The sequence below is a fragment of the Lissotriton vulgaris genome, chromosome 5 (assembly GCF_964263255.1).
Source record: "Lissotriton vulgaris chromosome 5, aLisVul1.2, whole genome shotgun sequence".
NCBI lineage: Eukaryota > Metazoa > Chordata > Amphibia > Caudata > Salamandridae > Lissotriton > Lissotriton vulgaris.
Genome location: NC_141693.1, coordinates 555,613,208 through 555,685,296, shown reverse-complemented (window position 1 = coordinate 555,685,296; position 72,089 = coordinate 555,613,208). Strand labels below are relative to the sequence as shown.

General features: G+C 44.6%; 1 long non-coding RNA gene across 1 annotated transcript; it reads left to right on the top strand.

The window, feature by feature from the left end:
• Positions 1 to 28,836: 28,836 nt before the first annotated feature.
• Positions 28,837 to 51,435, top strand: LOC147711240 (uncharacterized). The gene is made up of 3 exons (XR_015295671.1): positions 28,837 to 28,955; positions 43,951 to 44,013; positions 51,164 to 51,435. It is a non-coding gene; the product is annotated as an uncharacterized LOC147711240 (long non-coding RNA).
• Positions 51,436 to 72,089: the final 20,654 nt, after the last annotated feature.

The window sequence follows — 72,089 nt, the reverse complement described above, 5'->3', positions numbered from 1 at the left end:
TGGGTACACCAGTTAGTCTGACTGGGTGTCAATGAGAACATATGCCTGTATGCCTGTAGAACTTGTCTACAGTCATTTTGCTGATGTTCAGTGAGGCTGCCATCTAAGGCCACACCATCAACTGAGCCATCCTCAGGATTCTGAGTGAGCAGGTCTGGGAGAGGGTCACTCTCTTCCTCCTGTCCCTCATCTGTAGCCATGAGCAAGCCCATGTCTGTCCTGCTGACATATGCCTTCAATCTGTTGACATGGAGCACCCTGTGGGGGCTCCTGGGAGTTCCTAGGTCCACCAAGTAGGTAACCTCTCCCTTCTTCTCCAGAATTGTATGGGGTCCAGACCATTTGTCTTGGAGTGCTGCTGGGGCCACTGGCTCCAACACCCATACCTTCTGTCCAGGCTGAAATTCAACCAGGACAGCCTTTTGGTCATGCCAAGCTTTCTGTAATTCTTGGCTGGCCTCAAGGTTTTTGGATGCCTTTTCCATATACTCTGCCATCCTGGAGCGGAGACCAAGTACATAGTCCACTATGTCTTGCTTAGGCTTTTTGAGAGGTAACTCCCATCCTTCCTTCACCAGACACAAGGGTCCTCTTACAGGGTGCCCAAACAACAATTCAAAGGGGCTGAAGCCAACCCCCTTTTGAGGGACCTCTCTGTAAGCAAACAAAAAGCAGGGCAGTAGGATGTCCCATCTTCGCCGGAGCTTTTCAGGTAATCCTTTGATCATGCCCTTTAGGGTCTTGTTAAATCTTTCAACAAGCCCATTACATTGTGGATGATAAGGAGTGGTGAACTTGTAGTTGACACCACATTCCTTCCACATAGCTGTCAAATATCCTGACATGAAGTTGGCACCTCTGTCAGATATTACCTCCTTAGGAAACCCCACTCTGGAGAAAACTCCAAGTAAGGCCCTGGCCACAACAGGAGCTGTTGTGGTCCTAAGTGGAATTTCCTCTGGGTACCTGGTGGCATGGTCCACCACCACCAGTATGAATCTGTGCCCAGATGCTGTAGGGGGATCCATTGGACCTACAATATCAATCCCCACTCTTTCAAAGGGAACCCCCACCACAGGTAGTGGTATCAGGGGGGCCTTTGTTGTTCCACCTGCTTTACCACTGGCTTGGCAGGTTTCACACTAGCGACAAAACTCCTTGGTGTCTTCAGACATGTGAGGCCAGTGAAAGTGAGGGACAAGCCTGTCCCAGGTCTTATTCTGGCCTAAGTGTCCTGCTAAAGGAATATCATGGGCCAAGGTGAGAAGGAAACCCCTAAATTGCAGAGGTATAACCAACCTCCTGGTTGCACCAGGCTTGGGGTCTCTACCCTCTGTGTGAAGTAGTCCTTCATCCCAATAAACTTTATGGGCACCTTGAGCATTCCCAGCAGCCTCAGCAGCAGCCTGCTGTCTGAGGGGTTCAAGAGAAGGACAGGTTAACTGATCCTGCCCCAAGTCTGCCCTAGAAGGTCCCCCTGTCCCCAGAAACTCAACCTGATCAGGTTCAAGTTCTTCAGAGACAGTTCCTTCAGGGGTCTCAAGACCAGCTTCCTGTGAAGCTTGATCCTCACTTGCAGGCAGCTGGAAAGGCACAGCCTTAACCCTCCTGTTTTTCTTCTTGGAAGGTGCTTGGTCCATTGTTCCAGGATCCAAGACCTGAGGTTCAGAGAGGCACTTTTTGGCCTGTGACCTGGTCACAGCAAGGACATGTGATGATATCCCTAACATCTCTGCATGAGTCCTGTACTCAACTTCTGACCATAGAGAGTTCTCCAGGTCATTGCCCAACAAACATTCAACTGGGAGATCAGCACTAACCACAACTCTTTTTAGGCCAGTTACCCCTCCCCAGGAAAAGTTAACAAGTGCCACACTATGTGTAGTAGTGACATTGCTGGCATTGGTCACCAGGTAATTATCACCTGGCATGTATTGTCCAGCGTCCACAAAGTTAGGTGTCACCATAGTGACACTGGCACATGTGTCCCTGTAAGCTTGAGCCACTTTGTTATTAATCAAAGGTGTCTGTCTGTATTTGCCCAGGTTACTGGGATTGATGTCAGGGGTCAAATCTATGTCCCCTTCACAAATCAGAACAGCCTGTGTAAGGGTTCTGACTAGGTCAGAATCTCCTTCAGTTCCCAAGGTGATACCCACTACCCCCTTGGTTTGTGGACCAGCACTGCTAGCTGTACTAGTGGGTGCAGTTGCCTTAGGGGCTGCAGTGCTGGGGGCTCCACCCTTTTTACACTCACTTGTCCAGTGAGAGGTGTTTTTACAAGTTTTACACCAGGGTTTCTTCTGACCTTCTTTCTTCTTTTTCTTGGAAGTTTGGGACCCACCCTCTGTATCAGTTTGGGGCCCTGTTGAAGACTTCTGGTCTTTAGCTTTCTGCTCCCCACCCTTCTGGTCTGTTTTCTTCTGGTCACCACCCTGGTTCTGGTTCTGGGTCTTTTGCTTAACTCTGGTTCTTACCCATTTATCTGCCGTCTTTCCCAATTCTTGGGGAGAGGTCAAATCTGAGTCAACCAAATGTTGATGCAACTGCTGGTTCTGACAATTATTTAAAATTTGTTCTCTCATCAGCAAATTATACAATCCTTCATAGTCTGTAACCTTGCTTCCCAGCAACCATCCCTCCAGAGCCTTAGTGGCACACTCAACAAATTCAGACCAGTCCTGAGTCTGTGTCTTCTGGGTATCTCTGAACATTAACCTGTACTGTTCAGTGGTTAAGCCTAACCCATCAATCAGAGCACTCTTCAGGACCAGGTACTTTCTAGAATCCCCATCACTAACTGTGAGGAGTCTGTCTCGGCCTCTACCTTCAAAGGAGAGCCACAAGATTGCTGCCCACTGCTCCTGAGGGATCTGCTGTACTCTGCAGGCTCTCTCCATTGCAGTTATCCATTTATGGATATCATCCCCAGCTTTGTAGGGGGGCACAATCTTACTCAGGTTTCTGTTATCAAAAGACCTGTCTTTATCCTTGTGGATATTGCTGCCACCAGTGGGTTCTATTACCCCACTCTCTCTAGGCTGTCTTGCTCTAGCAAGTTTTTCTTGGGCCAGGGCAACCTCTAACTCTTGTCTCTGGATCCTCAATTCAGCCTCTCTCATTTTGGCCTCATGTTCCCTTCTCTGAGGGCTAGTCATCTCCCTTCTAGAGTGACCATGAGCAGCAGACCGCCCAGCCGATTCAGGGCTGACGCGGCATACTGTTGCCAGGGCAACGCCGCCTCCTAGCTGCGGACACGCCCACACGCGCTGACCACACCCCCTTCCCATGTCAATCTCGGCTCAATAAATCATGTGCTGCAACCGGAAGCGCAGCGGACGAGCGCAGTGGGCGCGACGATTGCGCGCCGAAGGCGCGCAAAAGGCAAGCTCGTCTGCGCTCGTCCGCGCCGAGGACGGGCCATGGGCCACCCCCCCTGCTGCTCCACTACCACGACTACCTACCAATAAGGTGAGACTGACATACACCACTGCCGAACTGCTACAACTCAGGCATATAGCTGCTCTACCTCATGTCCCACCACGTCTAGGGTACTCCAGCCCCATCCTGGGCCCAGTCCCATGTCCTACTTGCACAAAAGCTGCCGCAAAATCCTCTACAATTGACCCTCCGTTGGTTCAAGCAGCACTATTAAATGCCAAATCCCTCCCCAAACACAAATTAGAAATCGCCGACCTGATTGACGCGCATAAACTGGATCTCTTATTCATCACAGAGACTTGGGGGGACGAAGCCTCCGGACCAGACTTTAGAGCAGCCACACCGACTAACTACAATGTTTGTAGATTAGACAGGCCAATAAAAAAAGGTGGTGACATTGCTATAATCTATAAAGACCACTTCAAACTTACAACGAAACCTTTTATCTGCCCTGAATATGAGTCTCTCATTTTTACACTAAGCCTCACGGCCAAATCATCCTTCAAGGGCATGCTAATCTACCGCCCTCCTGGGTCAAGAGCCAAATTTCTTGCCAATATAGGCAATTTGATCGAAGCATCTGCAGACTCCCCACACTTCACCTTACTAGGTGACTTTAATTTTCACCTAGAAGTCACCAACAACCACGATACTGCCCAGCTACTCACAGACCTATCAGCTGCCGGCCTGATGCAACTGATAACCTCTCCCACGCACCAGGCAGGCCACACATTAGATGGTATATTCACCAACAGTCCCCTCGTAACTGTCCCCCAAATTATCCCCCTCATTTGGACAGACCATGCAGCGATCTTTTTCACTGTTGAAACAAACCCCACCAAACCTACTCCCACTGTCCTATCTCAATCTTCCTATAGGGATTGGAAAAACATCAACATAACTCAGTTAGCAGAGATGATGCAGGAAACCCACATTCCCTGTGAGCAGGACCCCATTATAGCGTCCTCCAATTATTTGACGAACCTAGATATGGCTTGTAAATTACTAGCCCCGATCAAATCCTCCCATAGAAACAGGAAAATACCTTCAGCCCCGTGGTTCACGGAAGCCCTCCGGACTCAGAGACAATACTGTAGGAACCTTGAAAGACAGTGGCGTCGCAATTACAACTCTGCAGACAAAACGACCTACAAAAATGCCCTTTCCATCTATAAAAGACTAATAGTTGCTGGAAAAAGTCTCTACTATACTTCCCAAATCGATCAGGCGAAAAATTCAGCTGGAGAACTATTCCGTGTGGTTACTACTTTGTCCAACCCCCCTGCCCCGCGCCTGGAAGGTTCTCAGTCTTTAGCAGACGCTCTGGCCAGTTTCTTTGAGGAAAAAGTTAGTTCCATTTTCCTCACCTTCTCGCATACCTCCCCTTCACCCCCACCTGCTGCAATCCCCATGATTACTTCGCCCATTCTGTCAGCTTTCGACACCATTGACCAGGAGTATATTCAACGCCTAATAACCAGCACTAAATCCGGATCCCCCTTGACCCATGTCCCCCTGCTATCTTGAACCTTATTCCAGAAGCAATCTCTCCCGCGTTGTCCACCATCTGCAATGCCATGTTTTTAACAGGCATATATCCCTCAGTTTGGAAGGAGGCTATCATTAAGCCACTTCTAAAAAAGCCAACCCTGGACCCTCTTCTTCCCGCCAGCTACAGACCCATCGCATGTCTCCCCTTCCCAGCCAAGCTCTTCGAAAAAACTATGAACATTCAACTTTCGAAGTTCATCAATGACAACAACCTACTTGATGACACTCAGTTTGGCTTCAGACAGGGACATGGGCCGGAGACAGCACTGCTAAAGGCCGCTGATGAAATTCGAACAACTATGGACATGGGAGGAGCGGCAGTCCTAATACTCCTAGACCTTTCCGCGGCATTTGACACGGTCGATCGTGTCACTCTGATCGACCGTGTCTCAGCTCTAGGAATTAGAGGCAAAGCAAAATACCTGATTGCCTCTTTCCTAGCCAATCGCCCCCAGACTGTCAAGATGGGCAATTTCACCTCCCAGACCTTCTCCCTCCCATGCGGTGTTCCACATGGCTCCTCGCTAAGTCCGACGCTTTTTAATATCTATGTATCGGACTTAGCGAGGGTGATAAAATCTTATGGAATTGCCCTTACAACGTACGCCGACGATACCCAATTAGTATTATCGGTACACAACAACGGAGCATCTATCGCCGCCAACTTTCAAGAGGGAATGAAGGCGATAAACTCCTGGATGTCATCAAACTGCCTCAAACTTAACTCTGATAAAACGGAGGTGATGACATTCGGGAGCTTGCACCCAGCATGGTCCCCTCAATGGTGGCCACCTCAGATGGGACCCCCCCCCCAACCGGTGGCCAAGGTCCGAAATCTCGGAGTCACTTTTGACAATAAGCTAACTTTCATCCATCACGCCAATGCTGTTGTATCATCTGCCTTCTACACCTTAAAAAAACTAAAAAAACTACTTCCTTACCTACCACAGTCAGCGGGCAAAACACTCATCAGCACCTTAGTGTTCTCAAGAACCGACTATTGTAACTCCCTTCTCCTGAATGCTCAGGAAAAGGTTATCAACAAACTCCAGACAGTACAAAACGCTGCGGCAAGAACCCTACTATCCATTCCTAAGTTCACCTCAACCTCCCCGTATATTAAAGAACTACACTGGCTCCCGATTAGGAGCCGAATCAAATTTAAGGCTCTGTGCATAGCCTTTAAAACCCTGAATAATGCAGGACCACAGTTTCTAAAAAATGCTCTCCGCCCATTGGAACAACGCAGGACCCTTCGATCTTCCTCAGCCCACTTGCTGAATGTCCCTAGGACAAGAAAGGCCAGCTGGGGAGACAGATGTTTCACAACCGCCACGGCCAAATTGTGAAACACTCTACCACTCCATATCAAAACTGCCCCCACGCTCCTCAAATTCAGAAAGAGCCTTAAAACATGGCTGTTCTCTTCTTCCTAACTTCCCCGTCATACCATTAGTGAGTTCTGTAAACAATAGCGCCGAGACACCCGTATGGGTATTTGCGCGCTTTAAAAATTGCAAAAATAAAATAAAATAAATAAATAAATAGAAGCATGGGAGTTGTTAGAGTCACCTGAGTGAGTCCTTCTCCTCCTAGGCTTCCGGTTAACTCCACCTGGGGGTCTGAATGGGTTGTTACCTGATTCAGTCCCAAATAGGCTTAAGTTAGCCTGGTTCAGTCTACTGACCAGCACCTGACTATTTCTGTCATCATCTGACTCACTGCTCCCCTCTTCTGTCTCTTCTTCCTCTTCCTCCTCTGGATCTACCTGAGGAGCTCCAGTGATGGGGCTTCCTCATCTACCAGGATGATAGGGACAGGGGTTTCTACAGTGTCATCCTCAGAAGGATGGCCTCCTTCAGCATCCCCTGTGGGGTCTGCCTTAGAGGTCTTTAGAGTCTCAGACTGGTCCAAGATCTCTCTAAGATGGTCTGTGGTAGGGGAAGGCCCTGTCCTCAGACCCCTTAAGACACAAAGCTGTCTTAATTCCTTAAAGGAAAAAATAGCAAATTTGGATGGTGCCCTTGGAGGGTCACTCTCAACGGGGATGCTCCCAGTGGAACCCTCTGCTCCAGACATTGCTCTAGTGTGGGTGGAAGTGTTGCAATCTACCTACACTGGTGTTTACCTACTAAACCTATCTAGTAGTTGTAGTCAGGGTGTGCTACTCCCTTTGCTCTACAACAACTAAATTCAGTAGAACTTAAGTATACTAGTCTTGTTTTATATGTACCTAGCAGGTACCTGAATGATCTTTCAAATGATAATCTCAAAGATTGTAATGGTAAAACAACAGCAAGCTCAGATCCCAATCCGTTGCTCACCAATGTGAGAAGTTGGCCTGGTATATAATGCTCACTAATTCTAGTGATCACTTTGTACCATGCCAAGCAACCCTTATGATGATTGGTTGTAATTCAACCTTGTAGACCAGTTATCCTAGTGGTAACGTGGACAAAGCAGTCTTAGGCTAAACTCTGAAAGGCATGTGAAGCCAGCTGTATTACCATACACAACCCCCTTGAATACCAAATGAAAGGACACCACACAGATATATATTGAAAATATATATTTAGATTTATTAACTACAAACTCCCCTGGACTCTTTATAAGCACAGAAGCACAAGCGTTAAATCACAAGACAGTTTAAAATACACAAAAGTTGCACAATATGGATGAGCCCTAGGGGCCACCTAAACCATATACTAAGAAAGTGGTATAAGAGATACCAATCAGAACGGAAACAGGCCTATGGCCTTGGGAATCGCTGGAGCTATTCGAGACTAGCAGTGACTAAGTCGGGAAAGGCCCGCGGGACTCGGGTGCAGTGTTTAAAGTGCACGCACTCACCAATGTAAAGTCTATGGTGCGTAAAAAGTACAAAGTTAGTTAGTTCGGAACCTTCCGAGTGACCTAGAACGCTGAAACTTAAGACACAGGCCCTTGAGATGTGTACCAGGAACACCGGCGGAGCTGAGTTACCTCACCCACAGGAAGCGGGTGCACAGGGTCGAAGTAGTGTCGGGTTTCGTCACGCTGGTCGATGGTGCTTGGAGCTGAAGATGCTGCAGGCGGCTCGATGTGAAGAGTTCCGGTGGATCCAAGGGTGGATCTGAAGATGTGAAGACCTGAAAGCAGAGGGGACAATGTTCAAAGTCACTAGCCAGTGACTACCGTCGAACCAGGCGATGTCGGGTGCAAACAGGCGTCGAGGTGTAGCTTCTCTCTGCAGCCACGTGGACACCGGGGGTCGAGGACGTCCAGGAGTCAGTCATGTGCTGTCCCACGCAGGTTCTCGATGTTGGCGGTGTCGGCAACTTGATCAGGGCAAACAGGCCTTGGCTAATGCAAGCCACGCAGGAATCTAAAAATGCTTATCACTCGGACCAGCAAGGTCAGAGCGGGGGCTCCTTTCTGCAGGAGCTAGGGCAAGTCTGGAGCAACCAGACCCGCAGTGTAGTTTGTCGGTTTCATTGCCAAGATGGCCGCTGACCACATGGCTAGTGGCCGGGATGGCGCGTCAAGTGGCACAATGCAAAAGGGCCCCACGCAGATTGTGGAGATGCTGGGGGGCTGATCTTTGGTCCAAGGGCTGCTCGGTGGTGGGGGTTCTCAGTCCCCAAAGCACAACGTCGAGGGTGCCTTGGTTGCTGCGCTGTCAGCTTTTCAGGTGTCTTCCAAGGGGTCCGGTCCCACATCACTCGGTGCCTCCATGGGTCCCTTCTTTGCAGGGACTGTGGATTGGGCTGTGAGAGGTCTGGGAGTCTGGGTCTTGTCAAGCTCTGGGCTCGGGCTCTGGCGGGAGGCGGTGGCAAAGCAGACGTCGAGTTGCTGGTTGGTGCCTGCTTTCACAGGGTGGCCACTCCTAGGCCACAAGGGAGATTCTCTTCAGTCTTCTGTGCAGCAGAATTTCGAAGTCCAGTCTTCTTCTTCATGTAAAGTTGATTCAGGATGATCTGCTGTGCAATGGCACTGCTCCCACTCTTATTCCCAATCTGAGGGGTGGATCACCTACTAGGTCCCTCCTCTGGGAGGAACCAGGAAGGGGGGCGGTTGCACCCCCTTTCCTTTGTCCAGCTCCTCGCCAGGCCTGGGTCTGGAAAGTCCCAGGACCGGTTTGGACTGGCTTATGCACGGGGACACCTTGTGTGCCCCGGGCATGTCTCAATCTATTCAGCCCTGTCCTACCCAATACACAAAACCCTGTCTGGGGTGGAGCTCGCACCTCCCAAGGCAGGAAACCCTTTGTTCAAGCCTCCCTTGCTGGAAGGACTCCCAGCAGCAGGAGGTCAGACTCGTGTCTGTGGTGGCAGCATCCATTTTGTGATGCTGAGGATCTGGTTAACTTTAACCGGGGTTAAGGCTACACACATGTCGTGCCCCTCTAGAAGGGTGGAATGCTATCCCCGTCGACAGAACTGTCGAGGGGATAGTATTCCAATTCGTATGACACCTTACTCGACATGTTTTGATAAAGCCAAACCAAAGATAGCATATAACCGCGAGGATTATAATGCACTTAAGAGTATATGGTATGGCAATATCCCGGAACAGCTTAGGGAGTTGTTCCCGACAGCTGCAGACAGGCTCAGTTCATGCTAGAGCACCATCTCACATATTTCCAAGCACTCTGCCTCCAGGATTGATGAGGCCTTCCATAGGAGTGGCTGATAGGAACATATGCGTCCAGTTTAGGGTTAGATATAGGGATACTATATCTAAGCAAGAGGTGATTACACCAACTTACCCCAGCTGAGTGATCAGCCAGTTGTGTCAAATATGGAGGCCAGGCCAGGGGTGGCACAATACATGCTGCAGCCCCTGGTAGGCTTTGGAAACACCTATGCCCTGGGTACCTAGGGTACACTGATACAGGGGCCAATAAGGTGAACCAGTATCCAATTCGTAATGCACCTAGAGTGCATTGGCAGTAATTTAGAGAGAGAACAGCAGGCTGTGGGTCTGATTAGCAGGCCCACAGCCACATTAAGTCATAAACCAGTGAAGCAAAAAGCAAAAATGTGGGGTGACCATAGGATAGCAGACCCTACTCTCCTACAGCTGGCACCCTGATCAGAGCCGTAGAGACAGGAAAGGCTCCAACCATCTTGAACCTGGACTTGCAGTTAGCTTGTGTTTCACCCTGACAAGAATTGCGGTTGTTGCTTGAGTCAACCAGAAACCCAATTATCTACACTCAGCCTCACTGCCCTTCGATTCCTTCTCTTCCTCCCCAGTTTCCCTTTTGCCTTCTGGCCTTTTTTATTCTTGTTCCTGTACCATCTTCACCTAAAACCCTCCCTTCTACTTCCCCTTCCCCCATTCTACTGCCTCATTCACCAAACCTTGTGTAATCTCGCTGATAGATTGTCCTCGTAGCTCTCTTGTTTTCCCCCAACTGCTTTCATTACCATGTCTAGTTTTGTGCAGACAGTCTTCTTACCTGACCGTTATCTATTTATTTATTTGAAAATGTATATATAACACAAAAATGACCCATACGGGTATCAGAGCACTTTAAAAAGAACCAGATAAGATTGGCAAGAAAAGCATACATAATAAACATAAGGTAAGTTAACAAGCACATGTACAAAAAAAGAGCAAACCAAACATGTGGTACTTGTAAAGTGACAAAAAATTGTGACATTGTGTCAGAGACTATGTTGTAGACAAGAACGAAAAGTAGTCATGGAGCCTTCAGGTCAATTGTTAAAAGTGGTTATTCAGTAATAAACCATGTGACTTGTTTCTTGAATGGGTAGGACGAAGGGTTCAATCTGATTTTGGGAGGAAGAGCGTTAAAAATTCTCGGGGTAAGACTGGAGAAGAAGTGGTTGTGTGTTCCTTTTTTTTTTTAATTTGTGAGTTTTTAGCAATAGAGTATTAGAGCTTCTTAGGTCCCCATTCAGACTAGAAAGCTCAAGTGTTTTTGCCTGGTAAATGGGGGTGTTATAATGGAGAGCCTTGTGAATCAAGCAGACAATCTTGAACTGAATCCTAGCATCTAGCTATGGCCAATTGAGTTGTACTAGGTCAGGTGTGATGTGATCATATTTTCTTGAACCCGTGATGAGTCTGGCAAAAGAGTTCATAGTAGCCCTTAGTGGGGCAGGCTAGCCTTTGGTAACCTAGTCAAGGTCACAACTCCATATTCCAATTGGGCGATAACAAGGGATTGAACTGCTAGATTCAAGTCTTGGGGAAAAGGACCGGCTTGATTTTCCTAAGTGTGTTGAGTTTTTGGTTAGCAACCATAGTTGTTGCACTGATGTGTTCTTGCAGATCCAAATATTTGTCCACAGTTATGTCTAACGATCTTGAGGAGTCAACAACATGTGGCTGGCAACTGAGAGCTGGAAGTTGTTTGAGCCAGTCTTGGATGGGTGCAGATTGGTTGTGGGTCACAATCAAGAGAAATTAAGTTTTGAGAGTACTTAGCAAAAGGTGATTGTGAGCTAACTGTTGTTGAGCTTTCGGAAGTACACTGTTCAGAGTTTTGATGTCATCCGTTGAGGCAATTTTCACATACAGTTGGGTGTCATCAGAGTACATGTGGTATTGTATGTTTGAACACTTCAGAATATTGGTGAGGGGGTTCCATAAACAAGTTGAAAAGCGTGGGAGAGAGTGTGGAACCTTGAGGCACGCCAATTGAGACTGGCAAACTGTTAGATAGGGAATGGTTAACATTGATTCTTTGCGTTCTATTATGTAAGAATGAGGCAAACCAATTTAGGACAGGGCCCAAGAAACTCATCCTTTTTTCAAGAAGATCAATCAGGTTTTCTTGTTTAACAGTGTCAAACACTGAAGACAGATCCAGAAGATTAAGTTGGCATGGTTCGTTCTGGTCCAGCAGTCTAAGGGACTGCTCTAAAACCCGATTGGTATTGGCTTTTTAGGTATGGGTGTGACTTGTCCTATCTTTAGGCAATATGGAATCCTACCCTGTACAAGCGATTCGTAGATAATCAAGGACCAGAGAGGGAGAATGGCAAATCTAAGCTCTTTGGATAATTTGGCAGGCAAGGGATCAATGAAATCATTCAAGGGTTTTAATGAAGCAATATTTCTCAGTAGCTTGACATCGTCTGATAGTATAAAGGTATTTCACGATGCATTGTTTTTCAGGGACTGGTCTATGGAGTAGTACGTATGTTAGAGGGTGGTTTTTACCCCAAAAAGTAACATGGAAATGTGCTATCTGAAATTTAAAAAATACACATCTGAAAATAAAGGAATCAAGTCAGGAGTGGCACTACTTATTTAAACAAGTAAATTGGAAGTGTCAAAGACACATTGTAATCAAAAATAGCACCATACAATCTAGCAAGTAACAAGTGTCTAAGACACATCACTAATTAACAGTAAAAATGTGCCGTCTAGGAAGTTTAAAATCGTGGCAATTCAAAGAGTGAGAGAGAAAAATTGAATATCAACACACAACAAGGCAGTATAACCTTGTCAAATGTTCAATCAATCAATCAATCAATCAATCAATAAATCAAACAGTTAGCTGAGAGCACCTCTTCGTGATTACACTATATAAGGTGCTCAATGAACTTGTCAGTGAGCCATCCTTTTACACATTTTTAATGAGGAACCATTGACCGCAAAGTCTAACTTTAGCAGGTGTTTGACCCCAGAAGATAACAAAAGCTGAACATTTTATCCAAAACAATTTGTGTCACTTCTCGGAACCTTTAAAGCGGAAGCTCCTTATGAGGTACATAGTAGATCAAAAGTGTATTGTTTATTTTAAGCCAATTCACTGTCTTAGTTTCCAGTGCTATCAAAACATCAGGTGGGAAGCTGCGGAAAATTCCAGTTGGCCCCCATTCCTACTCTTAGCCCATATTGTTCTTCTAGATGACAAATGCATACTGTCATTGCTACATCGCCTCCCTTCGCCAATTGCAGTGGCTGCCTATCAGCTGTTGCGTCAAATTTAAAACACTCATTTCCATGTACAGAGCCTTTCACTAGAAAGGTTCCATGTGTTTGATGAGAAGACAAAAAGTGTACTCTCTCAGAGTAGAGCCTTGCGTTCCAATTCTATGATGCTATTACAAGTTTCAAGAGTGCAGAGGGCGAAGATCTTTAGTTTTTCTCTCTTCTAAGCTCTGGAATGCCTTCCTACTGCACTCCTCACCGTTCCCTCTGAATCAATCTTTTGTAAATAGCTAAAGGCCTTCCTCTTTATAGGATTTGGATTCTCAAATGGTTGGTTACTCATGGTTTTCTGCTGCTAGCGCCAGGTCGTTTCCTAGTATGCAGCTGTGCACTTTAAAAAAGTAATTGTATTGTATGTGACCATTGATCTTGATTTTCCATGTTAATACAACCATACCAAAATCTTGAATCCTCTGTTTATATTAGTAAAGTCTCGACAGTGGGGCTGAGCCCATTCTGCAGGAGCAAAATTAAGTTTTCTTCTCACCGGGAGAACTGTGTATACTAAACCTTTGAAAAGAATATTTTCTTTCCTTGCCACATAAATTATGAGCTTGCAGCCATTGGAATGTGATGCAACTCGCCATAGAAGAAATGGCTATGTCACATGACAGCCTGGGAATCTGTTACTGATGCAGCTTTCCAGGTGTACCTCTCAGAATGTTTTTGAATTCCCAAACGTTGTACAATATGTTCACAGGAGTATACATAGCGCATAAATGCCCTTCTTTTCTTTGTGAATCAGGAGTGAAATCTATGCATTCAGCAAGGAGAAACCATGGAGAACAATGCACCAAAGTCTCTACAGATAAGGATATTTGCAAACAGTCTGACAGGGAGAAACAGGGTACTGTTGGCTGGATATAAAGAGTGTTGCAACTGAAGCCCAATAGAGATCTTCAAGGAAGTCCTTTTTATTGAGAAAATAATAGTGTGGGCCCTAGGCACCTCATACTTTGCCAGAAGATGGGAGCAGTTGTCATTAAAAGCCATTGATGCACTGCTTTCATCAGTGCTTTGTAAACAAATTAGTGCCGGGGCCAGGGCCGTTTCTAGGTGTTTTGCCGCCCTAGGCGAGAATTGAAAAATGCCGCCCCCTCCCTTTTACTACGATCTCGATCGCCCCCGTCATCCAGGCTAGAGGAATTATTCCATGTACCTGGAGAACACTGTATAGGCAACAGACGCTACTACATACATTTCCTCTCTCAGCATCATTGTAGATGAACCAGCCAGAGCGAACCCTTCCCAGCTCTGGTAGAAGGTCGATTCATGTGAGATCTCCAGGGACACCGTTCTGCCCACCCTTTGCACCAATCACTACTCTCTAAGCCCTATTGATTCAATATCTCCATGTCTACCTTATTTTATTTATTAGGCCTGGCTAAACGCAGCAGCTTCGGAAAGACCTATTGTAGCCAAGTCTACAAAATATCCACAGAGTAGCGCGGAGGAGAATTTCCCTCTCCTACCTCTTGCTACTGGATGTTTAATGCACCACTCCTGCTTCCATTGCAATGCAGGATGGATTATTGTACATCTCAAAAGCACAGGGAATTCTTGCACATTATGTTTTTCATTTTATGTGTGCATTGCATACAGAAAGAAAATCGTTTTTTTTCTGTGCATCAGTCTTCTTTGCTCTTTTTGTCAGGAAATGTGCATGAGTCATACACACACATATTTTCAAAAACTTCTATCCAAACAGCCCAGGAATCTAAAATATAATAGCATTGGTTAAACGAATAGGTCTGGCATTGCATGAAGCACAGCCACTCACACATACAGTTTAAATATTTTGCACGCATACAGTTTAAATAATTTGCACATTAACATCAGTTCTATTGGCTTTGCCAAAGCTTGTGGCTCAGAGGCTCGCTATCTTCTTTTTATTTTTTTCGGATGCCTCCACGCACGTCTTTAGTGCTAGCTAGGAGCAGCTTCGCCTTATTGCCTCCATGTTTCCATTCCTGGCTTTTGTTTTAAAAAGTATAATCGGGGTTAGGGCCTGCTGCTGCAACAAACAAATGAAACCCACGCCAACATCAATATCCCTCACAGTTGTGCGCCTGTCTCTGGGGCCGTAAGGACCGAGATGAGTTCATAGACTCACTCACAGGCCTCTTTTAAAATTACAAGTAAGGACTCACTACAAATATTTTGCATGTTCGCAGTCACATGCAGCAGGCCTGAATGATGATGTTCTAACTTCTTACTCACCTGTGGTCACATCCACACGCAAGTCCGCTCCAGTGGCGTAACGAAACTTGAGGGGGCCCCCCTGCAGGTTACATGGAGGGGGGCCCCCCATGTTCCGGATTTATTCAAGTCTGTCACCCATGCACAGTGCTGGAGGGGACCACCTGGAGCTCAGGGCCGCCCCTGCACTGCGGGGCCTGCGGGAGCTATCGTTACGCCACTTATCCTTAGGGGATCTGTATCTGTATATGATAATCTGATGTGACACACCTCAAATCAACCCAGCTTCCCCAGTAAAATGGGCATGTAACAGTAGAAGACACATATTAGAGAAAGGGCCAGTCCTAAAACAGCAAAAAAACGCAAAATCCAGGATGCTTCTTTGAATGCCAACCTATCACGGTACCTACGAGCTTTATCGGAATTTCACAAAAGGGTAAAGTTACTATTTGATTCCCTGTCACAAAAACACAATGCACCTGGAGTGTGCAGATCATTGTTTTCTGGGTCAATTGATGTGATAAAAGAAAACGCTAGAATTGCTTAGGTTGTTAAATCAAACATCAAAGGTGGAAAACTGCATTCCTGCTGACATGGAGTGACCTTACAAAAATGTTTCGAAGGCCTGAGCCATCATTAAACAAGCAGTATGCGATGCCGGCTGTAAGAGCGCTAGAGGACTTAACCAGGCTCAGCTGCAACCAGTGCAGTGGAACTAGTGCCCAGGGGCGTGAGGGGCCCACTGCACTGTACAATGGCTGCATTTGACTACTCAACCTGTAAGCAGGAGGATGGTTTTCCTTCCGTGCATAAGGGCTGTGTGCACACTTGCTATGCACTGACCACCTGTGTCATTATGCAGCAGCTTGAGTGAAATCTCCTGGCAGTTGCTTATCTATTTTCTTAGTTGAGTCAAGTCTTGGTATGCAGGACATTCAAAGATCCCAGACTCGGCAGCTGATGAACATCACAAGACCGATTAATTACACCCGTCTTTTAATATGAAAGCGGGACAAATAAATCTGAAGTATATAACTATTCATTTTAAAAGCATTTAATTAGAGACGTGTTTTGCAAACAAAAAACATAAAACAACTGGTCCTACAGAGCGTGGTTGTTACCACTTAATCTTCAAATTAACAAAAACCAGCATCGTCTGTCACGTGGTCTATCTGTCTGCATGCTTATTTCTGGAAACTGACACAATCCATTCATCAACAGAGCAGTGCTTAGTTTGTAAAATATTAAGTGCCGGTGCTCATTTTTTTTAGGAGGCCACACCCACTTTTCCAGCTCCGCCCACATCCTCCATAGGCTCCACTTACTTCCTTTCTTGGTTCCACTCACATCCACAAGCCTCAACACATCAGAGCCACATCCTCACATCTTGAGTTCCACAAGAAGCTGAAGACCTGGCTCTTCACATAAGCACCTCCGGGACCTCAAGTGCCTGGATACCCTCTCGGGTGATTAGTTTGATACACAAATCAATATATCATAACAAAATGTAACATATTGGAAGCCTATGACAACTTAAAAGTGGGTAAATCTCAACGTGCAGCTTTAGGAAAGGTCATTAGAGGACTTGAGGCAGCTTTGCAAACTAAAGAGAATATGCTTCTACTGTGCTGTTTAAAAGATAGGCAGGGGTGAAGGAAGGAATACATTAAACAAGGCAGCAATAAATGCAGGCAGGGAGGGGAGTACTCGAGTGAGGACATATATGAATAACGGTGAAAGAAGGAGGAAATAAGAAAAGAATGAATAGAGGGAGAAAGGAAGTGAATGATGTGTGATGGAGGAATAGAAAAAAGGAAGGAAAGGAGCAAGATAAGCATAAGGAAAAGTTGATGATAAGAAAGGAGGAAATTAAAGAAGAAGAGGTGAAGAAGGGAGGAGGAAAAAAGAAAGTAAGGAAAGAATGGAGAAAGAAGGAATAAATGCACCATGGGAGGAAGGATGGGGATTGAATGAGGGTGTAAGGAAGGAAGAATGGAATGAGGGTGTAAGGAAGCAGGAAGCAAGAAGCAGGAGGGGGAAGAAGGCATGGCTGGAGGTGCAGAGGAAGAGAAAAAGGGAAAAGAAAAATATGGGACGAAAGAAAGGAGGTCAGGGGAATGGATACGAGTGTGAAAGGCACTGGGTGAAGGAGGGACAGTGTAATATTGCAAAGAAATTGAAAAACCAATATTGAAATACAATTATGTCCTTAACATACCATGAATGTTTGTAAAGCACCTATTCGCCAATTCGGTGTCAAGGCTGGATATGTATCTATTTTTTGTGCAGCTCTTGTTGCTTTTAAGAAGCAAGTAAATCCAAACTATAAAAAGCATACCTGTCTTGATCTTGGGCACTCGTTTAAATTATGGGTTAAGGTTTCGGTGTTATTGAACAGCTCACACAATTTATGTGGATTCCTCACAGGTTTTGCTGGGTTCTCACGGAGTGGGGCCCATGGAAGAGAAGGGGTGATTGTTTCATTGGGCCTTTCAACAGCATCAACACAGCCAAAACAGTTCTTTAGTTAGTAGGAGTTTGCGCTACCATAAGCCTTTTACTTGCCTAATCGGCTACTCTTTGAATCAAGCTGGGAGGCTCAGTGTATACATGTATGTAAGTTAAGGTTGCATAACACAAACCCAGCTAAAAAACATGTTACTGTTACTTGTTTGCAAAGAAGTAAGCGCTAGCTCCACAGTTCCAAATTACCTGTCTGATATATTATCTTGAGACCCACTCAAATCAAACCTACAATCAATCGATATTAATATCCTAGCAAACCCCAAACCACCCTAGGTCACCTCAGAGTATTGGTCCTTCCTCCTTCTGGGACTTTCCATTGGAATTTCCTGACAGCAGACACTCATGTACTCCCTCTCTACATGAATTCAAAGCAGAGCTAAAGTAATATATTTTTCGACTTGATGAATGCTAGTGATCGCTTAGTACTAATCCTTACAATGATTGTTGATTGTTTACAATATGTTAACCGCTTGCAGTCATTGATATAGGTCTCTTAATTGTATCCAAGTAAAACGCTTCTGTTTCAGTATTATATATCTTCACCAATATGTTAAGAAAAGTAAAAAAAACATTTTTCTGAACGTTGTACGGTATTGTAAAACATTTCACCTGCAGCCCTCCACATTTCTAGCCTACCTTACCCCAGTTCAGTGAAAAGTCCGCCCTCAGCCTATCTCCAACGGAAATGAAACCATGTTCCTTGCGGAAGGCAGGCGCAATCTGCTGACGTGAGGTGACATCACTAACGTGATGATCACGCTCTTCAATGTGCCTCAACCAGGGTGGGCCTTCCTATGAGGACTTCCAGGAATCAACAGAAGAAGAACGTGGTTTTTAATAATTACCAGGCCATCTGCAAATTAAGCACTGTAACGGAGCCTCTTTGATTAGGAAATCACTGTCATCGTCGATGGATGGCACACGCTGAACAGTTAGCACGAACTCCGAGCAGCCACAGAGTACTGTGCTGAGGGGGCCCCCTGCAGCTGCCCCCCCCCCCCGCACAGCTGGGTCTGCGGGGGAACAGACCCTGGAATCGGATGTACAGTTTGCAGGCTCCGAGGCTCGTGGTGCACTGCTGGCTCGTGGTCCTGCCGCTGCCTGCATGTTTTTTGCCGCCCACCACCTTTTGCCGCCCTAGGCGGCTGCCTAGTCCTGCCTAATGGCAGAAACGGCCCTGGCCGGGGCTCTCACCAGGAGGCCACCGTAGTTTGCACCACGCATTGCCACTGTACTAACAAACTACTAACCATCCCGTTGCTACAAGTGTGACAATTCAGACTGTTCAATGCTACCAAAGCTTTAAGAATAGCTTGGATGGCAGGTATTGGTTGTTTTTTTAATTTTTTTATTCTTTTTATTAAATCAAGGCATCAAACAGAGAAAGACACAATACAGACAAATCACATTATAATCTGCAGTACATTTGTAAAGAAGGGGGGGCAGAACCAAAGTACATACTTATTAAAAGCTTCTCGGGGATGGGGGAACATCAAATACTGAATTTCTAGGTGGTGCCCAAATCTCTCCTCTATACTTATTCAAATATTTCCAAATTGAGGCCCATTTTCGGGGATGCCCTCTCGCCGTGTACACCATTTTTTCCCGGAACATACTTCAGTCTAAGTCCTTTTTCCAGTTTTCGAGGGTGGAAGGCAACTCAGCACCCCATTGTTGGGTGATATTTCTTTTCGCTTTCATATAGCCCAGTGTGGTCCACTGTGTCTTTGCATTGTTAACACCATCAATGCTAGTGCTATTTTCCTCCAGTGCTGGCACTTGAGATTCCCCATTGTTCATGACGAGCTCAGCTCGTCATGAGTGTATGGAGGTGTACATCATGACGAGCTGAGCTCGTCATGAGCGTCGAAGGAGTTAAGATCAGTAGGTTTCCATATATTGAGAGGCATCTTCGCGCCTCCGGCAACAAAGAGACACCAGTGACCTCTTGAACAGTATTATGAATCTTACCCCAATACTCGGCTATGTAATGGCACTCCCAGAGGATATGGAAGAAAGTACCCACTAAGCCACATTTAGGTCTACACAATCCATCTTCCAACAACCCCATTTGTACAAGGTGGGGGCCAGTGACATAGACCCTATGCAGTATCTTTAACTGTACCAGTCGCAATCTTGTAGGAATAGCAACCACTTTTGGGGAGAACACTGCTGATTGCCAGTCTTCATCATCCAATTCTATTCCATCTCGTGTCCACTTAACCCTCAGCTCCTTAAGTAAATCCGCCATATTATTGATTAGTTTCTTATAGATCAGGGAGATCATTTTATCGGGGAGATGACCATCTAAAATTCTATCCTCAAGAGGCGATGCTTCCGGTAGCTCCTCCTCCATAGGTAGTACAGCCGTTAATAAATGTCGAATTTGCATATAGCGGAAATATTCAGAGTTCTGAAAGCTCAAACTCTAACTGCATTTCTTTGAATGATTTCATCCGCCCCTTGCCCCACATGTCCTTAATAGTTGAAATCCCTATCAGCTCCCATTCATCAAATCCCTTTGTGTTCCACAGCATTCCAAATCGCTCCGAATCAAAAAGTGGGGTTGCAAGTGTCAGTTCGTCCTTTCATCCCAGAGAACTTGTGGCATCATGCCAGATTTTCACTGCATGTTTCGTCGGTCCCGTCAGACCAAGCTTCCCCCGCTTAGAATACAGTGCCCTGTTATAACTACCACCCGGGAGGAGCCATTTGTCCATAGCGTATCCGGAATCGGCAACGGGCCCATATGTTCCATGATTAATAGCAGCCAACTGGGAGGTCCAGTAATAACGCTTTATATCTGGGAGGGCAATACCTGCGTCATACCACGGGAGCGTTAGCTTGGCTAAAGCAATACAGGGCCTCCCCTCCCATAGCAGACTACGTTGTAGCCCCTCTACCTCGCAGAAATAACTTGCGGGCACTACGTCTAAAGTATTTTGAAGGGCACAAAGGAAGCGAGGCAGAGACATCATCTTGAAGAGGGCCGCCCGGCCCAACAAAGAGATCGGAAGCCTTCGCCAATGAGCGGAGTCACTCCTAAACCTCCACAAAGGGGGAAGAAGATTTTCAACATATCTAGCTGTCGGGTCCAGAGAAACAAAAATACCGAGATAATTCCTCAGAGGAACCGGGGCCTCCCCATTGAGGATATACAACAGAGATTTCCCCCAGTTAATGGAAAGTACGGAGTTTTTACCGAAAGAGGCTAGAACGCATACCACCATGAGGGATTTCCAAGGGGAGGTCAAATAAAGCAGAATATCATCCGCATATAAGGAGATCCGATCTTCCCATGCAGGGGACCATCGTATTCCACGGATTGATGGTTCCCAGCGGATCAAAGCCGCCAGGGGTTCTAAAGCCAGGGAGAAAGGAGAGGAGAGAGGGGCAGCCCTGCCGAGTGCCCCGTCCTAAATTAAAGGGTGCCGAGACTCGTCCGTTACTCACTCCCTGGGCGAGCGGCTCAGCGTATAATAACCGCACCCAGCCAATAAAATCAGGTCTGAATCCAAATTTAGCCAGGACCTCCCATGAATAGGACCTTTCAATGGTATCAAAGGCCATGGTTGCATCAAGGGAAGCGATAACTGCTGGTTCTTGCAGCGTGTGAGCTCTGGCTATCACGCCATGTAACCTTCTTAGATTCAAGTCAGTATTTCTATGGGGGATGAATCCTGAGTGGTCCGGGTGGATCAACCCACTAATAACTTTTATCAGTCTAATCGAGCGGATCTTGGCCAATATGTTGGGCTCCGCATTTGATAAAGGAATAGGTCTATACTAGGCACACTTAGTCTTTGGCTTACCTTCCTTCTAGATTACCACCACCGACGCCACTCTCTGGTCCCTAGGCAGGATTCCCTTCTCTCGTGCCTCAACAAACATACCTTTAAGGTAATGAGCTTGTCTATCTGGTCTCAGATTGTACAGTTCAATTGGGAGTACGTTAGGTCCCAGCGCCTTGTCCGAGTTCAACGAGCGGATAACTTGAGCTATTGCATCAGCAGTCAGGGGACTATCCATAAAGTCTCTATCCTCCTTGGACAAACAAGGAAGCCGTATATCATGAAGCAATAAATGGGAGTCCTCCTCCGGTCGATCAGAGACCGAGGCATAAACAGTTTGGAAATACGTCGCAAAGCTATCTACTATACTCTGGGGGTCAGTAAGCAACTCCCCTTCGTCTGTAACCAGTTCATGGACAACACGTCCGGCCCCTTCTCTTTTGTCCAGCCAAGTGATTAGCTTCCCTGCCTTACCTCCGAGATCGTAGAGCCTTCCCTTCTGTTCCCTGTCGAGAGCCCCTGGCCCTGTCAGTGACCAAATATTTATAATCATGTTGTTTTAGGCTCAAAATATGTAAGTTAGCTTGTGTCACCCCTTGCTCCAATTCCTCCTCCATTCTCATAATCTCAGTTTCCCCCTCAACAATCTCTTTATTCCTTTCCTTTTTGGTTCCAGCTATTAATGATAAAGCTTGACCCCTGATAACCATTTTAAATGCCTCCCAAAGAGATACCAAAGAGGACACCGACCCTTCATTATCTATAAAATAATTATCTAGAGCCTTTATAAGGCCCTTACGGGTTTTAGGATTTCGCATATACCATGGGTTAATATGGGCAATCCTACCTGCAGAGTGCGATGCGATACAAAACCAGAGCCAAAGTCGGAAGTGGTCAGAGATGCCCCTAGCAAGTGAACCGCTTCAATAATATAGGATGCTTGAGCCCCTGGGACCAGACAATAATGTAACCGGGAGAGGCTGCCATGTACACCCGAGTGGAAAGTGTATTGCTTCTTATCTGGGTGAAATAGTCTCCAGCTGTCAACCAAACCCATTGCATCCAAAAAGTCGGGCAACCATCTCTGGGCGTGCCCTGTATCTCGAGGGGGGTATCTATCCAAAGCTCCAGAAACTACAGCATTGAAATCACTGCCAACAATCAAGAGTCCCAACGGTAGTTCGAGTAATAGTTTCCCCAAATCAAAGAATGTGGTAGATTGCAGACCCGGGGAGGACATAAGCCGACAAGAGGGTAAGAACATGCCCCGCTCATCTACCCGTGATCCCAACGTATCTTCCTCTGTCATCCGCCCACGTGGAATCTATAACTAAAGGGAGTGCCTTTCGAATCAGGATACCGCCCCCCTAGACCCAGATGTGAACCCTGCATGAGCAACCAATTTGTATCCCATTCTATGCATAGCCATGCATGAGTTTCCAACTAAATGCATTTCTTGAAGCAAGACCACATCCAGCACATGGGGCCTGAGATATTGAAGAACCACACTACAATTGATTTTGTCCCCCAAGCCATTCACATTCCAACTTATAACCTTGAGTTCACTACCCCCCATCGTCATAGGAAAAAGAAAACTGATCACCTGGTGTCTGCTGCATGCTAATCAAAGTCAATATACTGATGCCGTTGGTAACACAAAACATAGAAAAAAATAAGGTATTGGTTGTTTTTAATGCATATTGAGTTAACAAAACTGTTTTTCTTTAAATTACACAAACAGTGCCACAATGGGGCATAAGTGCAGGTTCCAGCAATTAAGTGCTGGTGCCCAGCATCGGACCCCACCTGCTCAAGTTAAGCACTGGGTTTCATGGGTCCAGATAATACATCGAAAAGCAAGAGTAATGGCCAGCCTAGCTAAGCACCACATGCAGGAGCAGAGACGGTGTGTTAAAGTTGTGTTTTGTGAGATCACCTTCGGATGATAGGAAGACGCTAAAGATTTGGAGTGTCATACATGAAACTACACATCATTTGTGTAGCGTCATATGGTATTTAGTATCCAGTTCTTAGGAACACAGAAGGATAAAGAGACTGCAGACAATGCAGAGGAGAGCTGTCAAATGAAGAATATATGCATTCAAATTGAATGAATGAAAAGTAATGGAAGGAAGAGATGTTCAAATTAATTTATGGTATACATACAGAAGACAGGATGGGCATGTTTTGAGTCAAGGCCCATGCAATGGTGTAACTAAACTTGAGGGGGCCCAGCTGTAAAGTACATGAAGGCACCCCCACTCACCATCTACCTCTTTGGTCCCAGACCCAGTGTACTGTGCTGAGGGGCCCCCTGGATCTCAAGCCCTCCCGCACGGCTGGGGTTGTGGGGGCTAATGTTATGCCACTGTGGTCATGCTAGAACACATTGTCATGAGATAAGGCTTGCCGATGGGAGCAGGAGAAAATGACATAAGCACTTCTTCACTGAAAGGCTGATAAATGTTATCAAACTCCTTCGCCTCTAGGAAGTTATTGTTATAGTTAGGCCTGCTTTTCCAAGGAAGAGCATTTTTTGGTTTGCTAGTGATTTCTTGCCCATTTAACAAATCGTCATGAAACTTTAGGGAACATTAAAATAAAAGTTTTTTTGATCTCAGCTTCTTCCTGGAAAATTTCAGAGTCAACCGTCAAGCAAAAGCTGAGAAAAAAGGTGGGGTCCCAAAACGTAAAATCTCTGTGCAGTCCACAGCTACAGCAAAAACTGCTGAACGGAATTGCACCAAATTCGTCAGGAAACTAGATATTGGGCAGCAACTTGTGCTTTTTGTAATTTGGTGTAGATATGTCCAGTACTTTTTGATAAATTAAGGCAAAAAAGTATTGTATATTTTGGTAGTCGGTCTCACAAGAGTCTCAGAGACTCACACAGGAGCGACAATTTAAAAATAGAATGTTCTGATTGGCCCCAAGGAGCTTTATTACCCTGGGACCATCTTGCTCCTGCATGCTGCCAGAAACCTGGGAGAAATGTTGCTGGCAGCCATTACAGGACTCAGAGACTTGGGGCCAGATGTATCAAGGCTTTTGCGACTCGCAAACGGCCTTTTTGCATTTTTTCCTATGTATCAAAAAATCGCAATATAAGGATTCGCAATAATTTGCGATTCCTTATTTTGCCATAGCATTTAAGGAATCACAAATTTTGCGATTCCTTAAATGATATGTATGAAACATTTTTGAATTGCGAATTTGTGTTAAGAAATCGCAACTTACCACCAACTTGTAGTTGGTGGTAATTTGTGATTTCTTTTAAAAAGGCCCTATTTGGCATTTGTGAGGGTGGCATGTGACACACATACATGCCCATAGGGCATGTATGTGTGCCACATACACACACATGTAGATTTCAGGGGTGCAGCAGGGTGTCTTTGAGACACCCCTGCACCCTTGGAAATAATTCTGAAATTGCGATTAGCAAATTGCGAATTAGCAATTTGAGAATTATTGCAGTATCATTCCTATGGGCCTCCTGGCCCATAGGAATGCATTGGAAATTATTATTTATTTGCGAATTCGCAAATTGCGAATTCGCAAATAAAGAATAATAAGGAATCGCTAAAAAAATAGCGATTTTGTACATACATACCGTTTTGCGAATTCTAAATAGCGATTCGCAAAAAAATCGCTATTTAGGATTCGCAAAATGGTATCTTGATACATCTGGCCCTTAGTCCCCAGTCCTCATGTTGTGTAAAACAAATGATACACGGGGCAGGGTAGGCATATCCTGACCCCCTAGGCCAGAGGTCTTCCAAATTTTTGATGCCAAGACCCCCTTGTCAAAAATATTTAGGCATAGACAAAAATTTCTGGATCCTGGTACTCCTCATTATCGACAACTATCGACAACTATAAACACCCCCAATTCCCACAGCAAATCATTTTTACAGTAGGGAAATAATATTAAACAGTGTTTAGGTTACCAGAGGTCAGTGAGAAAGGGGGCATGATCAAAGGTGTAGCAAAAAGAGCCTCATTTATGAGGAATTTGTGTAGGGCAGCACTGCAAGTCTTCCTGCGGTGCTGCCCTACGCCAATGTAAAAGGGCAGGAATTCACCGTATTTATAAAATACGGTGCATTCCTGTTCTTTCCCTTTGCGATGGCACACAAATTGCTGCCTAGCACAAAGATATGCAGAATTGTTTTTGTGCAGAAAGGGCCACCGTCTTTCACAAAAACAATCCTGAGAGGAGATTTCCTCTTTCTATGTGAGCTGCAGAGTGCAGCACACATGGAAAGAGGAAAGAACAAGGAAAAATTAAAACATTTCTCCTCGTTAAGCCTCCGCTGGGGAGTCATACATTTTTGACACTGTCCCAGGTTTACGTGTTTTGTAAATATGGGGCAGCATCAGAATCCATGAGTGTTGTGTGGGAACCCCCACGCAATGCCCATGGAACACTTCCTTGACGCAGAGTAAGGCAATGCAGTGACTAGCGCTTCTTTGTCTAATTTCATATCTATGAGGTCATGCAAAGTCATGCAGCGTGACTTTGCGCCACCTCATAGATATGGTTGTGGCGCTTGCGTCACTGGAGCATCATAACAGTGATGCTCTGGCAGCACAAGCCTCTCGTGAAAAAGCCCCAAAATATTCTAATCATTGTGTAGGTCTTTCACCATAAGGTACCTACATATAAAATAATGTGCAGCTTTAATGAAAATTAAATAAGATGTTACTCAGTGGGAAATGCACGGTGGTACATTATGAAACCCCATATATGTAATGCACTGTAATGTAATGTAATGAGTCTTGTAAAGCACACTGCTGCCCTGAGGCGTCGTGGCGCTGTAGACTGCTGGGGAACCCGTCCTGGCTATCCCTGTGAGATGGGCCCTACTGGGTATCTACAAGATGAAACCAGGCATCCCCAGCGAATGTGGGGGGCCGTTGTAGAGATGAGGCAAGCTAATGCCCAGAGTTGCCAAGTGTGATTCCTGGTTTAGAGTAGGCACCAGGGCGAGAATTATCGAGTCCGCTGACCCTGGTCCACCACCCTGCCTCGTCGGGAATTGAACCCTGGTCCCTGGCCGTTCTCTGCTTCTGGGTCTGCCGCCTCTAACCAGTGAGCCACACCACTCAACTGCAGAGGTGTTTGTGTAACCAGAGAGCCACAGACAGAATTAAATATTGGTTGGTGCAGTGGAGAATAGTAACTTATGTACTTTTAGTGCTAAGCGGTCACAGCCTGTGACAGAAAGCACTGTGAATATGCAAGTTATTATTTTATATTTGCATTACACACAGTGTTAGATAGACTGATACAAAATGTGCAAATAGTTTTATGATAAAATGGTGCTTCCAAAATGTAGAGTTTAGTAATACCACAGCGTATGTAATGCAATTTTATTTTACATAACTGTCCCTTGAACACCTCCATAAGGGTACTAACGGATGTATAAAAACAGTTAAGATTAAAAGCAGCACTTCACAGCCCTGTTGTAAACTCTTTGCACTATCACTCAAAAACACCAAATCTATGTCATCCCAAGTGTGCTTGGAATTAATCTATCAATTAAAGCCAGAACCACTCCCAGGCATCCATTACACTTGCAAATTAACTAATAGCGCTCACTTGCATTTCATTCAGGCAAGCAGGCACCCTGGCACGAAGGCTTTTCATAGCACAGGAGACTCAATTAAGGAAACTTTAGCTGAAGCATTAGCCATCCAGGATAGCTGTCTTTTTCCAAAACGAAAGCAAACGTTTTGGATTCCAGGCACAAGTGAGACAGGGGAATGCAAGACCCCCTGCCCGAGGACTCCACGGCCCCCGTGGGGATCATGCCCTAAAAATTGAAGACCTCTGCTCTAGGCCCCCTGGGGAGACTCAGAGGGACCCCTCTTAGGGCCAAAAAGAAAAAAAATGATAATATTTGCCACGATTCAGCTCACAGGATCAGACAAAAGAAATGGTGGCCGGGCTGCATTTTTTTAATGTAAGTTCAGTGAGCCTACCCCCAGGGCCAAAAACATGCAAGCCATTAGAGGCACCAGGGAGACACCCCTGGGGCGATCTCATAATTAATTGAGAGGGGGGCCATGCAGCCCCCCTCTTCATGCCTCGAGGGGCACCGGGGAGCTTACCTCAGGGCTGAAATTAGTTTTTTGTTTAGAGGGGGCACACATCCCTCCTTCCCGAGCCTTGAAGTGTCCCGGAAGCACACTCCAGAGGCTGAAAACGCAGCCAGTATGGAGGAGGCCACCAATGTCCTCCCTAAGCTTAAACGGGCCCCAGGGAGTCCACTTGCAGTGCCAAACATGCAGCACATAGGGAGGGGGCCATGCGGTCCACCTCCCTGAGCTACTAATGGTCCTAGGGGGCCCATCCTGCTTAATGGCTATATCCCGGGTGCCCACTGCCGGGAAATGTCATATCTGAGGTCATAAGCAGTGCATGGCTGCTAACTATAACCGGTGAATTTCTGTGTTTTTTTAGTTCAAAACGTTGATGTTGACACTGACAAACTCACCTAACTAAAACGTTACTTTAACCTTTCGATTTTTTTGTGCATTTCTATGTGTATTTTTATTACACCTGACTATAGAGTTACTTTGACCCTTTTTTCAGTGAATATATAGATATCTATAAATGTAAAAAAATATATATGCATGCATTTATAAAAATATTGTATGAGCAGTTTTAGTCTAGCTTCTCTTTTGCGGTCATTACTCTTTTTTTACTGTTGTATAAATTTCTGCTTCAAATTGTAATTTCAGGGTTTTAATTACTTGATAATAAAATGGAATGATATATGTGTGTGTGTGCTTGTGAGAGTGTGTATAGATTTATTATTCTTAAGTCCACATCTACATAACTTGACAATACATATATTGTCAAGGTACACAGATATGGAGTAAAGTATAGTAAATCTATGATTACCAATAAATACTTAGCTTCACAGTATTCTGGTAGTTGGTATTCTGACTGTGATATTTCCGTAGCACACTATTTAAAATGTGGTTATCAGGTAGCATACCCTCATGAACCCGGTACATGCCAATGCAAATTTGTGCAGCATGGCTGCTTCAGAAAACGCACAACCTAAAAATGTAATGCATTAATTTGTTTAGAAGACATGCCTTTTGTTACACCCGGCTGAAGATAATGTGTTACTCCCAGCCCTGGGGAGAGGAAAACAAAAGAGACCAAGAATTCACAGGCCGCGCCCTAGTTCAAGCCTCAATAGCACCTGGTTCACATACTCGATGCCTATCTGTCAACCAAAGAGACATGTCTGCACTGAAGGCAGCTGGCGGGGAGGGGGGGGAGGAGGGGGGCAGTTTGAGGGGTGGAGTCAGCTCTCATTTATAAGAGGAGGACCTTGAGCTGCTCTGACAACTTGAAGAAAAATCCCTCATCTTTAATTTGTTACCTGGCGAACCGTGCCCTCTTCGACACCATGTCATTCGCAAAGGGCTGCAAAGACCTGACCAAGCAGGCTCATACCATCACTGATGAAGCAGGTGAGCAAGGAATAATGAGGAGTGACATAGAATGAGCGCCATAAGGGATGGACTGGAGCAAAATATCCCTGGGAAAAGATCTAAGCAACCTCCCTGTCTAGAAGATGCAACTAAAGGGGGTCTGTGGCGGTTCCTGAGAGCCAATCTAGCTCTATCATCATTCCCCGAGCCTTTAATTCTCCGGGACAATGCTGGAGTAGCACAATAGCCAGTCCAGCCCACTGGGCTGTGGGCCCTACTGCAAGCAAGGGCCCCGCAACCAGTTGGGCCCTGAATACGGGTTGCAGGGTACAGAAGGGATTTGTGTTATTGTGCAGTAAATCCACCCAGTAGTTTCCAGTGAGAGCTAAAGCTCCATGAAATGGGGAATTATAGGGTGAAACCTTGTTTTTTCAAGTCCACGCAGAATTCCCAGTCCCATGGGGTTTAACGCAATCTGAGCAGATGGTACATCTATCCGGGGCCTCTCTGTGCAGAAGGGGTGGAGGAAGGGGGTTGTGAAGAGTATGGGAGGGATAGGACAGTAAAGTTCTGACAAAGAGGAAGCAAATAATTGGAGTAGTTGCTTAAGCCTCCTCTCATTTTTCCAGCCAAAATTATCAGCCTAAAAAATTGGGTCTACTTCTCCAACAGCTTGAAAAACTGTGGCGTTCAAACTTCCCAAACTGCATCAGGCAGTGTGGAATCCTGTACGGTAATTCTGGGCCGCCCGACTGGGTATCAGGGCCTTGGTAGTAAAATACAGCTCTAACCTGGCACAACGACTCTCTAATAGACATACCACTACACCTACTGCTCTACTTTTTGCTGCACCACTGTTTCTGATTGCTATACACTTTTCTCGATGTACAAGAAAAACACGCTCAGTGTTACACTCAGTTGCTTTATATTTATTCATTTTCATAGCTTTAGACCTTGAGGTATCAGACTGTTTTCTTGGACGTGGATGGCGGTTCTTATTTGTGGGGCTAGGTGTTGTCTTATTTTCTATTAATGTTCAATTTGCATTTATTTGGCATGAAAAAGTGTCAGGAGCCCTGCGACAATATTTAGTAAAGATCATGCATTGGTGAAGTTGCATATGACACTGAAGGGCATATTACCAAGCAATAGCGATAATTATCGCTATTGCTTGGTTAGAGACAAAAATTTATCGCCGACCTGCGGCGATTTTTATCGCAGATAAACCTTGGTATTACCAAGGTTTATCGCAAATGATATAAAAATCGGCCGCAATGCATGAATATCGCTGAAAAGTCCGCGATATTCATGCATTACCGAGCTAATGCTCTTAGCCATGTTATCCACCTACCATTGGAAACCATGGCTAAGAACTGCTCAGGGCAGGTGTTAGCTTTTGGAGATATTCGCGCTTAACGCGAATATCTCCAAAAGTTGGTAATAGGAGATAGCGATGTTAGTCTTGGCACGCCCACTTTGCATGTCATTAGTGATAAATTTCTCTGACATGCAAAGTGGGGCCCACAAGCAGAGATAAACCCCCTTGATAATATGCCCCTGAGTTTCTGCCCGTAAATGTAATTGACGTTCATGTCTGAGATCGGCTCTTGGGGCCCGATTTAGAGTTTGCAGACAGGGTTCTCTGTTGCAAGCACAAGAGAGTACCCGGTTCACCAAATTAGCGTTCTGCTCTCCTCAGTTAGAGACTGTTGGACCATAACGTTTCCATCAACTGAGCCCTTGTTAGCTTGGACTAGGGACAGCCGGAAGAAGGACATTACATCCCCTTTTCTATTTAAATTGAACAGTCCTCACTGGCAAAAAAACAAAAGAGGGATAAAAAGAAAAAGAAAAATGACCCCCACAGCCTGGAAACTTATTCTTGGTGTGTGGGTGGAGGTCACAAGTTTTTGTTTTTCTGAAAGAAACCTCCTCTGTGGGGCTTTGCTTCTACAAAACAAACAAACATTTAAAGCTCGGTTCACAACGATCAAAACTAATGGCAGCCGTCCACCAAACTTTTTTTGCATTAAAAGGAACCATCCTGACGGTAATGGCTTTCAATGTGCAAAGATTAAAATGTGGCAGATGGTTGGTTGACCGTCAGGATTGCGAGGTAAAGTCTTCTGCCAACCTGATAGACAGAGTGTCAGCCGTCAAAATCCAACTAAGGCCCTTTAACTGCAAAGAGATGGCTGCTTTTAGCTGAAATTGTTGTCATGCCTTTATCCTATTGTGTATTTGCTGAACTTCACGATGTACAAAACGTTCTAAACTTTGACCATTACGCATAATGAGAAGTTTCATTTAATTGTTACCTGTGGGAGAGAATTTTGAGTAAAAATTGTCTCGCTGACTTACATTTTCTCCTCCAACCAGTCTCTTGCTAGTATTTGAAAAGACTGTTTTGTGCAAAATATCATCAAAGAGAAAAGTTACTCACGATAATAGAAGGACACACTTTGGGTAATATGTGTCATTATAGAACACACTATGCACATTTTGCAAAAAAGTTGCATATTTCATACACTGCTAGTGCTTACTATTCTACATCACCACAGGGCATTTATTAATATATCTGTATCATGAGTGGGCTCAGAGGGCCAAAAATCATTGGCGATGCACACAGAATATCTCTCCTTAAAGGGTTCTGGGTTTGTAGAATTTTCACTGTGCACTCAGGTCTAAGCTTTCCCTATTAATAATAATAATAATAATAATAATAATAATGATAATAATAAGTCTTTAGGTTAGATAAAGTGGGCCCTGCCATACAAGACCATAGGGACTGTAACTACTGCTTAAACATGTGTCTTGGATTAGGCTTTAAACCAGTATCTTCTCAATAGGAAATTCGTGCAAATGTTAGGCTCCCATTAAAGCAAACTTTTTTTTTAATTAATGGGCTGGTCAGTTCATTTTTATATTAGGCGTATGTAACTATCACAGTAAGGTGGCAAGGTGACCACAGCATTGCCAGCCTGCACGTATATGACTTCTAAATTATGGGGAGAACAATCAGGGCAGCACTGTTATATCTACCTTTGAAGACCAAGAAAACATCAACACTTAAGCTAGGGCCAAGACTTTTGGTTCTACTATGTGAAGTGTTTACTCGTGAAGAAGAAAAGTGAAGTTTAACAAAGTAAAGGGTCTGAAAAAACTTTGGGAGCTGAATCAAGGCCCTGGCAAGATGAAGCGGCAGGCTGGCACCCTACAAGCACTACCCTTTTTCTCCAGGAACCCTGTTTGCGCACACATGCTGCCCATATTCCTGGTGCATTGATTATTTTCAACAAATTCATCCTGTAGATCATAAAGTGCTCTAAGGGGATCTAGACCACAGCAGCTCGTGCTCTGTCTACAGTGTGCTGCTGCGTATCTTTAGTGCTATAAACACAAGGCCTAGCTAGGTGGAGCCCAGGACGTGACCCACATACAAAAACACAGCAACACAATAAAGGAACAAGACAAACCAAAAGAGAAAAACAAAGGGGACAAAAACATAAAAATATAAAATAAAAGAGTTAAAATGCAGATATATGTCAACGACTAATAGAGAAAAAATACCCTGGGGCCTACCACACAAAGCCATTTGCAGTCTGCAAGCATATTATCCCATATAATGGGTTGAAAATGGTTGCATTAAGGGATGGTTTGATTTCTAAGTTTGGAAACGCCCATTAATTTGTGAGACTGCTGGCATTCACAAACTCCAGTCCAGCCACCACCCGGGAATGGTCTTGCATGATGGAAAGGGGAACGAATTATATACACACTTGGAGAGGGTGTAAGGGCAGGGTTTACTATGCAAGGGAACATTATTTTCCTGCGAAGATGTACACTTGTACATTGTGGAAAGGAGAGCCATGAAACACATTGCATGGACCTTCCAGTAGTATGCATGGAAACATGTGCCTGTTGCAGATTTCCGGGCATTCTGTTGGGAATAAATGGGAAATCCCAAAAGTAGTAAAAGTGCACGTACTCATAATGGTACTAGTAGGGCAGGGGGTAGCTACACGTGGTGCAGCAGGTGCAATGAACAGGGGCCCAGAGGTGGGTCAACTACAACAGCTCCTTCAGCCCTTAGAAGACACCTATTAACCTGTGCCCTGAAAATTTGAGTGCAGGGGCGTTGCTGCAGCACCCTCAAAACAGCCATGCTAGGGTTATGAAGGTTAATTAAATATCATGAAACACACAAGGGCTTTGACTCACCTTCAGTAAAGCAGAGTCTATTTAAGTAATCAACAACAAAGGCGCCAATACTGAGTTCTACTCAAGACTACACTTCGTTCAACTGGCTAACAACCAATGAATTATTAACCATGTATTGGATTTAATCCATCAATATTTATTTCTTTTTAAAGATTCTGAAACAACACACACAGTACAAAATGTATTTATAAATATGTGAGAACACCTACAAATTATTTAGGAGACAGACGTACACAACAAGAATGGACAAAAATTATAACGCATTCACACAGTCTCTTGTATCACCTGACTCAGCTCGTCTTCATATCAAACTATCACACCTTCAGGCTTTCAAACACAACAAACATGAAACACACAAAACAACAGTGTGGGTCTATGTAACAGCCTAAATCCAAAACTTTTGTCAATGTGGGGAAAAAAGAAGAGATTTTTTTTTCTTTTTAGCTTAAATACTCAATGTACATCATTCCTCAAAAGCATAAATGCATGCAGACATTTTTAGACATAGAAACCCAACAAACAAGGTCGACGCGTTTCGAATCGGACCCTTTGTCCGATTCTCATCAGGACCAAACAGAGAATCTGAGTGTTCCAAGCTATCGATTCAACTAAATTTGGAAGAGGCGTGAGCGTCTGCAGACGGACTGCTAACCGGCGTTTGTCCTTTTCTGAATAGAACGCTGGAAGAATTAGTTGTCTTCAGCTACTTGAAAACAATGAAGTTCATGGGGCTTTCAACCGAAGTTGTCCGGCGGGGGTGTGTTTAGAAGCTTATGGAGGAACTGGTACACACAATACTGTGCAAGAAGTGGGCAAGCCATAAAATTAACAGGGAGAGACGATCCAGGGGTCTTTTTTGACTGTGAGAGCCCGTTTTGGCTCTCAGTTCCCAGGCACGAGATGAGCCATCAGATTATTTTGCATGGAGATTGTGGAACAAATATGATAACGTGTCTTTTCAATAGCGTTTCACCATAGTACATCCAGTTATATCACAGCATTGAGAGGAATTTATTTGAAGTGATAATTTTTAAAACAAGAATTGGCAATAGCACCACCCACAGTGTAAGTATGGCTGAGAGAGATTGACAGGTGCATGATAGCCGAGAAAGAAGTCTTCTTAACTAGAGGATGCCCGAAGAAATGGGATCAAAATAGCTGAAATGGAACACCCACAGGGGGGAGATTTGTGTTTCACCCATGGTAGAATTGGAATAGCGAAGACCTAGGGACGGAGATGTCACTGTTTAAGATATATATTTTTCCAACCTCTGTAACCTGTATGGTACTGAATGTAACTTGCACATACCGTATATAATTGCTGTTTACTTGTCGGTCATGAAACTTTATCAATAAAAATATTTTTTTAAAGAGAAGGGTGATGGACTACTCACCCAGGCATCCAAAAAAAAAAGAATGGCAATACCTTTAGTGAATTAAGAAGCAATTCAGTTGTCATATGGACCCTATATGTAGGCTAAATTCTTATTTTAGATTGATTAAAATTATAGTCCATTAAGTCGAACAGAAGAGAGATTTATGTACAGCACACATCCTCATATTGTTCAAAGTTTTCTAATACACAATAGTAAAAAAATAGCAAGCAAGACAATATAACATATTTGGCTACATTCACACTTTTTGGTAGAGTGAAGACACCAGCATTGATCCTATGTTTTCTGGTTTTACGTTGTGTAATTCAGCCACTACATTGTTATCCCTTTCCCGCTCCAGTTTGACATCAAAATTTAATGCTTTGTGTTTCATTCTTGGTGCATGAGGTTAGAGTGTGGGTAACAAGCATAAAATAAGAGTGAATGCTGCTGCCAGTGTGAGATCTACTTTTCATGTGAGGATATTTTAGCTTGCACCGCTGCTGACCATCTTGCACCGTGCTATGTGTGAGGGGATCTTACACTATTACCAAATGCTGCACATTGTGTGTGTGTGTTTACATGCAGGCTCGGAGTGCTGCTGCAGAGGCGTGTATTGTTTCTGGCCAGATCAGTATGTGTTGTATGGGTGTGAGGGAAGCGTGTACTCCTGCCTGATGCTGTACCAGTTTTGTTTGTGGAAATCTTGCTGTTCATGTGAGTCAAGCTTGCACTTATACACCTCAGTGCTGTTCCTTACACTTGTACCAAATGATCTGAAATGCTGCTTATTTGTTGTATCTTAGGGAAGCATTAAATTGTGCTGCCCAGTGCCACACTTGTTCCATGACTTTGAAGCAAGTTTCCACCGGCCCTGCAGTGCCTCACTTGTTTCATATATTTAAATGAAGTTTGTATTGGCCCTGCTGTACCAAATGTGTTCCATCTCTTTGAAGGAAGCTTGCACCGACTGGCCCTGCAGTAGCATACTTAAGTCATGTTTTTTAGGGAAAGTTACACTGGTCTCGCAGTACCACACTTGTTCCATGTCGTTCAGGGAAGGTTGTGATGCTCTTGATCAGTGCTGTATGTCTTTCGCCTGTAAGTCAAAGACCCATTGCTCTTTTACTCCCTGTGCTCTATCTATTTCAAAATGTGCTTTGTCTGACCAAAGGACTGTTTTAGCTGTCTCACCAGCCTTATGTCTTATAAAAAATAATGCATAATCTTGCTCAGTGAAAATGTGCTTAGGGTGAGCCTACCTCTGTTACACACCAGATAGAGTGTCATTCACATATAGGTTCAGCCCTTTAGAACAGCGTACAAACAATTGGGCAGTGGATCAGTCCTCTTCAGTCCTTGACTTTGTTAGCAATGCTTGGCTTTCTCTAGGCTGGTCTTTAGGATGTCAGATAGTCTGCTGACAGTATTTTGTCAGCTTTCCCTGTATTACTCTGCATACAGAGGAATCTGACCTCAGGAGATATTCCCTTTAGGTCATCCCTCAGCAGCTGGTCTTCAACTACAGACTAGTGCTAGTTGAGTAATAATAGTAACAGCAGCTCCGCTTCTATTTCTACTGGACCACAGCGGGCAGAGTACGAGGCTTCACTGCTGCAAGCTGTAAAACATTGTCACCATCTTAAAACAGTATTCTTCCTACTCTATCTTTTTTTTACTGTTCCAAGAGGGAAGACCAGTGAGAAGCTTTTCTTTTTTTATTGAAGCACATGCACTCCACAATTCGTTTTTTCTCTTGTTTTTCAATATTTCCTTGTTTATTCATTTTAACATTTGCTTGCAAGTGGTAATTTCTTGTTGATGCCATGACTATTCCCCGCAAAGGTCCACTAAGTTCAGGCTCACATTATCTTCAGTGCTTGTACAAGTATGGCTGTTGGAGGCTAGGTAACTGAAGTAGACTTTAAGGGTTAAGTAAAGCTTACTTCAACATCTTTGACTTGCACTAGTGGATAAATGCACCAAAGATGTAACCTGTGTTTCCCATGTCACCATCTGTCCCAACTCTGCTCCCACCTACTGAGGGGTGAACCTGTGTGTGGACAGTATATTATGTGAGTGGTGCACCTGTGTGAATGCAGGATTAACACTTTTGTTAGTGAGTGCTGGGTAAGTGATCTACAGGTTGAAAAATGTGCCTATGTGAGTGCAGAGGCAAATGCCTGTGTGAGTGCAGTATGAAGGGTATGCCTATGTGAAGGCAGCAGTGTGAGTGTGGGATCCTGCATGTTATATCATTTTGTGCACACAGTTTAAAAGGACCAAACATATAGGCTTTGGTAATGCTTTTTTATGGTTCTGGCTTTGACTTGCAGAAATGAAGTGCAGGGAGTAGAAATACACTAGTGTGCGTATGAGAATATTAGTGAGTTTTTATACAGCAGATGCAGACTATGTCAAATGAGGTTGAGGTGTCTTGTGGGCAGCTGACAGACTGAAATGTCACCCTAGTGAGGGGGCCCAGTTACTTTGCTTGCACTAAGGCATATGACAACCAACCTATGGCTCTGTAGTTGCCTCTGTAGTAGGTTGCAGATTTACTACTTTTTTGGGAATCTGCATTAGGAAGCCTGCTACTTTGAGTCATGTAATGAGGATATGTGGAAGAGTTTAATATTTATGGGGAGATACACTTTTAAAAATGGATCTTTCTTTTGAAGTCAAATTGAGTAAGTTATTGTTGATGGCAAATCTTGGTCTGCTTCCATAATCTTTGAGTATTTCCAGTTCTTAATAGAGAGGCTGTATTAAACTCTGCAGTTAACCATCTCATGGAGACTAGATTCAAAGTTTGGTGAGCTTATTGGTTAACAAAAAATAACATAGCTGGACAAACAATTCTGGGCATCCTTTAATGTTCTTTATGGGCTAAACGTGTCACACTGATAATGGTTGTGTAATGTAATTGTGAAGTGTGCTTTCATTTCTGATCTTGTGATTGTGTGTTCAAGTTCTCACATATTCCTTTAACCTAATCGTCACCCTCCCCTTTTTTTATTAACAAAAGGTGACAACTTAATAAACTAGCTTTAAGAGGTAATGTGTGGTGGCGGTATTATATAGGGCGGCTAAAAATTTAGTATTTTTAATTTAGTACTGAGATAAGCTATATATATTCCAATTGTTCAAGTTGCATCAATTCAGCGAATAAAAACTATTTTAAAAAAAGAGTAAATCAAAGAGGTAAAAACACGGAGCAAGGTGAATGGAAACAGAGACAGAAAAAGTAAGTGGGAATTCAATGAAAGAATCAGGAACACTGTATTACCTAAATCGTCAAAATACTAATACAGGTTGTTAGAAATGGCATCTCTGGTTGGCTGAGGCTTGCGCCAAGCAGAGACCACCATTCTAGTTAGGGCAAGGGAGTTACACTCCAAAGATAACCCCTGCTCACCCCCTTGGTAGATTGGCACGAACAGTAAGGCTTATCCCGGGGGCAATGTGTAAAGCATTTGCGCACGCAACCACCAGCAACAACATCCCAGGCCCCCCACAAAAGGAACTCCACACAAGGTTATATCAAAAATAGCCTTTGTATTCTCAAAACACATTAGAATTGCAAACACATAAGGCACACTGTGCCAACTGGCACAGGACAATATTTACAAAGGATTATGTACACCTGAGAGGGCCACATGGACCACTGTCAGAACCATCACAACTAAAATAGGTCATAGAACGTACAACTAGTAAACACTGGTGATCACTGTACTTTGCAACAGTCTGTGACATGAACTACATCATGCACAGTATTCCACGAGTCTAAATACATTAGACCCTAACCACCTAAGTAAAAATTACACTAGGGGCGTAAATCACACAGGGCAGTATAATCTCCCTAACACAAACCAAGATAGGTAAAACAACCTCATAGGCATAAACCATATTTTAGAGGTATCAAAATAGGGCGCGCAAAACATACTATACACAATACATTTCCTAGCACCCAAAAAGCATTAGCACATAAATCACATTAGGGCCTGGCGCCTTATAAATGTAACAATCCCCCTGGCCAACTGGCCATCTAAAAAGGGGGCTCAAACGTCCTATGTCCATAAAGACAGGGCTGCTGCCTAAGCAGCGAAGGTCAAGGTTGTGCCACTGCACAAAACCTAAACTTTGCAGCTGCCCACTACTTGCTGGGAAGCTGAGAACAACAACATGGGGACTAAACGATGCAGCTGGCACTAAGTGCTGCGCAGCTGTGGAGGCCAAGGTAGGGCGAAGGAATGCGTCTCACTCCTAGATTCACAAAGAACATGTCCCCTGAAAGGAAAGTCCTAAACGATGCAGCTGCCCACTACTTGCTGGGCAGCTGTAAGAGTTTCAAATGCAGCATGGGCTCTCACTGGCCCTTTAGAACACTTTGCGCCAAACGTTGGAGCCATCTAGGCTCTGAACAGTGAGTAATGCCCCCAAACATTAGCACCGTAAATACATGAGGCCAGGGTAGAGCCACGCAGGCTCTTTAAACAAGACATGCCCCCTGGGAGCACTCGGGCTCCTAAACTAATTATGTGCCCAAAACAGAAGGGCTTGCCCCCAACACTGAGGCATCTCCAGGGGAGAGAACATGGGCCACGCGGGCCCTTGGAACACTTCGTTGGAGCCCATTAGGCTCTAGACACCACTTAAACCAATGTTGGTGCCACACGGGGCTCTGGGGGCAATGTTGGGTCCTGTAACTGCCCCTGGGCCACTCGGCCCCCTTGAAGAAATAAATGCCACCTCGTGGGAGCGGCCCGCTGGCAGACGGGGCAGCTCTACCTCAGTGCCTCACACTGGCACCTCACACACCATCTGCTTCCTCAGGGAGCGTAAGCAGGATTGCCCCCAGGTCCCCCAGCCCAGCCCTAACTCAACTGGCTGCGGTTGGAGGCATCTCTCTTCCTCGTGTGCGGCGGCGCTTGCGGGGCTCTCTCTCCTGACGAGAGCCCCGCTTCCTCCCTGCACCAGTCTTCACCTGGTCCCTCGTCTCGGGACCAGGACTTCAGGATTGAGCCAGCAAGGCCCCATGCTGCCTCCTCCTTCCTCCGGGGCTCCCTCACAGCTCACAGGAGCCCCGGGGAAGCCATCACTCAGCTGGCTTCTCCCTTCTCTCGCGGCGGCGGTCGTGGGACTTTCTCTTCCAAACCAGAAGTCCCGCCCGCCGCCAGGCACTACGGTGCCTGACTTCTGTTCGCCCGCGGCTGCGGAGGTGAAGCGAGGGTCACAATGAGGGGTAGGCTCCCTCTATACTTAAAAATAAACAGCGGGGTGGGCACCCGCGAGGACATCTGCAGCGAGGAATTCCCTACGTCGGGGATGCCAGCCCAGCACTGTGAGTAAAAGGCAGGAGTTCTTCCTTCGAGGAAAGCAACAGCACCCTGCCCACAAGTAAAAAAAAAGCGCTCATGAGGCGCTGGGGGGCACAGGAACCACCAAGCCCCCAGGAATGGCAAGTGAAAGAAAATAGGGTCCGAGCAACCAGGTCCTCCCAGATGAAGAGGGCAGCAGGGTTCCAAAGAAACAAGGTCTCCAAGGCATCCAGGGGCTGGGCAGGGCCCAGGGAGGCAAGCCTTCCCCTGGACCCCAGCAGCAGCACGCCCCTGGTAGTTTCAAGTTGCAAAAACAAGAACAAATTCATGGGGTCACAGCCCCTTATTTATACAGCAATATCCTTTGTCACCCAGCACAGGGTTTAGGGAAAACCAGATACAACTGGTTTGGGAGCACTTGAGCACTTTGTTTTGTTCAGCTCCTCTTCTCCTATTCACAGGATGAGTCAGGGACATCAGACGCACCACAGGGGATGGAGCCAGCATTGTGGAGGGAAGGCCCAGCCCTATTCAGGTACCAGGTGCAACTCCTCCCTCCCATCTACATGCAGATCTCCCCATTCACAACCGGGCAGACCCATCCTGACAGCTGGAGCCAAGCACACCAGCCTGCTCCTGACAATCACAAGCCAGACAGTCAATTCACTGCACACAGAAATGCCAACTTCTAAAAGTTTTAGAAAAGGGTCCCTCACCACCCCTTGTTGTAAATAACTTCTAAAAGTGGCACTTCGACACTAGTCACATTAAATCTGTGCACACCGCCACGCAGCATTTAATCTCAAGTTCGCATATACCAAACTCGACCCTGCACTCCCCACACATCAGGAACTACCATGGACACTCATATCACCCATTCATTCCTATGGGAGGACAGGCCAATCTCACCACACACACTCAGAGAGCCCACGCATGTTACACTGGGCCACAGTGCTAAAGTGCGCAGAGACCAGAAATCAACTAACATCATGTCATTATTATAGGGCAAAATGTTCATGGGTGAACCTGCCAAAAGGGCCAAGTCCAACACAGGTCAAAAGAAATATCGTTGAAATTAAAAAAATTAGAAAGGCATAAACAAAAAAATAAATTACACAGAAAACATAAAATCACAAGAAAGCAAGACCAAGTGTAAAAACAATAGAGTCAATCATAGCAAAAATGAGAGAAAATATAGGAAAGTTGCAAAAGAAAACAAGCATTGACAAAAAGCAATATGTTTGTTCTTAGCAAACTGGGGTAATGTTTTTTTCTTTTATTTTTTGTCTAAGCAGAAGCCACACAAAAAAACAATATAAATGATGCTACCAACTTAATGTGGTGATTACATGGTTGCAATAATATTTTTAAATGTATATAAAAATTAACAATTGTATATAATTATAATAGAGCATTGCAAATGCCGTACACCAGGCAGGTGTATTTATAAAAATTATTGAAACCCTTTTTAGTTTTAATACGCATTACACAAAACTATGATTCTTAATGGGACAAAGAAAATGTTATTTCAGCTTGGATATACAGTATCGTCTGGACACAGTGTATACACATGAGTGTAAAAAAATAAAAGTCAAGTATTGGCCTCCTCTCTCAGTGCAGGAGAGCCGGTGGCTAAAGTAGACTGATCCATTGCCCCAAGCTGTATTCTGTAGTTGGAAGATGCAAAATGTGAATGAAAGTTGACCAAGAAATGGACAAAGACGGATGCCCTAAATATCCTATATGTATATAGGCATGTTATTGTTTTATAATGTTTTTGGATTATGTGGGTCAGGTGAGGCATCTAAAGCCGTATATTGGAAAGCCCTAAAAGTCTGATGGCAAAGATCTAACCAAGAACCAGAAAGCAAAATGTCAAAAACGTATAAGGGAGGCAAAAAAGAGGCAATTTACTGAAGAAAAAAGCAAAAATAGCTAATGAAATGTAAATGTCGATGAAAGAATACCTAACAGAGCACTGAAAAGTAACGTAAAAGAAAAATCATAAAAGAAAAGCAGACAAATAACCAATTAACCAAAAAAGTATAACAAATGAAAAGGGTTACAATTTATAAAAATTAAACCAGCTATGATAAAAAAAAGGGTTTCTAAGAAGTCAGAATAGGGTGGTGCAAAGGAGCAAATGAAAACACACAATTGGAAGCTACTTAAACAAGAAACAAAGAAAACAATGAATAGCCAATACAGCAAACAGTGGCATGTAAAACAACCAACATTTGCAATGCAATAGGTCTCCAATTTACACGAGACCTATTGCATTGCAAATGTTTTTCAACTTGGCATCACGGACAACAGGAGGGAGGGCGGGCAGGGGGGTTCGAAGGCACAGACAACGGGAGTGCGGGCGGGCGGGGGGAGGAGAGGAGAAGGCACGGAGAAAGATGCATGAATGGAGAATCCTAATAAAAGAAATAGTACACGCCCCATGTAACAACAAAGTAAAGGGGCCAGTAGCCATTGGAGGATACAATGACGACATGGCTGTGCTAAAGAGGGACTAACAAGCCCCATAACGAATCAGAAGCCAGCAGTTACAAAGGACAAATACAGAAGCCAATGAAAAATAAGAGTGGGGGGAGTGGGTGAAGCTTCTCTCCGTACTCAACTACGACATCTCTTCACAGAGCAGCGCTTGCGTGCTGGCTCACACTCGACCTAAAAAGGAATGATAAGGAAAACAAAAGAAAAATAAATATATCAGCAAATGGGGCACACAGGAGCAAAAGTGTTTTATAAAGCAAACAATCACAAATAAAGCAAGGAACAACTGTAGTAAACCATGGCAAATACAGTGATAAGGATTAAAGGATAAGGTTGTATTTAAGAGGAGGTCAAAGAAACCTTTCAAAGATAAACTGATAGTTTCTGAAAAGGGGTGTGAGGTTTTTAGGCATCATCAACTGCAACATTTACACCTTAAAGATTTGCGCTATGAAATGCAACTCCACTAATCTATGAAATGGTTCAACCGCTTTTCGCCACTATCTGATGTTTTCTGTTTTAAAATAAAGTTAAAGATCCTGAGAGAAGGTCTAGGAGAGATATATTTCTACGATCAAAAATATTAGCTGATAATATATTAAGAATGTTACCATTATCTAATAAAAACATTGTGTTCACTTAAAATGTATTTTATTCCAATATTTGTTAAAGTAGGAAGCAAAATATTCGGCTTTTGCATTCCAAATCCATTCTTGAAGGCTGGTTGCATGACTGCAAATGGATTTATTTATTTTTTGTGCAGCTACTTTATGTGCACAATGTGCTTTGATGCTGTGAACAGAAATGCAAGTGTCAGTATTATTGTGCAAGGCAGCCTCAATACTAGTCTTTCTTAGATAATTTTTCCGTTTTTCAAAACATACACATGCCATGTTCTCTCAACATCAATGTGAAAGATTGAAAGTTTTAATAACAAGAGACATTTACTAATTTGCATTGAGAGAATAGAATGAAACTATTGAAGCAACAACGCATCACAATTTTGAAAATACAATCTTGTTCTAAATCAAGGGTCTTCAAAATGTCTTGCTTCCCCCTTTGCTCCCATAACAGGATGTGAGGGAGTCTTCAGGTAGCCCCAGGAAATGTCAAGATGATGGGCTAAAAATTTCTTAGAAACTTCTAAAATGTCACAGAATATGAATACCATTTTGCTGTTCTATTTCGAAAAAGGTTAATGTAAAAAAATAAAAGGTAACAATCAACATTAATTTCATCCTATGTCCCAAAAGTCTTTCGGGTATTTCTGGTCTTCTCACAATGTGTTTCTAATTTCATGTACAAGATGCAAGGCACAAAGAAGCAACATACACCATATGGATTACATTTATCTATCAAGATACTGCTGCCCCCCTCTTTTCTTTAACCGTTATAAACTGAAAGGCAACAATAGATATCAGTCTTTGTCTACATTTCTTGGGGGAATACTCTCAAACCACACTACTGGATTGTGTGCAAGGTTTTTAACATTTTCCAAAATAACCTGTGTGAAAATATACCTATGTAATTTTTAATACGAAGTGGTCTAACATTAGAATGTTTGAAGACACCTTTTTTAATTAACAACTTTACTGTTCTGTCTACTTCTCTTTTTAGTGGCTCAAGGTGAGCATGTTGCGAAGGATTGTATGGAACAGGGGAAGGCAGCGGGTCAGGAAGGTAAGAGAAATTTCTATTGCTTGAACAATTTCAAACCAGAAGTTATTCACCCACAAGCAAATCACACATTCAACACATGTAGAATGGCATTAAGACACGTTTTTACATTTGCAAGCTTAAAACTCTAACTTAAAAAAATATATTTTCACTTGTCAAAAACACTGTTTTCCTTAAACATTAACAGTAAAAAATTTAATTTTCCAAAACTATTGCATCAATTTCTATCTTCAGACTACTATACGTTCAGAAATGTATACTCTTCACAACTCTGTTTGAGAAAAAAATGCTATCTTTAAAAAACTGTATTTGAAAAGATTATACTTTCCAAAAATCTTTGCTTCATATCTATCCTAAGTCCTAAATTTGAAGACCTTACATTCCAAAAGGCACTATTAATAGGTTTGCGACAAAACACAAAACCGTCATCTTAACTTTATCCTAAGCTTCAGTCAGTATTCCGCAATACTCAACTCCAAAAATTCCTAAAATACTGCCATTGAAACATTATAAATACAAAATATGACTTTTAAAAAACACCTCCTGAAAAAATCATAGTTTGCTAAATTCCTACATTTTAAATACTATAACTTAAAAAAGCATAACTTTCAATTATCGTAACTTCCAAAGGTCATTTGTTCAAAATCCCTTGTTGTAAAAAGTTCTAAGTTCAAAATTCTACACTCTGAAAAATGATAATGCCCAAAAACCTGTCCAAAAAAGCTTTGCCTTCAAAAATCCTACATTCCAACTTGTCAAATTCTAAAAACCTTCTATTCCATCTTCGCTCTTTATGAAGTCTGTTTTAGATCTTCCTATTATAACCCTCTCCTACTGAGCTTGTATATATTTGATATCCTCTCGGATATATGTCGTTACCACGCGCGCATTACAACAACCTACCATTACAACGCGGTTGTAACAACGCAAGTCGTTACAACGACTTGTGTTGGGGGGTCGCAAATGTAAAACATTTAATTTACTATTCCAACACCAGTCCCCGGGGATAGTAGGGAAGGTGTTGGGATAGTAAATTAAATGATTTACTATCCTCGAGCGCCCCCCAGCGCCATGCGTTGTAACAACTTTCGTTGTTACAACCGCATGGTGATGGTAGGTCGTGGTAACGCGCGCGTTGTAAACGTTGCGCACCATCCTCTCTTTTGTTCTATTTTGCCACTAACAATGTCTATGTCCTCATACACCTTCCTTGTGGCACATATGCTTTGCCTGGGAATAATCCTGAGGAATGGTGCAAAGTTTGTGGGAAAATAGAGAACAACTTTTCCAATTGAAGGAATGAATCATTGTCAGTGAGTGAAAATTAAATATGATCCACATATTGCAATGAAATAGTCTTTGATCTACACCATTGTACTTCACAATTGTCGCTGTACACACAGACCCTTAAAGATTATTGGAGTTGGATTACAGAATCCAACTTAGTTCCTCATAGGTAAGGGAAAAGGACAGAGACAAGAAAAAGGGTCATCAACTAATTTAATGTCACAAACAAAGCCTTTAATATGACAGTGGTAACCTGAGGTGAAAAATGAAATCCAGAGAAGTCAGCGGTCCAACAAAATACAGATTCAAGGGAATCAATGGATGGTGTAAGCATCAGGCTTCTAAGGGCATTCGTGTAGTGGTTGGAGAACTGAATAACTAAAGCAAGCAGTCCCTATGCAAAAATCCACTGCACATCCAAACCCAGAGCGAGTCCTTATTCAGAACACTCAGAGACTCATGAGTTCGCTTAAGCAAACATTGGAATATTTTTATTTAATTTGTATTTATTTTTTAGAATATTTTTACAATGGACAAGACATTTACATATGGGCATGATTACAATACATTGAGAAAAATTACATTTATCTCAGCAATCTAGTATAATAAAATACATAGGGTGTTGCCGTAGTACAAAATCATTACTCAGTCATAGCTGACCTTCCATGAATGTATAATACCACATTCTGATATCCAAGAGCAGGTAGTAATATTTTAATTGATGTGTATTCAGACCCACAAGCATGTAAATGTAGAGCAACATACATCATATGCCACTTACTTACATGGGACAGAACCTTTTTATTAGTAGCTGTGCAGAACGTATGAGTTTTCCTTCCCTTGTTGTTTGTATTTGTGGACATGACAGAATATGGATTATTACAGAAAATCAAGTCTTTGATCCAGGCCACAACTATTGGTAAAGGGCCACATGCTCACCTTTCACTTGGCTAACAAAAGTGCTAAAGCTTAGTATCCTTACCATATACCAGAAGTGAGACCAAAGAGAAAGATTTCATTCTTTTTGTCATTAATTGTGATTCAGTAATCACGTCCTTCCAAAACAGGTGTCATCTAGGGCAATACCAAGCCACAAGTATGAAATAGGCCTCTCTGTGAGCACTTATTGCATGTCTGATGTCCCTCAAACATGCTGATGTGTAATAGATGCAGTGAATTTGCTTGAACCGAAGGGGTCTATGCCTACTATTCATAGACACGTCCGTGTCTATGAATAGTAGGTCTATGCCTACTATTCATAGACACGTACCGCAAAAGGTCCACTGATCATCAGTTTGGGTTCCTAGGTCTTTCTCCCTGAGCCTTCTGGCCCCTCAGGATTTAGTTTCTGTGCCAGCCCAGCACACCTACAAAGATGTAGGATATTAGATGTGTAGGGCTTGAAGTTTTAATCATTGTTGTTAGTGTCTGAAGCGGGGGCTTCTGCTGGAAATGATGGAAGTAACATGCACAGAATGCTACACAGTCTAAATTCAGGGCCACTGGAATTATGTGGTAGGAGAGGGCCACATTATGTGGAAGGGTTTTGTAAATTATGAGGCAAGAAAAGGTGAATTATGCAGCATAACGCAGCAAATATTTTAATAGTTTCACATCCTTATTCCGTTATTTTTAAACTTGGTAACAGTCTCTGGGCACTGGTTTCATCTCATTAGTACTGGTTTAGCACCCACATATAGCGATAAGCAACATAAAGGTGACCAGTCCAGCTTTGAAAAGAGCCTTCCACATGTGTTGTTGCATCTTTAGTAAGTTTTAAACTGTTTGAGCTGGAAATATTTTTTTTGTTATAATCTGCAGTTATGTGGCAGATGATTATGTGGCAAATGCGGCACACCTACAATTATCCACAAATCGCCACAGCAGCACTATCACATAATTCCAGTGACCTTGTCTATAGTACAGAAAGATGTCTAACTGTCCCCAGTCAATTTCATTTGTAGAAAATGTTTCAATAATTTCCAAGTGTCCCACTAGGAAGAAGTTGCTCAGGCAGGATATCCTCAAGCTGCCATGTTGGTGCTTTACCTTTGTTTCTGAGTTGGGGGAAGCCAAGGGTTGTATGGTATAGATACAAAGGGACAGTAAAACAATGTCGTGCATCAGATAGCCATCTCATCGATTGCATACTTAATGTGGTCCTGCAAATGGAAGTGGCAGCTGAAGCAAGCACTGATCATTGGGAAACCACCTCTTTCTGCTATGAATTGTAGTAGGTTTTGGGACTAATGGAACCAGTAATGCGTAAACTGTGCCTTAGAAGCATCCAAGTGAAGCTCAAGGTCTGGGTTTGAAACAGGGTAAGACCAATGTACTCCATTGAGGCTGTCTTTCCACCTATGCAAGCTATATCATCAAAAATCTGAGGTTGGTGGAAAAGGCACTCAATGAACCCAAAGGGAATTGGTGAGCAGGTATACAACTCTAAGGAGGACACCATCTTCATAAGTGCAATTGCCCAGCAAGAGAAGTGAAGTGTATTGAGTTCTAAACCACAGTTCTTTTAACACAATCCCTGCATCCTGATCTGATTGTTGATACCCAATAGTGGACAAAGTGAACAGGTGTTTCTGTTGAATGGAGAAGGAATTCTATTGCACAGTAAGTAGTATTTTGAGTTTACAGAAATATTATGGAGGTTCCCCAGTTTATCCTGAGGCTGAAATCCTACAGAAGTCAAGAATTTGGGGGTGAATTTTTCCTTGTGTTGTGTCACTCTTGCACCGCGTAACCAGGTGCAAGGTCAATGCAACACTAATGTTAGATGTATCAAGCTACGCAAGGCCACCTTGCTTGGCCCTGAGTGGCTTGATAAATCTAGAGTAATGCAACACAGCATTCTGCAGCACACATAGAAATAGGAAAATGCCTCAGAGAATTGTTTTAGTGGAGGAAGGTGCCTCTTCCTGAACAAGAACAATCCTGTCTGCATGGCAGGCACCCTTGCACCACAGCGCTAGGCAGCAGTTTGTGCGCCCGTGCAAGGAAATGGCAGGAATATGCCAGATAATGTAAAATACAGTGCAGGCTTTGTGAGCCTCTTGCACAGTCAGTGTGAAACCCGGGAAAATGGGATAGAGAATGGATCCAGAGTAACAAGGTTTTCCCCTATCATATGCCAAGTAAAATGCTACATCATGATCTCTTTAATTGAGTAGATAAGTGAGCATCAGCCATCGTGGTGCTCCGGCACAGGTGTCAGTGAGAGGCTGTACTACAAACAAGTTAGAAAAGCTGCACTTTTAAACAGCTCTGTGAGGAGTTGCTCAATTAATGTTTCCATTTGTCCAGTATTTGTTCATTCTAGAATGCCAATAGTACAGATGTTGTTGGATTTTAACCTTGACTTAAAGTTCTTATTCTTGTCTCCTTATGATCTGTAGGACTTTTTACGTTTTCAAACATCTTTCATTACGTATGTACCAGTGGTGGCTCCTCCGCTAAGGAGGAGGAGCATCACCCCACTGCTTTTAAGCAGTGTCTCTAAAGGAAAAATTAAATATTAATAACTCTAATTTATTATCACTTTATATTTCTTTGTTGCAGCAGCTTTGCAAGTGGGACGGGGCATCGCTGCTCTGCTGACAAGAGGACGGGAGGGGAGGAGTGGTTTGAACTCCCTAAAGTGTGCATGAATGTTTAAACAACACTTATCACTTAATATAATTTATATCTTTGCACCTACACATTCTCATTGGTCCTGAGGAAAGCCAGTTGTAAATAAATAAAAGGCCTGGCTGAAACATGTAGACCACATAGGACGTGGGAGCCCATAACTAACTCCACTACGTCCGACTGCCTTTTTATTCGCTAGCAGGGGCCCAGATATTAAAGTTATCCATATACCCTCGGGAACTGGGACCCACTGCATAGCTTTTAAATCACTTTCTTACACACACCCTCACAGCACACTCAGAGAAGTATACCAGCTCCTCAGTAATCTGGAGTCGAAGCACACCCGGGACACATTCGGTGTCACTGTGGTGGGCCCGATGATGAAGCATGCCACCAACTAGGTTGGTAGGTGAGGGCTTAACAACCAAACCAAGTGGTTTGCCGTCATACGTACGCACTGAGTCTCCCTAAAACACAACCAAGCTAGTCCTTTATTGATAATACATGAATGTTTGGCCAGCCCTCTGGGAACAGTCAAACATTCATGCACACGTTCAATGTTCTCCACCAGGGCTGCATTCCAGCCTGGGTAGGGAACATGCCCAGTCCCCTATTCCCTGGATGGGCACCGAACTATGGGGCTCAGACCAATCACAAATAAACATTGCAGCGCTGTGATTAGCTATGGGGAGCCTGGGTGCTTACCAATCATAATGCTGCATTGCAGTGCGGTGATTGGCTCAGGGGAACCTGGGTGCTTCCTGTATGCTCTGTTCTGGAGACGACGATGGAGAGATCAGCGAGATGTGGCGAGGAGGCAGGTTTTTTTATTCCTTACTCCCTCTCCCTGCTGCTGCCCCCACCTCTGGCCCCCGCCCTCCACCACCCCACCCCGATCTGTGCCAACCACTGCTGGTATGGACATTTTATCTTCCATATGAGAATTTTGATGCTTAGACGAGGTATCTGTATTCCTCAAACCTGTGATTTTGTCGTTGTTCCTGGGAGCCTCTCTGAGTAATGCTTTGTTGTTGTAGCATCTGCATGACAACTGACTTCATGGAAGTCCTAGGTTGCTGTGCTAGCAGTTTGACTAGGGAGGTAGTAATAAGATTGCTGAGGCAGAGCTTGTAAAAGTTGAGACATAACATTGTCAATGTAGTTTGAAGTGCCAACTCACAACTTAATCATCCAGCTGTCTGCCAACCAGATTGAAGAAAATGTACTCCATATTTTTCTCAATACATAAGGCAAAATTGTAATTGTTAAATGCTTGCTAAGTCTAGTGTGGACTTTGCAGGAGTTGCGCTAGGTAGGGCTCCAGGGTAACATCAAGAACTGTATGAGGTGAGCGGGAAAGGGAATACAGAGGAATACTTGGCTCACTGTCAAACACTGGAAGAACCTGCTCACAGAGCTGATATATATCATACCTCCTAGACAAAATTCTTCGATAATGATGCACTTGAATACTCTTCATCAGGTGGTTTGCTGGGCTGTAGCGTTTGTGAATTTAGATGCAGGTTAGTAGGCTTTTTGCTCCCATGTGCCCCCTTAAAACATATCCATGAGGTCCTAACTGGCTGGTTTTCTGCATATTAGGAAGAAAAAAATGTTTGACTCCTCCAACAGATCTTGTCACCAGATTCTTCAGCAGACATTCATATCTGGTCAGTGTGACTCATCCAATACAGAGGTGACGGTTGTGTCTAAAAGTCTCAGCACAGTTGCTGTAGTATTCTCATATATTAAGTTGCTCAAACTGCCATCAAGTAGGCTGATGGACCTGCTCTTGTCAAGACTCCAGGTAGAGGGACATTATTCCAGAGCTACTGCGGCTGGACTGCACCCGACACTTTGGACTCATACCAAGTACTTTAAGACTTATGAGGCACTTTGATGTGCCTAAGCAAAACTGTTGCCATACAGTTAACTGCAGGGAATTCAAAGGTAACCTTCACCTGTGACAACTCTGAGAATTTTTTGGTGCAACAATACTCTTGCCAAGGGAGAAAAGTTCTGTTTTTTTGTCATAATAGCAGAAGTAAGTCAGTGCATGCCTACACTGACAATATGTTGTTACGTTGCTAGACTGATTTTTCACATGGACCACATTACACCACTATGACCCCTATGGGTGGTTTATGATTCCACACAATTAAATAAAGGTGCCTTCTTAGACTGAGGTTCACCTTTTTGCTAACCCACTGCTTCTCATTTTCCCTTCCAGCCATCGACAAAGGGTGCAAGGTTGCTACGGAGTCCGGTGAGCATGTTGCAGGACAATTGAAAGACCAGTTTGCTGGAAAGAAGAAAAAGTGAAAATCCCCAAATATATCATGAGGCCTACTGACTGCACTTTGAAGGAGGAGACCACCTCAAAGTTCACCCAATACGATCATAAAGATGATTACTCAATATCTTGAAGGAGGAGACCACCTCAAAGTTCACCTAATACGACCATAAAGATGATTACTCAATATCATTAAACTACTTTTCAGATGTACTTGTCTAGTTTTACTTATTTCTAGCTCATAGCCCATGAATGGTTATCCTTAATGGCCGTGACTAGCTCCAATTAAAGGAATAAATATTTGCAACATCTTGTGATGCAACCTTTCGAGCCAGGTGCAAGACATCCTAGATCTCTGCATCATGCATACAGGTATATTCACCATCCATGAGCCGGAGAGACAGTAAACGCACAGTCAGTGTGGTGACTGGAGGTTTATTTGCTCTGTAGGTAGTCTTAAGAGTTGTTCACTCAATAGAGGGCTGCAGATCAGTGAGGTGATTGGCTGCAGAGTCAATGCTGTAGCAAGAGTATTGAATGGACTGGACTACTTGGGAAAATGGTCATTGAGTTTTGCTTGGTTTGTGAAAGTTATCCTTGAGCTCCATCCGCTAGTAGAGGGCATGTGGGAGGGTGGCCCCAGATGGGAGGAAAGAATATACAGACAGTCTCATAGGCTTTCATAGCCAGTAAAGGGGTTCTAGGTGTTAGTTGACAGTGTTCAAAACTGAGAAGTCAACTCAAACAATGCAACTGTGCGTCAGACGGAATTAGCAATATTTACTTGGTAACGCCAGGATTATATAAATTCTTGGAAAAACAAACCAACAGAAACCCACAAGGTGGGGAAAGGTTAAACGTTTAATAATAATAGGTGGAGAAGAATTCTTGGTGGGCTCTATCCCCACCCCCAAATGAAACAAGATGGCAGTGAGTGAGGAGGAAGAGCTGGATGGAAAAATAGCATTGGAGGGAAAACAGTGAAATGATACTCAGTGTAAGTGCCTGGGATGGGAAGGTGTGTGAAGATTAAATACTAATAGATTTGAGCTCCAAAACTTAATCTGGAGTGTACCGAGGGTGATAAACTTGGCACCTCTTACAGTTGCAATTGGTGCAGAGACAGGTATTTGCACAGAGATTACAGTTTACCTCAGCCCTCATAATTAGGATCTTTATGCTTTCTGATCTTGTTGCTTCCTTCATGACTCCTGTGAGGAGGAGTTTCAAGAGCACTGACAGGGAGTACGAAAGTCTAAGCAAGGTGTTGTAGCTGTTACCCCTGAATAGTACATTTGACATTGATGTAGTAAGGACTCTGAGAGCCAGGCAGTCTCTCATGCCTGGTTAATGTGCTCTGGGAATCAGCAGCAACGTCTTGAGATCCAGTTGAGAAGGGATGAGGGTCTAAGAGGGGAGGCAGATTAGACAAAGAATCTGTAAGGACAGGACAACAGAGTGTGCAAATCGTACAAGGCCTTTTGAGGGCTGGATGAGGGGAGCTGAGACTGATTACAAAGAGAATGTAGAGTAGATATGGGGTAATCTAGTGTTCCCTGATGTCTAATATATGTCTACTGAAGTTGATCTGATGGTCTCTAAGACTCTATGAGGGTTTGCAGAAGGTCTATAAAAATGGCATATACTGCTGTAGGTGTCTAAGTGCTGGCTTTGGGCAACTGAAGACTGCCTGTTGGTCAGTGGTGGTCGCTTGGAAGTCTACAAGGGCTGCTTAAGAAGTTTGAGAAACTCTGGGTACTAAAAGGGTGGGTCGGATAGTTAGCTATCGTTGTCTGTGGACCAGCTAAATGTATCTGGTGATCTTTGAGCCATAGATAAGTGTGTCTTAGGATGAAAGCTATCTGTTAAGAGCCAGCTGATAGTCTGTGAGGACTAACTAGAGATTTCATGTGTTTTCTGAGAGTCTATGAATAATGTATAAGGATTAATGAGAGAAAATTGAAGGGGCGAGACGGTCACTTTATTGGAACATTGTTTCTTGCTGAGGCTATCGGATGGTAGTTTGAGTTTTAATGTAGCTAACCGAGGGCTAGTTAAAGAAATGTGAATTCTGAATCAGTCTGTGAGGTCTGTGAGATGGCATTTGAAGGTCAATTTGAGTGCCACAAGGCCTGCATGGGATCTATAAGGGCTGCCTCAGGGTATCTCATGGCTTGCCTTAGATGTATGATAGCTACCTGGGGGATTCTGAGGATTGCCGGAAGCTCTTAAGGTTATCATGTTTACTGCATGGGTGATTGTTAAGGCTGGCTGAATAACTGTGATGTTCAGTTTGAGGAATCTGTGGGTTACCAGAAGGTTTCCGATGGCCAGTCAAGGGACATTTTAATAGCAGACTTAGAACAGTCCTAGTGGAAGCCAAGGACATCTAAAGGCTCAACAAGGCCTGGCAATAGCCACTGACAGGAGTATGAGGAGCTCTGATAATAGGCAGATTGAATTTGAGGGCCAGTTAAAGGTGTCTGAATTCACCTGGAGGGTATTTGAAATCAGTCTGATGATTTACTGCATCTCTCAGAAGGCCAGCTAGGGAATTTGATACCTAGCCATGGGTGTCAGAAGATGGGCATTGAACTGGGTGAAGATGTTAATGGGGTTGGATAAGAACAGTAATGTCCAGCCAAGTGCATGGTACTGGCTGAGTGATGGTCTCTCAGGACTGACTAGCAGTCTGAAAATGCAGCTGAGGATGTCCCGACAGCAGGCGGAGGATTTATAATAGTTTCCACATGCCAACAAATGGGGTCTGAGGGTGTCTGAACATACTGTGGAGGTACGTAAATATATGACTTGTAAATGACCTCTGTGAATACCAGAAGTCATAAAGTTAGACTTTTTTTCTCAGATCGCCTTTGTGCATCAGGACCAATGTTTTTAATTTTGTTGAGACTTTATCATATTTCATGTGATGTTTGTTGTATGGTTTACATGGCAAACATGTCAATGGTTTGGCTTGGGCAAGGGCTCTAGGATCCAAACCAGACCCTTGGTTCATCTCTGGTTCAGGGTTTCCCTGTTAATCTATTCTCTTGCCCACTGCTATGTGATGTGGGTAGTGTGGGAGGGTGACACTGACTCCACAATCTGGCTCCAAGGAAATGCATTCCAAAGATCCTGTGCGTCGCACCTGCCACCCCCAGTCATCATCATGGCTGCTGCCTGGGTGCCCTGCACTGCAGCAGTGAGACACAATCACAGAGGTTTCCTGAGTTCTGCGATATTTGATCCTACGAAGAGCGCAGTATCATTCTGTCTGGATGTCTGGAAGAGACAAATCTGGGGCAGAGACTCCCTTAGTGGTGCTGTGCGGCCCACTCAGAGGAATGGGAGTGCAATCAAGATGCTACGTGAGGACAGCGGGCCAGAGGTAGCCTATCTCTCCTCTGGTACTTTGTAACAGCAGGCGTTATACTCATTAAAGTAATTAAGCAGAACCCAGGCTGGGTTGTCATCCATGGTAACTATTCACCTGTTCAAGCCTGGGCCAGGCTCACCCTCTAAGAACTGCCTGGGGATAACACAGAAGAAGGTCACAGCAGGTGTTCAGTGCTAGTGCTGAGTAGCACTACTCAGTAAGTGCATCATACAGATCCAAGAGCCACTTCAGGGTCTGCTGAAGATATACTATTGATGGGGGACTTTGAGGGAGGAGGCCTACCTTCAAAGGGGCTCTCAAAGGTTAAGTTAGCTAGAGTACACCACTACTACACCAACCTCAGAGCATCATCTGATCACTACATTGCCACAAATCCATCATGAATACTTTATTATCCGTTCGACTAATTAAAATCATTACAGTAAAACATATACAGCAAATCACCTCTCCGCCTCCCACAATCTGATCACAAGAAAAAACTACCATGTCCCCTACCACAAATGAGCTCTTTGGTTGAAATAAAATGCACTTGCAGATTGAGAAAAACTAAAAATTAGAGATACCAAACCCTTTCTGGATGTGGACATGTGCACCTGTACAGATGATTGTATGACCTAAAATAGGGCATTGCAAAAAACACAGTTGATGGACAGAATGCAGAACAATGTCTTACATTCACCCCAGTACAAAAATCTGGACCTAAATCCATCGTTTTTTTGCATTCCACACCACCCTAGATCAGACAATGGCTATATGCAAATCAGCCTTGACCCTGTGCCTCATGGGAACAGTCCAGCCCGAACTACCAAGCCATGTCTTTCCTAGACCGGAATCAAGCATCCAAGGACCGGTATCTAGCTATCAGCCTTCTTCAGCCTGGATAGCTTGACTCCAGTGATGTGGAGAGCCTGGCACTCACGTCTGAGCATACCCAGCCCACACAGGGTGAAAATTGCAAAAAACATAGTTGATGGACAGAATGCAGAACAATGTCTTACATTCACCCCAGTACAAAGATCTGGGCCTAAATCCATCGTTTTTTTGCACTCCACACCACCCTAGGTCAGACAATGGCTATATGCAAATCAGCCTTGACCCTGTGCCTCATGCGAACAGTCCAGCCCGAACTACCAAGCCATGTCTTTCCTAGACCGTAATCAAGCATCCAAGGACCGGTTTCTGGCTATCAGCCTTCTTCAGCCTGGATAGCTTGACTCCAGTGATGTGGAGAGCCTGGGACTCACGTCTGAGCCTACCCAGCCCATTCGGGGTGAAAATTGCAAAAAACACAGTTGATGGACAGAATGCAGAACAATGTCTTACATTCACCCCAGTACAAAGATCTGGGCCTAAATCCATCGTTTTTTTGCACTCCACACCACCCTAGGTCAGACAATGGCTATATGCAAATCAGCCTTGACCCTGTGCCTCATGGGAACAGTCCAGCCCGAACTACCAAGCCATGTCTTTCCTAGACCGGAATCAAGCATCCAAGGACCGGTTTCTGGCTATCAGCCTTCTTCAGCCTGGATAGCTTGACTCCAGTGATGTGGAGAGCCTGGGACTCACGTCTGAGCAGACCCAGCCCACTCGGGGTGAAAATTGCAAAAAACACAGTTGATGGACAGAATGCAGAACAATGTCTTACATTCACCCCAGTACAAAGATCTGGGCCTAAATCCATCGTTTATTTGCACTCCACACCACCCTAGGTCAGACAATGGCTATATGCAAATCAGCCTTGACCCTGTGCCTCATGGGAGCAGTCCAGCCCGAACTACCAAGCCATGTCTTTCCTAGACCGGACTCAAGCATCCAAGGACCGGTTTCTGGCTATCAGCCTTCTTCAGCCTGGATAGCTTGACTCCAGTGATGTGGAGAGCCTGGGACTCACGTCTGAGCATACCCAGCCCACTCGGGGTGAAAATTGCAAAAAACACAGTTGATGGACAGAATGCAGAACAATGTCTTACATTCACCCCAGTACAAAGATCTGGGCCTAAATCCATCGTTTTTTTGCACTCCACACCACCCTAGGTCAGACAAAGGCTATATGCAAATCAGCCTTGACCTTGTGCCTCATGGGAACAGTCCAGTCCGAACTACTAAGCTATGTCTTTCCTAGACCGGAATCAAGCATCCAAGGACCGGTTTCTGGCTATCAGCCTTCTTCAGCCTGGATAGCTTGACTCCAGTGATTTGGAGAGCCTAGGACTCACGTCTGAGCATACCCAGCCAACTCGGGTGAAAATTGCAAAAAACACAGTCGATGGACAGAATGCAGAACAATGTCTTACATTCACCCCAGTACAAAGATTCTGGGCCTAAATCCATTGTTTTTTTGCGCCACACACCACCCTAGGTCAGACAATGGCAATATGCAAATCAGCCTTGACCCTGTGCTTCAAGGGAATAGGCCAGCCCGAACTACCAAGCCATGTCTTTCCTACACCGGAATCAAGCATTCAAGGACCGGTTTCTGGCTATCAGCCTTCTTCAGCCTGGATAACTTTACTCCAGTGGTGTGGAGAGCCTGGGACTCACGTCTGAGCATACCTAGCCCATTCGGGGTGAAAATTGCAAAAAACACAGTTGATGGACAGAATGCAGAACAATGTCTTACATTCACCCCAGTACAAAGATCTGGGCCTAAATCCATCGTTTTTTTGCACTCCACACCACCCTAGGTCAGACAATGGCTATATGCAAAACAGCCTTGACCCTGTGCCTCATGGGAACAGTCCAGCCCGAACTACCAAGCCATGTCTTTCCTAGACCGGAATCAAGCATCCAAGGACCGGTTTCTGGCTATCAGCCTTCTTCAGCCTGGATAGCTTGACTCCAGTGATGTGGAGAGCCTGGGACTCACGTCTGAGCATACCCAGGTCACTCGGGGTGAAAATTGCAAAAAACACAGTTGATGGACAGAATGCAGAACAACATCTTACATTCACCCCAGTATAAAGATCTGGGCCTAAATCCATCGTTTTTTTGCACTCCACACCACCCTAGGTCAGACAATGGCTATATGCAAAACAGCCTTGACCCTGTGCCTCATGGGAACAGTCCAGCCCGAACTACCAAGCCATGTCTTTCCTAGACCGGAATCAATCATCCAAGGACCGGTTTATGGCTATCAGCCTTCTTCAGCCTGGATAGCTTGACTCCAGTGATGTGGAGAGCCTGGGACTCACGTCTGAGCATACCCAGCCTACTCGGGGTGAAAATTGAAAAAAACACAGTTGATGGACAGAATGCAGAACAATGTCTTACATTCACCCCAGCAGTTCGGGCTGGACTGTTCCCATGAGGCACAGGGTCAGACTGATTTGCCTATGGCCATGTCTGAACTGGGGTGGTGTGGAGTGCAAAAAAACGATGGATTTAGGCCCAGATCTCTGTACTGGGGTGAATGTATGACATTGTTCTGCATTCTATCCATCAACTGTGGTTTTTGCAATTGTCACACTGAGTGGGATGGGTATGCTCTGACGTGAGTCCCATGCTCTCCACACCACTGGATTCAAGCAAGCCGGGCTGAAAACGGCTGGAATGCCAGAAACCGGTCCTCGGAAGCTTGTTTCCGGTCCAGGGAAGGCATGGCTTGGCAGTACGGGCTGGACTGTCCCATGAGGCACAGGGTCAGACTGATTTGCATATGGCCATGTCTGAACTGGGGTGATGTGGAGTGCAAAAAAAACGATGGATTTAGGCCCAGATCTCTGTACTGGGGTGAATGTATGACATTGTTCTGCATTCTATCCATCAACTGTGGTTTTTGCAATTGTCACACTGAGTGGGATGGGTATGCTCTGACGTGAGTCCCATGCTCTCCACACCACTGGATTCAAGCAAGCCGGGCTGAAAACGGCTGGAATGCCAGAAACCGGTCCTCGGAAGCTTGTTTCCGGTCCAGGGAAGGCATGGCTTGGCAGTTCGGGCTGGACTGTTCCCATGAGGCACAGGGTCAGACTGATTTGCATATGGCCATGTCTGAACTGGGGTGGTGTGGAGTGCAAAAAAACGAAGCCCAGATCTCTGTACTGGGGTGAATGTATGACATTGTTCTGCATTCTGTCCATCAACGGTGTTTTTTGCTAAAATAGGGCATGGCACATCCTTAAAGAAAATTAAAATAGGAATTTAATCCACAGTTACTCATGACTGAATGTCAAGTTAGGCCATTACTGTATACCCCTAAACGTGGCATATCATATCCTTAGACCTATAAATCAATAAAGGCTTAAACAAGCCTGAAGTTATTTAGGCAGGTAGACACATGAAGCACTTACTATGATTACCTTGTAAGCATGGTTTAACCATGCTATACTGCTACATAGTAGGGATAAAATGTGGAATACAATTTAAAGTGCAATGTGCTAGCCTGCCAAGGACAGGTGTTAGTCTGTGGCCACTCAGTGAGTGCAAATCTGATTGAATTCGTAGTCTGGCTAAGTTGCATGCCATATTTGTTAATGTGGATACTTGCAGATGTGCTTTTAATTATATGACCTAATATGGGGCATGTTGCATTTTAAAGAAATAACAACAAATTTTAAAAATCCATAGTTACTGACTGCTGAGTATGCAGTTGGTCCTTGCTGTATGCCCCTAATTGATACATATGTCATCCTAAAACCCGTTAATAAATAAAAGCTTATAAATCCAGAGTTATTTAAGCAGCTAGTCAAGTGATGCCCTTGATGTAAACACCTTCTGAGCGTGATGGAAACTTACTCTGCTACAACATAGAAGGGGAAAATAAAGTTCAGCATGTGGATTTAAAGTACAATGTGCTGGGCTATCAAGGACTGGAGTCAATCTGTTGCATCTCGGTAAGTGCAAATCTAATTGTATTTGTGAACAAGGTGAGTAGCCGGTTTTGCCCTCTCAGAGAGCCATACACCAACATAGTTGTAAACTGGCACTGTTCCTATTTGCAGATCTCCCAGAACACTACTACCATGGTTTTGCTCTGATTGACCTGTAGGCTGTTCTACTGATTGTAGCGATAATGTGCTTGAGGGCTCTATGAAGGCCCGCTCTGTTGTGGCCCATAATTGCTGTGTCGTCTGCATATAGCAAGATGGAAAGTCACGCCCTGCCCATCCTTGTGGTAACTAGGCGGCTCCCAAATCCTCGGTATAAAGGTTAAACAGGAGGGGGCCCTAAAAACAGCCCTGTTTAAGCCCATTGTGTGTGGCAACTTTTGAGGTTAGTGTGGTAGGGCTTGTTTTGACCTGAGCCAATGTCCCTTGGTATAAACATGTAATTGCCCTGAGGAGCATAGGTGAAATCCCGCATGTGGTCAATTTCCTCCATAATATTCTGGGGTCCACCCTGTCAATGGTGGTGCTGTAGTCTATAAAACTGCAAGATAGTGGTGGATGCTTCTTCTTGACCACTTGTGTGGATAGGTATGCCAACGCTATAATGTTGCCTATTGTTAAGCAGTGTGGCCTTGTAAGAACTGGGGTCACCAGTTCCCCGGGAGTAGCCTGGCACGAGCAGGTAGGCACCCGAATGCTCAGGTGTTAAGTGACTACACAACACACACATCCACTGAGAAAATAAGTGCACACAAGGACTTAGACCACACCAGTTACGTTTGATTCAAATCAATAAGTGTTTATACAGGCTTTACATCAAGGCAATCAATGTTCACAGTAGCAATAACTCTTTGACATATTTCATTGAGGGGAAGCAAAGGGAGCAATTCATTATTCAGGGCCTCAAAAACTCATGAGTACATTTCATTAGAGCATTTCAGTAACGCATGTATCAACAACCATTGCTTCAGGTAAGTGTAAAACGTTTCATTTGTTAGCAGTGAACCTCTCAGTATCAGGGCCAAACATTTCATTAATTAGGCATCACCATTTCTGTAGGAATAAACACTGCTTCAGGTAACAAGAAGTTTTGCATTAGGCCAATATAACACATGGATCCGGCAAGAACAAAACCTTTCATCTAGCAAGAAGATATATTGCATCAGGTGGGAATAAACATTTCAACTCTCAGGATTACCCATGTCACTAAAGGTCAGACGACATCACATTAGGAAAACCAACATTTCTTGAGGTAATTAAACTAATTCCTTATCTGGTAAGCCAGCATTTCATCAAGCTAGCGTAAACATTTCAGGTAACCAGAATGAGCCTTTCACCAGGCAGGAAGAAACAACTCTACCCGATGCACTTACAGTCCCCAACTCAGGGGTTAACTCCAGCGGACCCAGTTCATTGAGCCCTAGGGGGGAGCCAACGGGCCCAGTCAACAGTTCCCCGCAGGGAGGGCGATCTCTGGGCCTCCCCGGGGGTTTACCTTGGTACCTTCGGCCCACCTCGGGGCCCTGGCGGAGGTTCGGTCGCTGGGGTAGGACTCCTGCTCTCAGGGCAGCCCTCCAGTGTATCACGTTGTCGGGGCCGGCCCCAAGCGTTTAGCTAGGTGGAGGGGGCTCTCACTCCTTCGTGATGCTCCTCGGGCCGGTTTAGGGCTTCCCTGGGTGCTGGGCCAATCAGGCAACAGCAGGGGCGGGGCACGGCCGATGACACGGCCGGGCGCCCCCGTCACGTGGGAAGGGCGAAGGCGGCTTCGGGCCTAGCTCCGCCCACTGGAAGTTCACGGCGCCTCCCTCACTCACTACTCAGGGCCTGGCGCGGCCCATGGCACACGGCGGCGTCCGTCCTCTGGCATCGGGGGCCGCCGGGGGGGGGGAGTCGGAAGGCTCATAGGATTCCCGCGCTGCAGCGGTAGGTCAGCGGCACGTTCTGGGTTCAACAGCCTCTTTCAGGGCAGAACGGCGCGGGGCAATTATAGTGCCTCTGGGCCACAGCAGTCATGGGCACAGCGCTCAGACCGATAGCAGGTCTCCACTCATAGCGCTGGGGTGGAATGCAGGGTTAGCCTCACACAGCAGTTCTGGCAGATATAGCGCTTCAGGGTTTATTTATTTATTTATTTATTTATTTATTTATTTATTGACATTTGTAGAGCGCGGCGAATACCCGTGGGCGTCTCGGCGCTAAATAAGGGATGGATCAGCAACTGGGGTAAAGAAGATATACAAGGCTATTGGTCAAATAACCACGTCTTTAGCTGTTTGCGGAATGTGAACAGGGAGGGACTTGCTCGGATATGTGCAGGAAGGGTGTTCCAGAGTCTAGGGGCGACAACCAGGAAACGCCTGTCGCCCCAGGGGACTGTTCTAGTGCGAGGCACAGCCAAGAAGTTCTGAATAGAGGAACGAAGAGATCGGGTTGGGACATGATGGAGAAGATTCTGTTTGAGAAAGTGGGGACCTTGATTATTGAGTGACTTGTAAACAATACACAGCGATTTGAATTTGATACGGCTGCGTATCGGGAGCCAATGGAGATCCCTAATGATGTTTGTAACTGGTGCGAACTTGGGGATCCCAGCCAGCATTCGTGCGCCTGCATTTTGGATTGACTGCATCTTATTTGTCACTCGGACTTGGGCATTTAAGAATAGAGCGTTACAATAGGCCAAGGAGGACAGGACTAGTGAGCTGACCAGTGTTTTCCCGGCCGTGTTCGGTAGGAAAGGTAGTATTTTCCTAATCATTCTCAATTTCATATGAGCTGAAGCCGCAGTTTTATTCGCATGTGCCATAAAATTGAGGCCGGCATCGAAGATGACGCCTAGATTTCTCACTTTGCTAGCTGGACTCGGCGGGGGACCGAAAGATGGTGGCCACCAGACAGGTGACCAGCCCGGGGAGAGGTGACCGAAGATGACCACTTCAGTTTTTTCTGAATTGAGTTTCAGACAATTCGTGGCCATCCAGTCACCTATTGCCATCATTCCTCTCGTGAATCGATTGGCCACTTCCTCCCCGTCCCCTTTGATAGCCAGTACCAATTGGGTGTCATCGGCGTTAACACATCCTCATGGATCACAGCGCGCTCTGGAGCCCAAGGGACACCAGTACTTCAGTGCTTCTCGAGGGCACAGTGGGGGGTAGAGCGCTCGAGGAGAATAGCACAGTTCAGCTGAAAGGATGAGGCAGGACAGCGATTCAGACAGTTCAGTCAGGGGGAGGCAGGCAGGACAGCGCAGGCCCAGGTGAAGGCAGGGGGTGCGCAGGGGCAGCACAGTCCAGTACCTGGTTGATCCCCCAGTAGTCCTGGTTAGCGCAAGTGAGCTTCTTCTTGGCGCCTGTTGGTTCTGGCGCCCTTTGGTTGAAGTGGATTCCTGTTTTCTTCAAGGGGGGTGAGTTGAAGGCTTGTCAGCAGGTCACTTCAGGTGGTCCCTGGGTTCCCCTCCCACCGGGCCAGATCAGTGGGCTAGCTCAGGGTTCCTCACTCTACTTGGAAGGCAGCACCTAAGCCCTGTCACTCCCAGTGGCATAGGTCCCTGACTAGGCCCTACCTCCTAAGTCTCCTGCGTGGGTCCCCCAGGTCAGTGATGCCCCAACTGACTAAAAAGTTTCCCTCCCTTCCTTATATATGCCCAGGTCAGGTGACCACTCTCTGAGGCGGCAAAACTAGGCTCTGCCTCGGTTCTGGAAGGTTCCAGGAGCATCCCCACTCTAACTATGGGCAGGCAATGGAAGGCTGGCATTGCAACAATGTTTGGGGTCCCAGCCAGCTCCTGCAACTAGGGTGCTACTAGAAAAATACCACGCTGCAGTAGCAGGGGCCAGTGACAGCCATGTTTGAAGTAGAGAGCACCTGCACCTTAGCATTGATTGGCAATGGGAAGGTGCCCGGAGACCTAAGGCCAACAAAAAAAGGTGGGAAAAATAAGGCAAGGGCGAAAAAAATAGGGAAAGACCACCCTAGGGCTGACAGGTCTAACAGGCCTTGATTCTGACTCCAGGTCATTCGAGAGAATTCAGGCGCAAGTCTTTGCTTCTAGGTCTTACAGGGCCACAAGTCTGTAGTTTGCTGTGTCAGAGCGGTCACCTTTTATATGGATCAGAAAGAGTGTAGAACCTCTCTAAGAATATGGCGTCATTGCTGTGATAAAGACTTGATTAAAAGGAGGGGTTAAAATTGGTGCTCAGAAATCTTGTGCCGATACTGTGGCAGGAATCCCATTTGGTCCTGATGCGCCATATTTCCTCATTTTGTTGATGGTCTCTATTACTGAGCCTTCAGTGTTTAAAATGAATGAGGGGAGACGAAAACTATCTCGAGGCAACTCGTTGAGGCAACCCCCTCCTTCAGTGAATCGGTTAAATATAGTTGTCTGACATACCTTCTCCAGGCATGTTCTATGACCCCATTCTCCTTTGTCATTCCTGGATTATCAAGCTGATTTATGTACCTCTGCAGCCTAGATTGATTCTTCTCCTTCAATAAAGAAAAGACTTTAAGCCACTCTGTTTCAGTATGCTTCCTTTTCCTTTTGCATACTTGCTTTTTATATGCCGACCTAAGAGCAGTGAAGGAATGGCCATCAGTTTATTTGCCACCCCTTTTCATGGCTTTCAAGGCCCTGCAAAGAGCGTGTTTACAATTGACTAATTCCTTAGGGTGTCGGAACACATATGACGTTGTTGCAAGGGTATTGCACAATAACTTGTGTTGTACATTCCCCAGCTCTTGTTGAAGGTCTGCGATAAGAGCTTCCCAATCACTATTATTGATGTTGGGGTGGATGACTTAGAACCAAGCTTTCTCTTTTCCACCCAGGCTGACAGATTAACTTCTAGTTTAGCTGACCATTTGATTTTTTGGAGAACCCTGTGCCACTCTTCTCCTGTTGTTTCCCCAATCGCTTGAAACAAGACTGCTATAGGGGCTGCTAATTGCAAGGTAGCACTTAGGGTCCTGTGATCGCTTTTGCCCCTTTCATCAATTCCAAAATCTAAAAAAATCTGGCAGCGATGGTGTCACTGACTAAGATGTAGTAGATTGCGGCGTATTCCTGAAGGTTGGTTTTGGGTGCCAGGAGGGAAAGCAGATTCCCTTTAGTGAGTGAGTCGAGTGTAATTTGTGGTTGGGAAGGAAGATGTGAAAAGGAGCTCCCTCACCCACCTGCCAGGGAAATCTGGTGTCTTGTCCAGGTCCCCTATTTTGAAGTCCCCAACTATAATTGCCTGGTGAGAATCATATTTATTCAGAAGGTCATCAAGTATTCTTGTTAGGGATTCCAAAGTATCTTTCTTCTGAGTCGGTGCAGAGTTGATGTAACAGTTTATTAGCAGCAAACAGAGGGATTGAGTGTTTTATCTGCAGGCCTTTTGGAAGTATGACTTGAATATCAGATGACTTAATGAGTTTTCAGTGGCAAGAAGTTTTCGAGAATGTTTTAAAAAGACCAAAAGACCTTCAGATGGCCAGCCTAAAATGTTCCATTTGGAGGCTGCCACATGAAATTTGTAATAGCCTGCAAGTGGTGTGAATTACATGGTCCAAGTCTCCTGGAGATACATAATTGAATACATAATCCTGAACCTGATTTTCCTTAGTGATTTTTATGACCCATGCTATGTTCCATGAGATAATTGACAGTTGTTATTGAATGGACTGACGACTATGCCTCATGTTTGGAATATTGCCTCTGTATTCTTTGAGCTTCTGTAGGAGCAGACGAGGATAGACAAAGGTGCGCTGTAAATTGATTATTACAGTATGTTACCCTAATGTTAGTGGAGGCACTCAGACTTGTTTGTCTGACACTGCCATCTTTATTGTTGCTGTTAGTGCCTTGCAAGATTGAAGGGACCCCCTTCACCCCATGTATGTGGTTAAAGACATGCAGATATTTTTCTGATCGAGGGGACTGGGCATCTATGCCCCACTCCGCTAGCTGTTGCATTTGCCCTAGTACTGCTAGTTGAAGTGGTTGTTGGTGAAATCAAACTTAGGTCGAGTCGCCATGAGTGTCCCAGGGGAGTTTCAGGAATCTTACCCCTTCCAGCTCGTCTGAATCAATTTGTGCAAGAGATGCAATATGTTTAAATAATGGAAGGATGTTGCTCCAGTTCAAAATAACATGCGGTCCATTGATGTGATATCTAGGAGTAAACACAACTTCATGGATGTGGGGAGTTTTTGGAGAGGATGATGCTTCTGCTGTCCCTAAGCCCTGTCCTTGGTTGCTGATTGGGGAGCCAGGGCAAGAAGGAACCATCAGGGTATTTCCATTTTGATGGCTGATTGCCATTCCTGATGACTCCCTAACATCATCATTCTCTGCTGTGAAAGTGTGAATGACCCTTCTAGCACATTGGAGCCTCAACACTTGACGTATTAGTTACCAAGACCTGGGTGCTGGCATCCATCTTCTTGAAGTTTGTCGCCAGATCTTCTTTTGGCCCGGGGTCTTATTTTGACCTTTTGGGAACCGGGGGATCTTGTATGTTGCTGAGGAGAAGCGGGCCTTTGACCCTTGAGTCTTTCCATCTTTTATTGCCCCTGTTTTAACGCCATGTTTAACAATGAAAATTGGCTAAAGCAGCTTTTCTTTGCTGAGGTTTCCTGGAGTGAGTCTGTTCCAGGTAGTGTTGTCTTTCTTTTGACTTTGGCTTTTTTTTTGCTGTTTCCTTAACTGCCGGGCTGAGCGGGGCTCTCCTAGGCTCCACAAAGCAGTGCCCAGACCTAGCTGGGCCACTTCTGTGGAGTCCTTGGGCCCTCTTTTTGCAGCGGCCCACTAAAGCCGCCATGCTCACGCCACACACCTCATTGGGCAGGGGGGCCGGAGGTGGTTTGTGGGTACCAGGCCCGACTAGGACGACCCTCACAGGGCCACTCTGGGGCCGTGGATGCAAGCGGATTCCTGTGCACCCAGTCTCATCGAGTATCTGGTACTCTGTGCCCCTTCACACCCCCAGCTGTCACCCCCCGGTTGCACCGGCTTTAACCCCTGGCTCTCGACTCTCTGCTCGGTGGCAGCTCCTCAGCTCTGCACGTCTGGGACACTTCAGAAGCAGAAACAGTAATTGGACAACTAGAGTCTTGACTGAAACAGACTACATCCTTGCCCTTGGTAAATCATGACACATTTCATTTCTATGGTCTGGGTTGACAGAGCAGCTGCAGCCAGACGATTATGGGAGAAACTCTGACTGGAGCTTTGGATCTGCCCACATGTTGGGAGCAAGGAGTGCAGGATTTGATTGGGTTGAAGTTGTATGCTTCCTCTGATAGAGTGCTTGCACTTATTTTTCTTTAAATCATGCTTTACCTTCGGTACACTTCAGCAATGCCAGAGGTAACCGGTCTTTTATCTAAATTATGCTGACCCTACTGGTCATTCCAATTGCACCCCATGCACTGGAGGTACATTTGTACTGGAGGTAGCCCTTTCTAGGTTTCACCTGCACAGTGCTTGAGCTGCACTTGTGAAATCTCTTGGAAATAAAAACATTTTTTAAAGGAGCTTAGAGCCGGCCCATCACTCACCTCTGCTTACCATTGGTTGGCTCCCACATCACTCTCCCTTACTTGCTTCCTATTAGTCAGTTCTCCTCCTGGCCTCCAGCTTCCTCCTCCCTTGCTTGGAGTCTTCATCCATGGTGTGGAGTTTGGACCAAGTACTGCTTCCTGAGGCCAGCGTCATTCCACTGGCCACATGCTTCCCAAAGGTGCTTTTTTTTACTTTTACAAAAGCATTGTCTAAGAGTGCATGTGTCTGCAGTCTCTCTACCCAAGCCCGCTGTCTGTGCATTTCCCGACACCCCCCTACCACCTTTGGTTTTACCCAAACCTCCCTCCCCCACACCCTCTTATATTGCTTCCCTGTCCCACATGTAGTGTTGTGTGAGTTAGCAATGACGGACCCTTTTGGCTCCTGATGGACCCTGCAGAACTGTGATGTAAGTGTTAGAGCGTAGTGAAGTTAATGCAGGTTTAGAATGTTAAGTTAGCTGTTACACGCAGATGAAAAAAGACTTGTTATACCAAGCTCTGTGTGAGGCATAGTCATTAGTCAGTACCCATCTTGCAGAGGACTCTCCAACTGGCAACGAAATGGGGGATAAGTAACTCAAAGTTTAACAGTGCTCTCCCAGAAAATTTGCTGTTGCCCAGTGAACTGCTTGTGCATGCCATGTGTGCCTTCCTCGATGTGCATATCGATGTTTGGCGTGTGTAAAGCAGTTGAAGATAACAAAAGCTTAATTGAATAGTCTGCTCATCATCAGGCAAGAACCTGCTGGTAAGCCCGTAAAGAGAGGTACTGTGCTACTACACAACCTAAAGCTATATATCATACAGAGTGATAACGCTAAAGGCAGCTACAACCAGTTTTGGAGGAGTAGCAAATAGCGACAGCAAATTGCTAGATAATGCTGTGATCAAGTGTCAGACAGTACAAAGAGACGCCTAAAAACAAAGCAAGTCAGATACAATAAATGATCCTCTGCTTACCAGAGCTGAGTAAAGAGAGTCATTATACCACAGCGTTGGGTGGAGTGGCTCCCAGAAGAAATCCCCAGGGTTGTGCTTACAGAACTGTCCACACCCAAAGCAGCATGCCACCAAAGCTGCTGGGTGGCGCAAATCACCTAATCTCCCTGTGCCTAACAAAATAAAGGAGTCCACCTGTAATGCAACAGGTGCTCATGTTAAGTGCTCTGATATCTTCAGGTCGAGTTCATGCTATATAAAACTTTACAAAAAAAGGGTGGCTCCAATGGAGACCAAGAGGGAGGTCACAGTTCCACAAACTGGCCAAGATGACCCAGAGGCAAGAACAGCACAGGGTCTTAGAGGTGGTATGGCTGAAGCATCTCCTAGTTGACAGCAGACAGTGTCGGAGAGACCTCAACTCTCAATGTCTGCCAATCTCATAAATGGTTACAGTGCCACCGTCACCACGATCTAATACGGGAAAACACTGAATATTGGCAACAGATGGACTGCGTGGATAGAGACAATTGATGATTTCATTGATGCGCTGGAAGAAACAGATAACAAGAAGATTATCACATACCTTAAAAATTTGTCTGGTGAAGGTGTGAAAGCAGTCATAAAGAAAATACAGTGAGGTGGCAAAATTACATACCGTCAAATCAAAGAAACCTTGAGTTTCAACCAATTCCAAATGTAGAATACAAAAGGTACATTTTCTGTCATGAATGACAAAAAGTTGGTGAAACCATCGACAAATTTGTTGTGAGACGGGATACACTGTAAGTTTAATTAATATAATGATGAGGAAGCTATACGTCCCAGAGTTATTGACGGATGTGTGTCAGATTTATTCAGATGATAAATACTGAGAGAAACTCTTTGTCTGGAGTGAGTTTCCGTGGCTGCCAGAGCTGAAGAGCGTGCTGATTGACAAGCTGCTGACATGGAAGCCGAAGATGCCCACAGTGAGTCAGTCATGAGCATGAAAAGGAAGCCAAAGGTAGAAAGACACAGAGTGATAAAATAAATAAAATAAATGTTTCCACAGAAAAAGAAGCTGTGTTTCAGGTGTGGGTTTTAATTTCCACACAAAGGTGAATTCCCCGCTATTAGAAGGTTTGCAAAGGCTGTGGGAAGGAGAACCATTTGCAATTGTAGGCAAGGTGAAGGAAAAAGTAAGTGTGTCACGGCGCAAAAACAAAATGGCCACCTAAACACTTCAGATGCAACATTTGATGCACGCCTACCAGGCCAAGCGACCACACCAATTGAGGCAAATCAACATCAAATAAAATCAATTGTTATCTAAAAGTGAAGACAATAGTTGTGCATTGTCGACGTTTATCTCAGAACAACGTGTGCATGTTGGACTAGCCGCTTGTGGAGAAAAATGCAAGTCAAAGAAAAGTCAACATGAAAAAACACCAAAGTCTTTCAAACATTTTCTGAAGATTACACTAAAAGCAAGCATTTGCCCAATACCTTTTATTATCGATAGCGGTGCATCGATAAACATAATGCCTGAGGAGAAATCCAATAAACTATCTGCATTACCACAACTTATGGGATCGAAAACTACAGAGTACACCTGGGCTGCATCGATGCCATCAAAAACTCAATGTTCATTTGAAGTAATGATGAAACACAAGAAAACAAAAGTACAAGCACCCATTCATGTACTTCAAGGTACAGGGTCAAGTTCCTGCTTACTCAGTTTCAGCACAGCTGATGATATGGGATTAATATCAATGAACTAAAACATATATGCTCATCACAAATAGTAAGTTAGTTCACTTTGTTATTTCATGGGTTAGGAAAACTCAAGACTATGAAAATACAATTACACATTAATGAGGACATTCCTCCTTTTGCTCAAAAACAAGGGCAAACTGCATTTTATGCACAGAAAGCTGCTGAAAAAGAACTAGAATCATTGCTCAAGCATGACATCATTGAGGGCTCCATTGGGTAAGGCCCTGGGTTTCTCCCATAGTGATGTGCCTTAAAAAGGACAGTGAAGGAGCTGTATGCATCTGCATTGATGTGCATCAACTGAACAAGGCAATTGAACAAGAATGACATCCAGGTCCGCACTTCGCTGGCATGATAACACAATTGAATGGTGCGAAGGTCTTCCTTCTCTCGCCTTGTTTTGAATAAAGGATATCATTAGTTGGAACTCGAGGAGAGCTGCAGGTACATTACAACCTTTTCTACAAATATTGGTCTGTTCCTATACAAACTACGTAAGTTTCAGTGTGTCATTAGCAGCAGATCTATTTCAAGATGTCATGAAAACGTGTCATACAGCCTTTCATGAATGTGTTTAATTATAGTGATGACACATTGCTTTTTTGAGCTACACAGAAGGAGCATGATTAATTCTCATACAAATGTGTTGTTTATTTGCAGATGCAGGTTTGACTTTGAAAGCTGATAAATGTGAGTTCCATAAGACAAAGCTAAAATTCTTTGGCCATATCGTTTCTGATAGGGGTATGACACCTGATCCAGCTAAAGTGCAAACACTGTCAACTGCCAGTCCCCCACAAGATGTTTCCACATTTCTTTCATTTCTTGGCATGGCCAGCTACTGTTCTAGATACACACAAGACTTTGCCACAGTGAGTGATCCATTGAGAGACTTGGCAAAGAAGAACGTTTCATTTCATTGGTCACGTGAATGAGAGCAAAGTTTCAAGAGAATCAAACAAGCTATTGAGAATGTTAATTGTAGTGTCTTGTAAATAAAAGCACACCGGAACTCTTTTGGTTCCCACTGCACACCATAGGCCTGTCGCGTAAGCGTTGGAGAGATGAGTTGAAGACAGGTACATAATGTTGAGTTTTGACTTACTTGCAGTGTATACATATGTGTTCAACTAACTCTGTGTGTGGTGTGGTTATAGGCAAGTACCTGGGCTGGCAGGACACTATAACTGGCAATAAGCTTGGGGATACGAAACCCGTACACTGGAAATGCACTTCCAGGGAGATTGCTGTGGTGCAGCAAACTGCTCATGTGTGTTATGTGTCCCGCAGTTGAACTGTAGAATGGACCACGAAACTGGTGGAGTCTCAGTGCATGTATAAAGCGCTTAAAGATAAAGGAAGCAACATCAAAAGTCTATGTGTCGATGGCCAGTAACTGCATAAAACGTCCACAAATAAAAGGTACTGCGCCATTATGCAAGTTAATGCCATACCCTATGTGGAGTAAGAATGCTAAAGGCGAATGTAACCAGGTTACGAAAGCAGCAAACAGCCATAGTTCAGTACAAGTCAAACTGAAATTCATGTGCTATGAAACAGAGATTAATCAGGTGTTTGTGAAGAAACATTGAAGCATAAAGCCAACCAAATATCATAACGTTATCGGGCGAGCAGTGTACAAGGTTTATCTACTTACCGAAACCACCATTGACTCATCATGCACAACGTGCTGTGGAGCGGCCCTCGAAGAGGGTTTGGGTTGTGGTAGCGAAGCTGTCCCAGAACGAAGCGCCTTGTAGGGGCCTAGAACAACTCCCTAGGTAGCTATCAAATAGGAGATCCGAAGGAGAGCCAGGGCAAGTTCCAAGCTCCAAGATTCATTACTGCTGAACCCGAAGCCAGCATGTCTCAAGGACCTAAAGAAGCTCTTCTTGATCGAGGTCCACATGAAGAGCCTGAGAGGCCACTACTGTTCACAACTGTATATACAACTGCTGCATGCGTAAAGCCTCTATCTGCATCTGATACTGCCAAAAAACACAATATTGGCAATAGATGGACTGCATGTAAAGAGACGTTTGAGGATTTCATAGATGCAATAGATAAAAAGTATCTGAAGAACATGGCTAGTGAAGAAGTGAAAGAAGCCATGAAAAACGTACCACAAGAAGGTAACATTTAATCCAGTGCCAAATGATGGACTATGAAAGATACATATTCAGTCAAGAATGCCAGAGACCAGGTGAAACCACCAATGAGTTTGTTGAGAGACTGGATGGTCGGGTGAAACACTGTAAATTCAATTAATTTAATTTAATGATGAGGAAGCTACCCGTCTCAGAGTAATCGATGGATGATCTGTCAGATTCCTTTACCTGATGAATGCTGAAAGAAAATCTGAGCTTAGAACAATTCCTCAAGGCTG